The sequence below is a fragment of the Lepisma saccharinum genome, chromosome 20 (genome assembly GCF_977018435.1).
Source record: "Lepisma saccharinum chromosome 20, izLepSacc3.1, whole genome shotgun sequence".
NCBI classification, from domain to species: Eukaryota; Metazoa; Arthropoda; class Insecta; order Zygentoma; family Lepismatidae; genus Lepisma; species Lepisma saccharinum.
In genome coordinates, this window is record NC_139248.1 from 11,945,072 (window position 1) to 12,017,160 (window position 72,089).

The following is a 72,089-nucleotide window of genomic DNA, read 5'->3' on the forward strand; positions in this document are numbered from 1 at the left end:
AAAGTTAGTACACAATATGAAAACTGTAATTGTTATAGCGCGACTGTCGCTGACCCGTTCACCGGGAAAGACAAGCTCTGCCGCCGAGTCTCGTAGCGAATGTCAGGGAATGCTCTTATATATATATATATAGTAGAGATATCACTTAGTTCGTTCTATTATCGCTGAACTCCCCTTTCTTTTCTGATTTCATTCCCGGCTAGGCCGGCTATTCCAACTCCACTCCCCCCCGTTGCCCCCCAGCAAACTTTCCTCATGTAAACCTGTCACTCATAAACAGGTCCCCTTAAAAACTCTGCGTCATATAAGCAACAACGCCCCTTCGCCGTCATTACGATCAGATATTACCTCCCCTCCCCCCCGAAATAATTGCCCAGTTTCATCTGACAGTCCTTTTTCTGTCGACTTTATCACCCGCCATCATTTATTATAACTCTGCTCCACTACCTTTTACATTTTTCCTAATTTTTCCCTTTTTGCGCTTGTTTCATTCTCATCGCCACGACTGCTACCGGATCACTCATCATGACGACCTCCTGCCTGTGCTTCCGAGAGAGAGATTTTGGCTCATCGCAGAGAACGGACGACGATCTTATGGATTTCCAGGACCGACGGACTCCATCCCGTCTGGACCGCTTGGCTGATCTTTTTCCATCTTCCCGGCCGCGATGCAGAATTGGAGCGCTTTACTCAGGACGTCTCTTGACCCGAAGCGACATCGTAAGCTAGAGTTCCAGACTGCCATTCAAATGACGTCACGGCAACCTACATCGGCAAAGCCCCTCCCACCCAGTGCGTGTTGCCCTTGTTTCCTGCCATCACGTGATACGCATGATCATTTTTCATCGGCTGAAAGTGTGTTTCAGTGTTCAGCCTCCATCAAATTAACGTCATGCACACATATTTAGTACACAAATATGTCATTTACAGCGCCAGGGTTGTGACCATGGGTGCTGCCCATATTTTTAGTGGATTTACATTTTCACGCCCTGTGTGAGATAAGAGTCTTTGTTTTGTGTTTTCTTCGTCTGCTACAGAATACACTCCGCCTATGGCGACGTGCAGTTTATGGCGTTGCCATGGTGACGTTCCTCAATGCTCCGCCCAACCTTATGCGTGTGTGTTTGTCAGTGTGTACTTTGAACTCCGCAAACAGTCAACAAACCCACGTGTGTTGTGCGGCGTTCTTTCCCTGTGTGCTGACATGTGTTTTTTTTTGTCCAGCTGTTATCGTGTTGTCATGTTTAATTCAAAACTAGTTAAGTGTCAAACCTGTACGATTATTTTTTCTATATGCCTCAAGACTTCGTTATTGGTGCTCGTACTCTTTGAGTACGCAAGAGGCTTTGACCTACAATTTAATTTTTTTTCTCTACGTGTTTTAATTTTTTCTCAACGGTGTTTGGTGCTACGAATCTTTGATGATATGAATATTTTGGTGATCTCAATATTTTTTTTGGTGGTGATGTGAATCTTATGGTGAATGGATTGATGTATTGGTTTTCTATGGATTTTGAATTTTTTTTTAATAAATGCTAATTTTAAATATAACCTCCTCCGGAGCCGGTTGGTCGACCATCACAGAGTGGATCGATTAACTCAACAAGGGGAATGTAGAGATATGGAGATTATTAAACCGAGAAAACCTCGTCATGGTAATATTCACGCTTGTTTATTTCCTGGAATTGGTCCGACCAGCGGGCGATCCCAAGAATGCGCTAACTTTGTAACTTCCGTGAAAACAATGACTGAAAGGCAAACGCGTGGATCTAAACAAGATCTAGCGCGTTCGAAAGGTTTAACAACCTTTCGAAGCCTAAGATTATAAAAGGAAGCTCCCTCCCTGAGCTCGCTCTCATTTGGCTCATATGGATCATAGCTCTCATTTGGATTACTTTTATCATCGAACTCTGATTGGACACTCTACGACACATTACACCTACAGACTACGACGACGGAACACGGAGTTACGGCTGCCTAGCATGCTATGGGTCGCGAGGGATCGCTCGGTTTGGTGAGCCAAGGGTCGCAGGATAGAACCTTGGCACCAGTCACAATTCGGTCTGCAAGAAGCATCTGGACAAGAACATCACACACCTACCAGGTATGAACAAGCGTAAATAACCTTTACATTCAACATTCCATATCTCTACCCTCTTAATCGGAGCAGGTTCAGCTAACAGGTACAATTAAGCTCTACCTAAATGTGTTATTGAAACTTCCCTGTGACCTCAAATCCCAGGTAAGACGGGATTACAACAATATATATATATATCATAGGCGTAGCTAGAACTTTATATTTGGGTGTGCACAAAGAAAAAAATGAGGTCTTGCATCTTTTTAATAGCATATTTTGCAACACAATCACTTGGCTCTTTAACTGCATTGATGTTTGTAAAGGAATATAAATTCACTAAATGACAGTGTTGGATATTTCTGAATATATGTAGTAGAAAAAAATCAAATTGCATAGAAATTACACACACACAAAATGTTCATAAATGTTAGAAACAAATACATCAAAATACACGTCATCTATAACAAGAGACGTCTGTCAAAGGGTACAATGTTCTTAAACTCATCAATAACTTCATTTACATCAATAGACTAAGCTTTTTCCTGTTCCACAAATAGCAAGAGCAGGGCTTCCAATCTATCCTGCTTCTGAGTTGCTCTTAATTTAGTTTTAACTTGTTTAAGCTTGGAGAAAGCTCTCTCTCACACGTGCAGCTTGTGACAGGTACAGAAGAAAAGCGCTGCACTACAGAGTAGAATGCAAAAAATATCTTCTTTCTCCAATGACATAAAAAAATCGAAAATCTATAGACACCCGTTTCATCAGCGATAATGCACACGTTTGTGCCAAGTAAAGACATTTTCAACTTCTTACAATACAAACTGCCGCTTATTTTCTCTCTTATTGAAATATCTGTATTTAATTCTCTTTGATATAGCAGCCCATGCATTAGGGTGTGCCTAGGCACACCCCATAGGTACGCCTATGATATATATATATATAAATAAATTATAGTGCGATACACCTGTATTTAAAAAATACACGGAGGATTGATTTGTTAAGTCCGCTTTATGCACAGAAAGGCTAATCGGGACTGGACCTACAGTTTAAAGTGCGATCCGAACCACTGTGCCATGTTCCTCCACCGGGTATCGAACCCGGTCACATGTAGGAATTAACTTTTTACTTTTATATATAGCAGCTAGCAGAAATTAACTAATTCCTTTACTAACTGGTTAAAGATGTCAAAAAATTACAAAATAGTTGGATTTTTTTGTGTATAAGTTTTTCAGTTTTTGGTTTCTATTGATATCAATAAGTTATTTTCCATATTTATATTTGTCTTACGTTTTACGATTCCTGTTTTACTTCTATTGTGCGCACATTGTTATTGGTGTAGATTTGTTGATGATATTTTTGCAGAGAGAGAGAGAGATAGAGAGAGAGAAATCATGCAACACTCACAATTCACATTACTGTGCGAGTGTTTTCGATTTATCCTTTGCAAAGTATGTTTGAGGCTAATAGTTTATCTTTTGCCGTTACAACACATACTCTCCCCCGTAAGTTTTGGTGGGGGAGAATTTTTTAGGTTAAGATTGTTGGTTGGGTGAAATCCCCCCTGCCCCACTCAAGATTTCGTACCCTGCTACTAGCAGAAATTGTTTGGCAAGACTTCACAGTCAGTTTGCCTCGAGTAGATACGGGGTCCCGGGTTCGATACCCGGTGGAGGCACATAGTGGTTCGGATCTCACTTTAAACTGTAGGTCCAGTCTCAATTAGCCTTACTGTGCATAAAGTGCACTTTAAACAACAAATCCAATCCAATCAAATCTACCAAAATGCAATGCTGAATGGATAGAATGATAGTGTTAGGTAATGGATGCGGAGATGCGGGTCACATCCAGCTGCTAACAGTCCCTAAACTTAATTGGTAAGAACTGTAAACTTGGCGCCCCTAACCTACAATTCCACTTGGTTCTAATAATGCATATGTGATTAGGTTAGGAGGCCCATGTTTAGAGCTCTTAGCATTTACTTTTAGTGACTGTTAGCAGCTGGATGTATCCCGCATTTCCGCATCCATATTTTTTTAAAGCTTCATTAGTTCTCTATGGAATCGGGATGGAATGTTGAGAGGGGCGGCGCCAAGGGGCTGCGAAGGCGTGCTTGAACATACTTTAATTTACTTCCGCACCCCTTTTTCAAAACCTATGTTGAACCGAAAACAGTAATTCGTACAGTGTTATCTTATGTAATGCCGTCACATGAGCACCGAACGTTAGGTACTGAAGCGAGACCACTGTTCTTGCCTCTCTCTAGAAGAAATCGTCCTGTTGCCCATGTATGTCATTGTCCTCCCTTGAACAAGCTGTTCCTTTCAAATTTATACACACGTCATTGTTGTGCTATAATAAAACTATGATGAAGCAGTTGATAGTATATGTGTTTCATTGGAATATTACCACAGATGCTTACTAAAAGTTGATTAGTTTTTGCGGTGGCGGCGAGGGAGCGTGGGAGCAGTTGTCCCCCCTCCCAACACTTTTTGCCACTTTTGCCCCGCACACTGTGACATCTTAATGCTAATCTTTGTCCTTGTAAACTGTCCTTGCCCCCAGTTTTGGCACCCCATAGCCGCTACTTAGTATTTGATTTAGCGGCTAAAACATACATATGCATGTTTTATTTTTCTTTGTTCTCAGCATCGCACCCCCTAAATTTCATTCTGCACCCCGTCAGCACCCCTAGATGATTAATCCTGTCGCCGCCACTGAATGTTGAAGAACATTACGGTACCAACTTTTCGAACGCACCTTTCTGTCTTTAAAAAAAAACCGCATCCTCTCCCTCTTTTTAGACTTCTACAGTAGAATCCAGATTCAATTTTAAGTTCATATCGAAATCGTAAGACCAGTTATTTTACAGACTTATGGGACCCTCTAGACGAAAGCGCAGACCCAGTGTTTTGTTTATACAAATTTTCCGCATGGCGTCCAGCGGAAGGCATGTCCTTCTGGCAGAAATAAACTCTCCTGTGAACACTATTACTCATTTTAATCACATTGTAAGAACAGTTATGGCACACTCATCTTGCGCATGTTGCTTCATATCGCTCTCTGTTACAATTATGATACATTTTCCGAACTAGTGCAGTTTGAAGTCATCATGCACGCACGAGGTCTGCAAGCAGCTGACGATTCTCACTGAACAAACCAGCTTCCTGGCTCATGCGTTTGGTGAATCTCGTTCTTTCACGAGACGCACGGAATGCGACTTTTGAGACAGCATAATGAAACTCACGAAACGCACGGAAGCTCTTATGGGACAGCCAGTTACCATAACTCGTTTAACGCGTTAAGCTCGTGCGACTTTCGGAACGGGCCCAATCATTCACAATCTCAGCCCATCGTGAAGGTGATGCGATCAGACCCAACCGCGCTCCGACCACCTTAACCCCCCCCCCCTTCCCCCATGGTCGCCCCAGGGTACCCGTTTATTAGAGACTGGGCGAAGCCGAGAGCTGTTCCATGCAGGGACATGATGGAAAAAAAATCCACCTGAACTCACCCACTCCGGGATTCGAAACCGGATCTCACGCGTGGCAGTCAGAAGTCCTATTGCTTAGATCACCGTGACTCTTGTTCAATAAGTGGCAGAGAAATTTTTAGGTTGGGGGTATAAATATTAATTGAAGGAAGTCCCTGTATGTCGTCTTCTGTTGTACTTCGATTTCTTTGGTTTCACTTACCTCCTAACAAAACCTGGTTGTGGGAGAGAAAAAGTTTGCAACAGCAGCATATTTTCTTTCCTTTATTTCTGAACTGTTACTCTAAGAGTTGTAATAATCATTGCATAACATTGAATGATTCCACTTCATTTTGTGGAGTGGTTAAGCACAACTTGTCTCACAAGGAACTCCAGAACAAGAAGAAACACAAAACACTATTACTGGTAATAATGGCGAAAGTTATATTTTTTTTAGGTTTATTCTTCTCTACTTTGTCGTTGTATAACTATTTGAAATCTCAACCAATGGTGCCATCTACCGGTTGTTGCCATAAGGTGGATTGTGGAGGAGATGTGTGGCTATAGCTACAGCTAAGTAGCTTGGAGGTATATGTTAAAAACACCAAACCTGATCTGCCTAAATACACACGTATACATCTAATAGCATAAATAAACGTGAAATAGTGTTGTTTTGTTTATTTCTGCTATTAGATGTATACGTGAGTAGGTTAGGCAGGTCCGGTGTTGTTCTGTTAGCATATATATCTCATAATTGCTACAGCAAGTGCCGTCGCCAAACAGTTTTGAAAGGGGCCAGTTATAAAACTTGAATAGCAGAAATAATAATTATTATTATCATTGTTATGATTATAATAATTAAAATGAATCCATTTTATTACAACTTTATTATTATGATTACTGTTGTTGCTGTTGTATTCTTGGGGAGATTTTCCCACTCGATTAAGCAGATGAACGAATATCCAGCGCAACTGTTTTATTGTTTTCTTCATTTTATTCTTACAGTTCATACAGTTACTGTAGAACTGCTATTTCCTTATTGACTTTTACATATTTCGTTCAAGAAAACAACCTGTAAAAGTCGGGGGTAAATTTTTGTCATAAAAATGTTGTTTGGCCTTTCACATAAACCTGATTTTTGGAATCTTGAAATCTTTAATATTTCGTTTAAACTGTAAAATATGAAAACGTAACCTGGTTCCTGTATTTTTAAACTTTTTCTTCGATCTAACGCACTTTTTACTTTGGTTATTCTGTTCATATATTAATTAAGTAAACTTTTTTCTGTTACTAACCCTAGCTTACCCGTGCCGTAGGAGAAACTTACTTACCTTAGGGAGGGGGAGGACTCAAAGGTTTATTGATCACTAAAATTCAAGAAACCATGTTGTTATTGAATCACTGCTTCCTTTGTTGATTATATATGTGCAGTTACATAATAATTACAAAAATTACCATCATGAATAAAAATAATAACCAATTATTGCTTGAGTGTCACACACATATATTTACCATTCACTAAAACTCACCAAAAATTAATAATCTTTCATTAATGCTTTTTTGTTTAAAGAGATGCAGTTGTTTATTAATTTTAATAGTTACAAGAATTACCATCATTACCAGTCAATTAGACACTGGCACGAGTGTGTCGAATGACACACACACATTCAAAAATGGTGCCTGATACGCCCACCAAGTGCATTTTGCCTCCTATTGACATTACATTTGTGTTTTTATGAACAAAAATAATACAAACATATTTGGAACACCCTAGTGAACAATGTAATTTATTTTCAATTTTTTGTACAAATTTTCACTGTTTGGCCTGACAGCCCCTCGCGTAAGCTAGTGTTAACAATAAAAATAACAAGCTTTCTACATTTTTTTATAAGTTGAAATGAATAATTCAAATTTCCAGGGGGAGATCGACGGACCTGTTCGACGCCCATGGCTGCAGCTGTCGTTATCCGCTCGTGTTCCTCGGGTCGATCAATGCATTATACAAGGAAAAAGTAGATTAATAGCTCCCCCCGACTCCCCACTCATTCTTATCTGGTGCCATCACTCGTTGGCGCTTCGTCTCCTAAGCTGTTTGTACAGTGGGATCCATGAGTATTGCCGTGCAAATTGTCCATCACCATGTTCGTGCACTTTATTTGACCCAATAAGAGCTTCAAGAATTAAAAGAAAACTCAAAACAAGCTGTTGACAATTTCTTCATCAGCATACATAAAAATCCATCGCTTAAAAACACATAGGATGTAAGAGAAAAATTAATGAAAATAGTCATGGACAATTTGCAGAGCAATACTAGTAGATCCCACTGTACACAATCAAATAAATCACGAACAAGTCGTTGAATTAAACGCTAAAATCGACAATTGAAAGTCGTTGAATGCAAATCTTGAATGGTCTGAAATTGCACATGTGCACGATCAAAGAAATATTGAACAAGTTCACAGTTTACCAAAACGTGGCAGTGTGTACGGCACGAAAAGAAATAAATAAACTAGCGATTAGCCGTAACAAAGATAATAATTTTATATCCAAAGGAAGATGTAGGGTATATTACGTGTAGAAACTCGAAAGAAGTATGATGATGTATTTTCTCGGTATTAATACGTAGTCTGTAATCTGAGACACCAGAAAAACAATGTGAACGCAACAAAATAATTTTATAAAAATCTCATTTCTACAGGTATACAGATAGTTGTTTTTTATTGTGTTTATCTAAATTTCAATTTAAGGTCAACACAAAATATTGTTTTTTACGGATGGTTGTCAAATATATTTTAATCACATTACTCACTGCTGTAGAAATATTCATCATTCTTCTTTTGTATAATTGCGAAAAAGAAATTAATACAGAATGTTTCTTTATTCTCTCGCAAGTCACAAACACGTGTTTACACTTCCCACGTTGCTTTAATGCTTTCTCCATATCACACAATAGAAATAAATAGCATTCTGTACCTCGATGCTTCTTTTCGATAATCGATTTTAACAGCATGTGCTCTCCTCTGATTGGTCAACAATCAGGCTTGGATGGCGTTATTTAGAATCGTTCCTAATTATAAATTCTTGGACCTAACCTTGCATCCAATAAGAGAAATGAGGTGGTCTCTGACGTCATTTCCTTTTAAGCTTTCAATTTAACGACTTGTTCGTGAGTCATTGATCGTGTACAAGGCGCTTTGTGGTCCTTTTGCAGACCCTGCTAAAAACACCGATTAAGCAAAAGATAAAAGAACATAGTGTGGTACACAAACAGCAGGTAGCTATATACTTATATATTGTACACTGGTCATTATGGATACAATATAACTTTTAAAAAAGCAGTGACTAAGTTGGTTTATCTTACTCAATAACTGTCGCAACCTGAAGTAGTACAGTCACTGACTATTGCACCGGAAGTGCACGGATAATTTCACGTATATTGTTCTGGACTCAAACACACTGCGATAGTTCAATCTGCACTAGGCTGGGTAGCATTTTCTCCTTGATAACTTATGGTTGAATTTGCGCGGTTCCCATAAACTGACCTCTGAACGCGCTTGCGTGTGATTGGATTGACGAAAGCGGTTCGTCAGTTTTCGGATCAACGATTTGCACCGAACGAAATGGCTGCGTGAAGCCGAAGAATTGCGGTGCCCTTGAAGTCGTCTGGTCAGACTCCTGGAACTTTCCAGAAAGCGGGATAGGAACTTGAACTGGTGATGATTCTGCTGGCTGGTTGTTCACTTGCAGCTGGAGTTTCGGAGTGTCTGAAGAGTGCTGGACCCTGATCAGCCTCCCGCTGGGTTGCAGGGTTGTTGGTCTTACGGTTGTGGTAGTGGTGTGCGAAACGGCGTCCTCTTCCTCTGAAGACGAGAGACTGGCTGGAGTCGTTGTCGTCACAGGCCTCAAGTCTTGAGTACTCTCAAAGGTACTCACTCCAGCAACTGGAGCCGTGTCAACTGGAGGATCTTGTGGAACGAACCGCAGAAGCGTTGGTTGCTGGAATCTTGGTTCGTACCTCAAAGGCGGTTGTTGTTGAACAAGATAAGAAGGGGTTGGTTGAGATTGGATACTGTACGATGGACGTTGAATAGGTGTTAGGTATTGCCTTGATGGTGCTACTGGGGCCTGAGGAATGTACCTTGGTCTTGGGTTGAATGGAATTTGAAACTGCGAAGGTTCAGGGTTTACAGAAGCAGCAGGTGCGAGGTAGTACCTCTGCCTCTGTTGTACTGGTTGGTACTGCTGTCCCGCTGGTTGGTACTGCTGTCCCACTTGTTGGTACTGCTGTCCCACTGGTTGGTACTGCTGTCCTAGCAGAAGCTGAGCCAATGCAGTCAGCATGCGCTGGGCAAGGTACTGCTGTGGTACTTCTTGCTGGTATAGTCTGGGAACTTCTTGTCGGCTTGATACCAGCTGGCGTTGTACCAAAGCTTGCTGGTAATCCGCAGGAAGGGTCGACTGAGGAGGTTCCTGCTGATAGGGGTCATCCAGAAGTTCTGGGGGAATACCCGACTGGCCCAAAGTTTGAACCAGGGCTTGCTGGAAGGGGCTGGGAAGATATCTGGTTGATGGAGGAAGATATTTCTGTGGAGGAGGCTGATACTGGTTCACTGGCTGATAACGGTGCGGTTGCGGTTGGTACTGGAATTGGCTCGTTGTTAAGACAGTTGGATACTCTGGCTGTGCAGACACATGCTGGAATCGGTGAACTGGTCGTCTTAATAAGGGTACAATTTGAGATTGCGGTACACGGCTGCTATATGTGATTTTACGAACTGGTGCAGCAGGAGGAATGTATGTATGTTGTGGAGGAGGGGTATGGGTATGCTGTGGTGGAGGAATGTAGGTATGTTGCGGGGGTGGGATGTAAGATTGTTGTGGAGGGGGGATATATGAGTGTTGTGAAGATGGAATGTATGTGTGCTGGGGAGGAGGGATGTAGGAATGTTGTGGGGGAGGGGTGGGGAGGTACACTGGACTTGCAGCTGGTGGTGGTGACTGACTTTGTTGACTTCCTGAATGAGAGCGAAGGGTCTGTACCGTGTACCCTTGCCCGCTTAAGATCTGCTGGAGCTCGTACAGTTGTTCAGGGGTGAGCTGCTTGACTTGGCTCTGAGATGCCTGGCCTTGATACCGAACCTGCTGGCTCCCTGGCAAGAAATGGGATCGGAATGGAGTCTCGGGGATTCTTCCCGCGAAAACATGCGCCTCGTCTCCCGACGCGGCTTCCTGGAGAACCAGATCGGGTTTCGACGGGAACACGGCCGTTGTTTGATCGGGAAACTTCGCCAAGCGGTTAGGTGTGTTGATGGCTCTTTGGAAGAGAGGTTGCACTCTCTTGGCGTACAGGAGAGTGGTGTGTGTTGGGAAATCTTCATCTTCCTTGCTGATGTCATTGTCGACAGGGCTCTTCACGGTCTTCTTAGTGGTGGTTTCAGGCAGTGGATCCACGTAACCGTCCTCATCTTCATCTTCACTGAAGCCATCCAGATCGTAGTTCACAGGTTCTTGCTGTCGTGCCCGGCTTCTTCTAGTTTGAGGAAGCGAGTTGACGATCGGCCTGAAATCGAAAGGTGTCCTTATAACCACCGGTCTTCTTGCTTGTAGTAATGGTGGTTCCGTCACTGAGGGATCTGGAGCTGCCGTCGTGGATGCTCCATTTGCCAGATTCCCGTCTGCTTGAAATCCGGTGCTGTTGCCAGCCGAGTATGATACTCGACGGAGTACCCCTGTTTCGTCAATGAACCCGAACATGCCCTTCACGTTACCGAGGACATCTCGCGTCTCGATTTTGAAGCTCCCGTCAGCTGCTTCGTATCCGAAAGTGTAGCTACCATCATCATTGATTCTGTTGATCTGCTTCAGGATTGGCACAGGGGATGGAGATGACGGGTTGGCTCGATATGTCTTTTGCTCTGACGTCACTATGGCGAAAGTTGCCAGTAACTGAAACGACAGAGAAAAATATAAACGTATTAGTGATTTTTTATCCATTCCCCTTTTTACATATGCGACCGTCCCGGACGCTTTGAACCATATTGTCCACAATATGTTGAAAATTTTGCCAATTACAGTGTTCAACAAATAAATCTCCGGATTTTCTTTCCCAGGTTCTACATTTCTAAAAACCAGTAGCGTACGCAGGATTTCATCAAGGGGGAGGTTATTTCTAAAACTTTCTCCAAATTCACATTACCTTTGATTTATTATACTTTTCTTAAATAATAATAATCACAATTAATTAATAATACTTATAATTAATTAATTAGCTCAATTACTACTAATACCACTACTACTATTATGTAGTAGAGATCTACATAAATATAGCATTTATGAAAACAATAGAATGAAATTACTTTCTAATCATTCGATTTTTATCAAATACTGGGAGCATTTTTTTGTTTCTTTGTTAGGAAATAATTGTCTGGTCAACGAGGTGAGATATTTTAAGGGTGAAGAAAATCCATAAAACAAGAAAATATATTAAAATAAATTGAAATAATCAAAGTATGGAACTCATCCAAGGAGCTGCGGTGGTTTGGTCGGTAGAGCGTCTGACAATCACGCGGGAGATCCGGATTCGATTCCCGAAATTGGTTGGAATTTTTCCGGCTTCTTCCCCGGCATAAATGTCCTCGATAATTCACATCTGGATTGTCTCACTGTTCTTACCAACAAAACATTTGTCGTTTGAATAATTGTCTAGTCAACAAGGTGAGACATTTTAAAGAGAGACATTCAAACGTGCTGCGGTAAACAATACAATGGGAAGGCGGACTGGTGACTGTATTCTTGTCCGCCTAGCCTTTGTCTATACATTAGCCTCTAACAACGAACCAAGAACTTTATTAGTTAATTCTCATTGTTCACACAAAAAAATACATGTTCGTTGAACACTGGCGTACGTAGAGGCATGGCCGATGGTTAGAGGCACATATTTTTGGTAAATAAAAAAGCAAAATTTCAGTATAAAAACAGAGTCAATTTCGGGTTCAAAAGCTGTAAATAAAACGAAATTTCGTTGTTATAGCGGTGAAAAAGCGGTATATAAAATTACATTTTGGTTTTAAAAATGTGAATATAATCCCAAATTTGATTTAAAAACTGCACTATTACACAAAATAAACATATCCCTTCTAATAGCACATTAAATCATTACCAGAATGTTATGTTTATTCCTGTATAAAGGGGTCCATTTTTGCTTCTCAAATATTTACAACAAAATTAATCAATTTTCCGTGAATTGCATAACACACAGGATACTTCAGACTTCAGAAAGTGTCGCGTCGGTATATAAACGGTAAATGTCGTGTTTAAGAGTCTGTTTCGCATTTTGCAGTTCATTTCGCATCATTTCGTGACAAAACAGGGTAGGAAAATGCACCTCACACCTTTCAGAAACCTTAAAAATTAACATTGCAATGTGTTATTTCAAATTTCGTTTTATTTTTGTCAAAAACGAAATATGCATGCCTCTACCGATGATGCTACAGCCCCTACCAAAATTTTGAGAAAATCAAAATTTTCAAATAAAAATCCGTTAAGAACTTTAAAAAATCAAAATGTGTAAATGCGAAACCTCTTTTAAAGTGAGTCCCGATTACCATTTTTGTCTTTGAATACAATTTTAATAGACTGAAAAGCTCCAAAAATACGAAGTATTTTATTATGCATCGTGCCCTCCAAAACGAAGCCATGCCCTATCCACATTTACTATTCCGGCCCCTCCCAAAAAAACTGAGATAAAAAACATTTTATTTCTCTTTTAAATCATAGTTACCCTCATATTTCACTTTCAAGAACTTGTGCTTATTTTCAAGGCATCACTCTGAAAGACGCATGTGCTTGGATTGCTGTGCTTTTCTCCATGCTCCATGGAAATAATAATTCAAATTATTATTATTAGTATTAGTAGTAGTAGTAGATGTAGTAATAGTAATAGTATTGTCCCAGATCTTTGACTGTGATAAATTGGCCATTTAAAATTTTTTTCACAACATTTTTCATAATATTTCCCAAGCTCAAGGGGGGGGGGTTAAACCCCGTAACCCCCCTTTCGTAGGCCACTGCTAAAAACATTACAAACCAGGGGAGGGTGAATTTATTCCCTCTCACAATATACTGGGTGATCCGTTTGAGATGTCAGAAAAGTAAACCTTTATACACAAGAGGTTAATGTACGTATCTCCGAGCAGCTTGTTGTAATATAAGCAGGAAGGATGTGAGTTTCGAATGAGTGGAGGTTTACTGACTTGAGCTGCATGCGGTAGCATGCATGTGATACTTGAAAATTTCGCATACCATACGGCATACTGTGTGCGCTGTTGTGACGTGATCACGACCTTTGTTACCATGCACATTAGCGCCGCCATGCGGCTGAAGTCTGTAAACCTCCACTCATTCGAAACTTACATCCTTCCTGCTTATATTACAACAAGCTGCTCGGAGATACGTACATTAACCTCTTGTGTGTAAAGGTTTACTTTTCTGACATCTCAAACGGATCACCCGGTATAATTTTCAGTCATAGTTATTTTTTATCATCAATGATTTTCAGTATCAAAACTTAATTTTAAAATTTAAAATTAATAACGACAAGTAATGACCAATATCTGTTTCTTGGCTGCTACACCATGTAAAATTATTTAACTAGTATTTGGAAAATAAAGCATTACAAAAATCTAAACTCTCGGCCATTGCGCCTCCCCTCTTTTAGATTTCTGGAAAGAGTTAATGTAATTTGAATGGTGAAATTGTAGAGCTATTTTATAACAAAAAGTATTGTTTTCTGTGACTTACAGGCCGTATGTTACAGCAACTATTAGAGGAAAAGGTCTAAATATGGGCCCCCCTTTTTATTTTGTCATTTTCGGAGGAAAAAAAAAAATATATCAAGCACCTGCCTTTAAAATGCATATCTATGAAACATATACTTAAATGTAATAGCATGCTAAAGTATAGAAGGTCCCATTGTTTTTTAAAAAAGAGCAATTTTCAAAAAATGGTAAAATGATGTATTTCAAAATTGTGGTCTAAATATGGGCTACTAGTGGCAATATCACAAAAAGCAATTAAAATTAAAAAACAGTCATTTATCGCTAAAACATTAGAAAATTCATATTTATGAATATCACGCGGAATGGGAAAAATCGAAATTAAGAAAAACATTAAAATATTTGTTGAAAATGTGATCTCAGCATTAGACATCATGTCATAGTCCATATTTAGACCATCGCGCTATTTTTCTTCTTCAATTTATTTTCGCTCTCTGTGGTACATATTTCACAAACAAATCATGCCATTATAAAAGCCCACATTTGTTTTATGTACCGCTAATATCATAACCTACACAAATCAGATGAGAATTCAGAAAACGCTGAGTTAAAACATACCTGCAAAAAGTTTTCGGAGGTGGCAATTCTGTAACAGCGTCCAAGGCCGAAACTAACCACCACTTTCTCTTGAGAATTGGCAACCTTTGCCCTTGACAGATAACCAGTTCCCGTAGCCTCTGCTAGGCTGCAGCACCCGGGAGCGCTGATAACTCAAAAACCCATATTTAAATCTTCGCTGTACTTGCAGTCGACGCCAGCCAAGCCGTTTTCAAAATTTCTTGTCTTGTTTTTTAAAAAAAACAACAAAAAAACGCTCTCTCTATCTCTCTCTCTCTCTGTGTGTGTGTATCGAAGCGACTCTGTTACCAATCTCACCAGCAAAGTCCCTAGGTTTCTCGGCTTGGACATGGGTGTTCCTTGTGTGTTCACTCATCATCATTGTCACGATTAGCCAGAATTGGCAGAAAAGGCGACGCTAAATAACAAAAATACGCAAAGCAGAATACGAGAGAGAGAGAGAGAGAGAGAGAGAGAGAGAGAGAGAGAGAGAGAGAGAGAGAGAGAGACGTTTTCGAGAGAGGGCAGTGACTGCATTAGACGTGGGGACCAAAGAGGGGCTAGACGGTCGACCTGTCCGAAGTAATCAAATGCTACCCACACAACACAAGGAAATGTGCATAAATAAATATTCTTGTAACTGATGGTATTTGTGGATATATTAAACGCAACTGTCTCCACAGCAAATATCCCAGACCCCCTCTGATTTTCCCACTCATTTTTCTGTCGGCGTCACTGCAAGAGGGGTGGAGAGATCGATTTGATAGGAATTATCATTAATCGTTGTTCTCTCTCAGTAGTGAGAAAATTAATACCTAACTGCATGAACTTCCAATAACACTGAAATATGTACGAAACGACATCAAAATGGGGCCTCTGCGTCATTTTGTAATCGAGACAGGCCCGTAGCCAGAATTTTATTTCGGAGGGGGTTGATTTTTTTCAGTAGTTGCAACCTATTGTACAATATGTTTAATCCTGCTAATGCTAAGGTGGTAAAATTAATTACCGCCATAGTACACTTTTTAAATGATATATGTGTAGGATTTCGGGGAAGGGCTTCAGCCCCCCGAGCCCTCCCCCTGGCTACTTGCCTGAATCGAGGGGGGCTCCGGTACCCTTTTCTACACCCTCGATTTCAGGCACATTTCAAATATTTTCGTGAAAATATTTAGTTGCTCATAACAAACTGCGTTTGCAAATAGGACGGAAGTTAATTTTTTAGATCTACGTGCTACGAAACTTACGTTTTTTATAAAATTAAAATTCCTTGCGTAACGTCAAAAAGGGTTTTCAGAACTTTATGATGGCGAATGATGCATTCATGTCACAGGCGCAAGTCTGAAGATTTCGGATGATCGATTTATATCACAGGCGCACGTCTGATTTTTTTCTTTTTCTTCTTATGATTGACTTGTGCAATAGGAACATTTGCGATTGCGATATGTTATTTGTGTGATATATTGGCGGGTTGGACATTTCAGACATTGAATTTCATTTATGCGACTTCAGAAATTGGAATTAATTATTTCTTTTTGGCAACTGCAGGCCGTAAAGGGAAGGGTTGTTTATTCTACAGTAAATGACTTGTGGGATGGGATAATTTGCGACTTCTTATTTTTATGATGGGAAGGGAGTGGAGGGTGGTATTTTGCGGAAAAGGACAACAAGGACTTTCAACGTAGGACTTACTTCATTTTTGGACATACAAATTGAACTTCCACCCACAATTCAGTGCCTGGCCTTGGTAAAAAGAGGTAAGTAACCTTCTTAGGTTTAATTTTAGCCTTCATTTTTGGTATCTTCATGTGTCAATGCGGAAAACAGTGAGAAATTGTGTGGGGGGCAGGTGACTCCGGCCAATTTCTAACATGCCTTTAAAAGATACTCTATAGATAAAGGCGGGGCCGCGATAACGGTAGGGGGCGGAGCCCGGAATCGGTGAGAAATTTGGACTCAACCATTTGAAACGACAAAATCTCAACTTTAAACGGCTGTACAGCCGTAACTACTTCTTTCCGCGCTCCATTTTTTTTAAATTCACAATTAGGAAAAAAATAATTGAAAATACGAGGGTGTAGAATAGGGTACCCGACACTCGAGGGGTCCCGGGTACGATACCGGTTGGGGCATATAGTGGTTAAAATCTCACTTGAAAGAGCAGGTCCAGTCCCGATTAGCCTTTCCGTGCATAAAGTGGACTTAAAAACTCAAAAAAGAAATCCAGAAAGAATGAGGAAAACGCTAAAGGGGTATGATCCATACTTTCGTATGGTCTAGAGATCGGTGGTGGACGGGGTCTGAGCCCGAGTGGTGCACGCGCCCCATTGAAACTGTCGCCAACCGCTCTGTTATCTGCTTGCCCAGCTGCCTGCCCTGAACACATTTGGCAATTTTCTCATTTGTATCAGGTTTTCTCATCGGCTCTAAGTAATTACATGTAACAAAACTGGCGTCGCTGTTTGCTTTGTTTCGTAATTACTTAACTGTTGGGAATAATTTTTATCGTCCATTCTTCTAAGCGTACTTCCTTCTTCCTTTACATTACGCGTCGGTGGATTCAGCTGTTGCTGTTCAATTTGCGTTACAAATACAAGGAATAGCTTACGGAAACTACTCGTATGATCCACCAATCTTTAACGTTCCAAGCTTTTTTAGCGTCACTTGTCTTGCAACTTGTGGCTAATCAGTACGCTGAGGATGAGTGATGAATAAATGAAATTGATGAACGGGCGCACACAAGTAACATCTATGCAGTGATATTTCCACACACCACTATACCTCTTCCGAAATTTGCTCAACACTCCATTAAAATGTTTCACATATGCCCAATTTGTGGTCATTTTGGCTCCAAATATACCCTCAACCCCCCTAAATACCAACTTACATCCCCTCAGATGGAATATTCTGGATAAAGCCCTGCATACATGCCCAGGCCGGGACTCGAGTAAGTAAGAGAAGTAACTTCTCGAACACAGAATTACATAAGACTTGTCAATCCTCTGATACAGGAATGGAAATCATACCTATTTATTTACCAAGTAGAGGAAAGCCGAATCTTAACCAAATTCACCGCTCTTCGTAAAATAAAACTTTAATCTTATCACCATTCAACATCATTTTCACCAAAAAGTGACAGAAATGCAAAGTAAAATAAACCAAATCAATCAATCATTAAATTAAAACTTTCACTAGACACACACACCTGCTAATTGAATTCACATATATAACAAGTATTGGATAGCATATGGACACTGTTCTTTAACAGTAGAATTAACTTCTCTGGACTTACGAAAATATCCTCTTTGGTAAATGTCTGTTATATAGGATACACATTAAAATCGGATATTTTGTGTTTCGGATGGTTCGTACTTACCAATTATGTATTGCGGAACATAGTTGAAGGTGCCATTATGCTTTTTACACGAAAATTTTACGTTGCGGAACATACAATATGGCGCGCACAGCTGTGTTTATTATGTCATCTCATCACAAACCATTGACGGATAGCCCCAAAACCATTGACGGATAGCCCCACGAACCATTGACGGAAAGCCCCACGAACCATTGACGGATAGCCCCAAAAACCATTCACGATAGCTCCACGGACTATTTCCGGCAAGGTTAGGTTAAGTTGGGTTAGGTTAGGTAAGCATAGTAAAAAAAAATCTCGTAAAAAAAAAAGGGCACGTTTGGAAACACTGGCGAGACCGCGTGATTTTCGACGCTCGCGCCATCTGCAGGTACATAATGGAAACAACGGTATAATGTTGTCGCTTTGCACAAAATGCAAGTTTATTATATCAAAAGTGCTTATTTCTTGTTGTGCAGGATTCTACGGTGAGAAAATACCTCCACGAACTTTCAAAATGCTACAGAAACTCATTTCCGTAAGTAGTTTCTTCTGTAAAAATGAAAAAATGTGTCTCCGATATAACAGACATTTACCTCCTCTTTTACAATGTTTGTGTACGTTCAGTCTGTACAAGAGTTTTAAACACCTTCACTATGTCACTAACACAAACCTATGCAGCAAGATTTTACCCACTGAAAACGCGTACATGAAGCTTTTGACCTCAATTTAGTTTTTGCGTGTACTATCTTAGAGATTATTCTTTCACACGAAAATATTAGAGGCGTAACTGTATCAACTTGCCCCCCTGTGCGCATGCCTATGCTAAAGTTTATATATACCTATATATATTTATATATATATATATATATATATATATATATATATATATATATATATATATATATACACACCGGGTGTCCGAAAAGTAACTGTGCAGTGCAGTGAGAAAATAAAGATCGTGTCCTCAGTAACGCCATCTGGGACCAGCGGCGGCGCCAGGATTAATCATCTAGGGGTGCTGAGGGGGCAAGGAAAGAAATTTAGGGGGTGCGATGCTGAAAATAAAGAAAACATGAAACACACATGCAACCTTTCAAAACTGGGGAAGGGTTGCAAGGACAGTTTACTTTCCCTTGGTAGATAAGGTTTAGCATAGTGTGGGGGCAAAAATAGCAAAAAGCAGGGAGCAACTACATCCCTAATCGCCGCCTCTGATTAACATAAATTACTGACTGAAATGAAATCATATGTGTGAAGTATATAACTTTAGATTGACATCCATTTTCCAGGGAGACTGTGCCCCCTTGCCCTTCCCCTGGACGTCCATGATGATATGTATTAAGTCTTATACTCCAAGATAGTCATACAGTGCAAACATTCAGATACAGGTTACAGTCTTATTGAACTATGTAGTGAAATACAAAATGAAATTACCCTTGTCGTTAAAAACAATTTTTGAACCTTTTCAATGTAACCAATGGAGGTACTACAAAATACATAGTACCTTCCGTCTGCTACTTCAGGACAAAACGCGAAGTTCACAGCAACTTCGTCTTCGTTAAAATCCCTTCTGCCGCACTATCCCCAACAACGAACTGTAAAATTTCTTCGTGAACATTGGCATCTTCCTAACAGGTTTTTTTTTAAAAAAAGCCTGAAATGGTACGTTTACTAGACATGTTACGTGGAACAAATACATAGAACGTGTTAACAAGAAAAGCACCCTTCACGTTACAACTCGCATTAACTACAAATTTCCCGATACCTTACCTTTGAAAGCAGCTGAAATTTTTGTTTCAGTGCGAGGAAGAACAAGCAGGAGGAAAATGAACAACTCACATGAAGCTATAGGCAATTATCGAAAACCAAACAGACCACTTGAAGAAACAAACGAAGAAATATTCATAACAACAATGCTGACGAAATTAAAATCGGCCGCTGCTCTTTATAGAGGCTGCCGCCAGTACAGGAAAGTATGTGTATCGGCATCTCTTTCAGTGCTTGCCTGTTGCAATAATAACGGTCTTACTTCAGTACTTAACATTCGGCGCTCAATATGACGACATGACATAATATGACACTCTAAGGGTTCGTGTTTTTAGTTGAACGTAGGGGGTGCTGAAGGGGTGCGGAAGAAAATTAAGGGGTGCGCAATTACCCCCTCGCGCCCCCTGGCGCCGCCCCTGTCTGGGACTCACATCATCATACTAGTCTCACTCCAGTGCAATGTCTCCAATTTATCACACGTTTTTCTGTGGGGCTCACTCAAGGGACAGGTATACGAAAAGTATCCTCAGACACTGGCAGAGCTGCAGAGAGCCATTACCCAGCACATTGGACAGATAACTCCAGCAACCCTCCATAAAGTATCTAACAATATGCAGCGTCGTGTGCAGGCATGTCTTCAAGTCGGAGGAGAACATTTCCAGCATCTCCTGTAGAGAAAACTGCACTGCCGTAAGTACAACTTCAAATTCACTTCATCATTTCCACTGCACAGTTACTTTTCGGACACGCTGTATAATTATATTTTAATAATATCTCTCAAGTAACACGAAGGTTTGTAGTGACACGCTAGCAGAACACGTGATCACGCTTAGAGAGCTTTTTCCATATTTCTTCGTCTTCACTGTGATATAATTGGTCGGGAAATTATATGAGAAGCAACCCTCAACTTATCTTTTCTCTGCTTTTTGATCTGGCGCGTTTTTTCCGGAATATCCTGTAAAATGTTCCTGACGTCATCAAAAACTCTCATCCACGCTGACATCTAGCGATAAAACCAGTAAAAGCAACGTAACGCTGCTGTTTTGTTTCATCATATGTGTATTTCAAGCGGAACGGTGATGAGGATGATAAAACGATCATTTTGTTTAACAAGACCTAGTTCACAAGACAACAAGAGATGGCGGGAAGCACGTGTTACGGAATAACCTAACAATGAGTGGCTTTCGTTAGAAGCACAATGCAGAATTTTCTTGAATTTCGGTGCAATAAATAACTCAATGCTTCGGCCTGTGACGCAAGACCATTAAGACAAAGAAAAGGCGTTTTATCATTTTGCCGGTGCAGTTCTTGCTGTGGAAACGTGGGAAGATTGTGGGATATGTTACCACAGATCCAAGCACCCGTGGGTTTTCAGGGGAAAGTAAAGCGTAAGGCCCATCGGACTGGATTCGTCCTTCAATCGCAATATTGTTGCAAAGGATTGTATCAGCTGATCTGGGTAGTCCCCACGCTTGGTTCCCATGAAAAGTACAGCAGTTGGTGTTGCAAGAGTCGATGTGTTGTTAATGAGATTTCGTCGTGTTTAACATTAGAATGAGGACTTTGCATTCGATGAGTTGTTGAAGGTTAACTTGAGCTCTAAAGACTTATGTCATCTTCAGCTATATCTTGAAACGACTTTAGAATTCTGCACCATTACATTAGCTTTTCCCCGCGGATACAACCCCGATAACATGTTCCGAATATGCAGAAACTCGTACATGAGTTGTGAATTTTTACCTACGCATATGAGGAGTTTGAATACAAATATTACAATTATTAAGATAGGAAATATTTTCTGCTTTCAATATTAAAGTGACCCGTGGCGCAACAGCCCGTCAGCCCGTGCGGGCGAGAGCCAGGGCCTACCTACCTATGGTCAGCACGACGAACCCCCGGACATTCTTGTAAGCTTCCATGGCCGGGTTAAGCTACTCATTCTTTGTTCCCCAATTTCCTGACTCGAACCAGCGTGCGTCCCGTATCCCGAGCCCAAAGCCTGACGCCTTGGACCGCACGTCACGGTGCGATACATCATAGTGACTTGATTTGATTTATTGTGCTTGCTTTTCTCCCACTTTTGACTAATCGCTAAGATGAGGATGAGTGATGATATGATGAAATTGATGAAGGGACACCCACGAAGATCATCCACTAGGCCGGAATTCGACCCCCGGCGTGGTAGCGCGCTGTGCTAACCACTCCACCACTGAAGTCGGCCTATAGTGACTTAGGAACTTGTGCTTTTAACTTAAACTTTCAAGTACACTGGTGTAAAAATAAGCATTTGTCATTGTCGGGAATTCTATTTAATGTTGTGTAGTTTGTTATTTTGATCAATCTTAAAGTTGTTTGAAATATAAGCTGATCGTATATTAAATTAGTTTTTAAGAAATAAATATACAGACATGGATTTATACTGAAATGTTGAATCCTACAGGTAATAACATTAAGATATGAATATATATCACACACTGTTCACATTCAAGAGTGTTTGTATAGGCTACATCATGTCGAAAATATTTCATTACATGTATAACAACCATTCTTTCATAAATCCCTGAATTAATGGGCGCTCAAAAATTAATTTTGATAAAAAGACCAATGTTGTTTTATCGGCTCCTACAGTCTATAACGCTGTCGCCTTGCAATCAAAGCGTCCTGGGTTCGATCTCAGTGAAGGCACATGACTCAGTGGCAGGCCCGTACCCAGGGGAGGGGCCATGAAGGCCATGGCCTCCCTCCTCGAACTACGAAATATTTAATTGTGAACCTACATCGACAATTTTTCAAATTTGTAAAAATTTCCATTTCATCCTTGCATAAATGAATGTGTTTGTTGTGTAGGGAGGCCAGAAGTCTGGAGTCTGCAATATTGGATATTTTTAGTTTTATTACCACTGATGCAAGGCTACCTGACGTCATGACTTAGTCAGGACAATCGATTCTTTTTAATCCCTGACCCGACATTGTTGAACTGCAGTCATGTTGCGAAATTGTCCATTCTTCCTTGTTAACTCACATTTACACATGATCTTTATTTTATTAATCAACCCTAATACGTAACATTTAATTCACAAATATATATTATTTTCTAAATATAGAATTATCATGGCTGTTCAGTGATGCTGGTATAAGAAAATTAAAGGAAATTTGAAAACATTGTTAATTTGTGGAACCGGTACCATTGAAATACTTATGAAAACTGAACGTAAACAAAAAACATGAAGCTATACACCGTGTGACAGTCTTTGTGTCTGTCTAGCTCTAATATTACCGTAGCATTGGTGGTCACATCTAATACTCCAACATTAATTTCGCCGACCACCCTGGTGGATTTGTTATCTCAGCGCGCTACGACCGCAGGGGTTCCGGGTTCGAATCCCAGCCAGGACATTGGTGTTCTTTGTATGTGTGGTCCTTCATCAATTTCATTATATCATGGCTCACGATTAGACGAACTTGGCAGAATAGCAACGCAAAATAACCTAATTCAATCATCCTCACAGCATTTCTGAGTGGGATGAGGCTAAGCAGATAGGAAGGGAGAAGAGAATACTAGTGAGAAAATGGAAGGAGGCCAAGGAAATAGAGAAGAAAGGTGAGGAAGACACAATGAACTGGAATGGGGGACTGAAGATAAACAAAGGATGGAAGAAGGTGTTAGAAAGAGTGGAAAGGACAAGAGAGAAAGAGGAGAGAAGAAGGAAGGAAAAAGAGCGTGAGATAAAGAGTGAAATCTACATTCCAGATGGAAGAACATGTTTAGCCTTTCATGTGAAAGTACAGTTGACAAGGGAAAGCCACCTGCTAGAATGTTCCAGAACAACTTTCTAATAGTCTGGAGGGGAGTAATTTTTGTGTATATATATATCCTGTTTTGTACCTTGTCACATTTGTACTTGGTGCAGAGTCTGAAGAAGACCTTGCTAGAAGGTTGAAACGTTACGTTTAGTTTATTTTTTATAATAAAATAAGTTTCTGCCTTGGTCTGCATTTTGGGATTTTGTCATATCATGGAAACAAGGCTTAATGGTGTTAGGATTTCTGATCATCTGGTTTTCCCAGATAACCCCTCCCCCTTAAAAAAATCCTGGTTACGAACCTTGTAACAACACATACACACTAAAGATAAAGCACGAATGTAAGACTAATAAGTGTGAAATTTTATTGATTATTATTAATAGAAAGTAAGAATTAAGTAATATATATATATATAAAACAAACCCATTTTCGGGTCAAGTTCCTCCCTCAAAAAAATCCTGGGTACGGGTCTGCTCAGTAGTTCGAATCCCACTTTAAACTGTAGGTCGGTCCCAATTAGATTATCTGAGCATAAAGTGGACTTGAACTTTATATTTCTAATTTTTTTATTACACACACGCGTAATTTGGTACAGTTTTCTTTAAATTGCATACAATACGCTGAAATATTTTTGAAAATTGTGTCACCAATAAGTATTAATGGGCAGAAGTTGTGCATTTATTGTTTAGGCTTATGACATAGTTGCAATAAAGCAGCTGTCTCTCACAAGGAATGTAATTAAATACATGCGTATAAAAGATTTCCATTTACGATGTTATGAATATTTGTTGTTAATACACGAAATACCGTAGTTCTTTGAATATAATTGGAAAGGGTTGTAATCCTAAACTTTACTGCTAGTTTCAGTGTTCATCATAAATAAGAATAATGATGGCCGAGAACAATAATGATGGCAGTATAATAAATTATTGTTAGTGCTTCCATCTAGTAGCTGAAATGGTTACAATTGTAAGAGATAAGCACATAGTACTGTAAGCTATGTTTCGTAGAAATGTACAGTATACTCTGTCCCGGAGCAAGGGAATGAGAACAAGTCTCTGCGCAAGTAGTGACGCGGGGCAGCTCCACCAATGTTCACGTGAGAGGGAATGGGATTGCGTGGAGGGGAGGAAAGCGACTGCAGTTGCCAGCCTTTGCAGCAGTGTGTAGTGCTTCGCTTTACCCACTCGATTGCCCCCCTTCTCTGCCGCTATGCGCGGCCTTGCTCCAAAGATATGCGAGACAGAGTAAGTGCAGTATGAAGTGCTTTAATACTACCGAGAAGGGTATAGGCAAGACACACATTGCACCCTTCCATGATCGGGTGATTTTGCCCGTCTTAACACTTCAACTCGTCTTCCATGGGAAGGTGTGGACATGACCAAAGTGTGGGGAGGTGACAGTAGCCCACCGCCATGGGCGTATTTAAGGGGGGCTCAACGGGCCAAACCCCCTTAGGTCCAGTAAATTACGAGATTACCTGTTCTATCAACTTGTTCATAAAAAAATTCTTCGCAATTATTTTATTCTCCTAAATTTGAGACGTATAGGACGGGATACGGATGGAAAGGAAATTACGTAATTCCACACACCAGATGGCACTGCAGACCAAATATCTACAATTTCGTGATAGTTTTGGAATTTCTGCGATAGGAAACTGCATTGGGACTGTCGAATCAGTTATGATTTTTGTTTCTTCGAGTCCTCTTAAAGGAATTTGGTCTTTAAAAATGCAGTGCAAGAAAACCAGGGAAACACCGTAACATTCTCAAGTTGTTTGACACAAGATGAACAGAAAAGTATCAATACTAAGTAGCTTGACTTGTGGAATTGTATTCACTAATTGTAGAAACTTTATGGACTTTACAATTTACTAGTAGAAGAGAAATATATCAACAAGCTCTTCAGTTTCATGGACGTCCGCAGATTTATTGCACGGAGGGACAAGCAAGATATTTTTCCTTGGGGTATATTACCCCGATAATAGTGTTGCTCCTTCTAAAAAACGCCACTTGAATTTGAAATAATCGCATTAATGTAAATTAATGTAACTGAAATCAAATTATGCGTGTGAAATATATACTTTTAGATTGACATTCGTTTTCTAAGAGGGAAGTGTGGCCATCCTAGTCCCCCTTCCAGATGTCCATTCCCCTATATTATACTTTCACCTAAAAATTTAGGGTAGAGGCATCTTATCGCCGTTATTAAACGATATTATACTCTCATAGAAAATGAGGTAGTTTCAAGCTGATGAAAGTTCAAAGCAACTACAGGGAAAGGGGGTGCAGTGGACGGAAATCAATTCGGGGGGGGAAACATTTAAGTAAAAGAAAGAAAGAGGACTAGCAGAATCTAAGAGTAGCAGAACAAGAGAACACTCAAGATGGTATTATTTTTTTTACATATTTCTTGCATTATTTCTTCCAGACGGTCAAGAGCACCTGCAATGGGGCACAGAGGGGTAATTGCCCCCTTGATTTAAAATTTTATCGGGAGTTGGTCCTCGGCGCGAAACAATGTAAATGAAAAAAAAAATGTAAAGAGAATGCCATGGCGCCCCATGATTTTTTTGGGGCCCAATTAAATCAATATTGTTTTCAGTTTGCTAAAATTTGGATCAGAAAATTTTCTTGCTCGCTTCGCTCGGAATTTCGTTCTTTTGTATACTGCATTGTGAATTACTAGAGAAAGAGAGAGAGAGAGAGAGAGAGAGATAAGAAGAACTAAGAACTTCAGACTGTTGCTGCTAAACAGTTTTGTCTTAAATAGAGGGACAATTGTTCGGAGGAAATGGTGCGCGCACATCGCAGAGGGAATTTATATCATTTTTGCACCCCCGCTCCCCAACAAGCTTCAGGTCAGCAGTGTCCCGGATTTTCACTTATGAAATAGCAACCCTAATCATACCAAAAGTTGTCCCCACCCCCCTTACGTGAACTATATATAAGCCCATGCCCACCGAATTATATCCAGAATTTCTTTCTGGGAGAGTCATGGGATATGTATAAACATAAAATAAGCATATCATCGGATGCAACATTGGAAAATATAATGTGTAGATTTTATACATGTTAAATGTAGACATGAACTATTGTATCGTGAGATTTTTCAGTGAAAAGAGTTGGACAAATCTTGTTTTAGGTTCACTTCGTGATCAAATAACCTAATTTGAACCGGACCTACAGTTTAAAATAGGACACAATCCACACATTCACTGGAAATTCAACCCTTGATTCAGGCCCGCACCCAGGATTTTTTTTGAGGGGGGGGCAGACAAATAGGCGAATTTTCATAAATTTTCTCTCATATTATACACTGTGTGTGTATGTCTATATATATATATATATATATATATATATATATATATATACCGCTTGAGGCACATAAAAGTACCACCTGAAATAGCGAAGAAACCAGAAACAGTAGCGATGTGAGGTTTGCGGGAAATAATAATATCAAATGGGGCTCGTAAATCGGAGGTATAGGGTGGGTCGAAAAATAACGACAAATGGGGCATCTGGAGCAAAGTCATATTTTTTTTAATGGAACGATATACAATAACATGCATAATATAAAAGAGCACACGCAGAGAAATACAACGCCGTTGGTCTCATGCATCTACTGCACATAGGAACGAAGATATGGCCATGTGAAAATATGTAAACAAACTAACAAGTGGCCCACTTGACCGTCAGTACCACGGCATGTAAGACTTCTCAGGTCCCTGACAGAACTGCCTTTACGCAGAGCAAGTTTTGATAGCAGGTCCACGAGATCGTGTTAGTTCCTTGCAAGCAGTCGTAGTGGTAAGAGCGAAGATTATGGTGTTCACAAACATTGAAAAAGCGGACATGATCCTGATTTATGGGGAATGCCGAAAAAATGCCTCAGAAGCCTACCGTGTGTACGCAGAGAGATATCCGGACAGACGACAGCCATCTCGACGTCTGTTTGGTAAGTTATTTATTAAATTAAGAGACACCGGAAGTGTAACACCACGAGCACGTGTGCGGAACAAGCCAACTACAGGTGAGGCAGGTGCAACAAATGTTCTCGGCGCTGTTGCTGTGAATCCGCACGTTAGCTCCCGTGAAATTGCCAGGGATGCTGGGATGAGTCAGCGAAGTGTATTGCGCATTCTGCACACACACAAGTTTCACCCATATCATATCTCCCTCCATCAGGAACTTCACGGGAATGATTTTGTGGACCGTGTTCGGTTTTGCACATGGATGTTACGACACGACACACCCGATTTGTCACGTATCCTCTTCACTGACGAGGCAACTTTTACCAATCATGGAAATGTCAACCTAAGGAACATGCACTATTGGTCGGTGACAAATCCACATTGGCTTCGCCAAGTGGAACGCCAGCGCCCATGGAGTGTGAACGTGTGGTGTGGTATAGTGGGTGTACATCTCATTGGCCCTTTTTTTATACAAGGGACACTGAATGCTGACCGATACATACAGTTTTTACAACATGAACTGCCTGTACTATTGGAGGACATACCACTTCAGACAAGGAGGGAAATGTGGTACCAACATGACGGGTGCCCAGCTCACAGTGCAAGACGCGCTACAGCATGTGTGGAAAATACATTTCCAAATCGTTGGATTGGACGTGGAGGGCCTGTCAAATGGCCGGCTCGTTCCCCAGATTTACCACCGTTAGACTTTTTCCTGTGGGGAAAGCTGAAGGACATTGTCTACCGGGATGTGCCAACAACTCCAGAGGATATGCAACACCGCATTACTGCTGCCTGTAGGGACATTCCCTACGAGATGCTACATTCTGTGCAACGATCTTTGCGTGGGCGCCTCGTTGCCTGTATCGCAGCTGACGGCCACCACTTTGAACACACACTTTGACAGGTTTTCACTTCTTACGCAGTGGTTCTTCGACATACTGTCATGGTAATTTTCATTATGCTGTAACACTGTCAAATACATGGTGCTGACGATGTCTACTGTATTTTTTCTTCCTTGAACACGTTCTGTCTTCATCTTGTCCAATGGCTTCCGACATCTCATACTTGTACATGCCGTGGTACTGACGCTCAAGTGGGCCACTTGTTAGTTTGTTTACATATTTTCACATGGCCATATCTTCGTTCCTATGTGCAGTAGATGCATGAGACCAACGGCGTTGTGTTTCTCTGCGTGTGCTCTTTTATATTATGCATGTTATTGTATATCGTTCCATTTAAAAAAATATGACTTTGCTCCAGATGCCCCATTTGTCGATATTTTTCGACCCACCCCATACCTCCGATTTACGAGCCCCATTTGATATTATTGTTTCCCGCAAACCTCACATCGCTACTGTTTCTGTTTTTTTCGCTATTTCAGGTGGTACTTTTAGGTGCCTCACGCGGTACCTATATATATATATATATATATATATATATATATATATATATATATATATATATATATATGGGAGAGTTGCCGAAACCGGGCCGTTGCTTAAGTTGGACCACCTTTGTTTTTGCCTCTAGACGAGTATTTGAAACAGGTGAGTTGGCACTACTGGTTGGCGTCAGTGCCATGTACAAATGACTGAATCGTAAGTCAACTAGAGACGTTCGACGAAGTAGGAGTGCTGCTATTGTGTTTTCATTGTTCGTGTTGCAATTATTGTGCTTCAGATCTTAAGCTCTTGTGTAGACTAGGAGTAAGTAATCCAATGTCCTGTAGTATATTATAAAAGTGCCATTCATTAGCCACTAACTACATGTGGTAAAACTATGGTTTAGTTGCGTATGTTCGTTTAGCGTCATATTTTTATTAACGGGGTATAGTTGGAACACCACGTGTTTCCCAAATTGGACCGGGGAAAGTATGGGCTGTGGACAGAGATGGAATTGCAAATGGCTATAGCAGCATACAATAATGGAGAGTATGGCTTGAACGAGTGTAGTAGAAGGTATGGTTTGTTTGGTTTTACAGCTGACCGAATATTCAACGTGGATGAGTCAGTTTCACCACAGTCAAGAAACGTCCACAAAAAATTGTAGCAAAGAAAGGAAAATCACAGGTAGGTGCTGATACAAGCGGCGAACGTGGAGTAAATACCACAATGGTGTGTGCGGTGAGTGCTGCAGGTGTCTAAATACCGTAGACATACGAGGGATGTTCAAGTCAATCGGGGACTTTTTTTTCCCAGGTTTAAATAGACACCTAGGCTGAAGGTTTTGTATGCAGTAGGAACTGGCAACTGTGTGCTGTTACTGGTAGGCGGCGCTCATTTCCCGCACTTCTGCATAGACCGTTATTCAAGATGGCGGACAACAGTGTGAACGTCTACATGGAACAGCGTGTTGTGATGAAGTTTTTAGTGAACGAGGACAGAAAACCTGCTGAAATTTACAGAAGACTTCAGGCTCAGTGCGGTGTTGAGACACTCTGTCGCAGTAAGACATTTGAATGGTGTAAGCGCTTCAAAGATGGCCGTATCTCTATTACTGACGATCCCGGTCGTGGTGGATCACAGCCCACGGCAGTAATTCCTGGGAACATTCAGCGCGTGGAGCAGCTGATCCTGGACAATCGTCGCATAACCTGTCGTGAAATTGCAAGGGTGTGTAATCTGTCGTTAGGAACAGTGAACACAATAATTCATGATCATTTGTTGTTCCGAAACTGCCGTGTTCTGCGTGATGTGCATAAGAGTTTACGGAAGAAACGTCCGGGTTTCATCACAAAGGGTGTTCTCTTTTTGCAAGACAATGCACGACCGCATACCGCTCAACGCACATTCCAGGAAATCGGCTGGGAGATATTACCACACACCCCCTATAGTCCTGACTTAGCGCCAAGTGATTTTCACCTGTTTGGACCCCTGAAGGAATTCCTTGGAAGAAAACATTTCAACACTGATGATGAAGTGAAGAATGCTGTCCTACAATGGTTCTGCCGTAATGATAAATCTTTCTATTCCGAAGCATTCCAGGCGTTAGTTAAACGCTGGGATAAGTGTATAACTGTAGCAGGAGGTTATGTGGAAAAATAAATCCAGGTACCACACTTTGAAATTTGTTCTTCTATTTTTTTTTTAAAAAAAAAGTGCCCGACTGACTTGAACGACCCTCGTACATACGGAGATGCATTTTGTGAGTGGTCCAAGCTAAGCAACCTGCGGTCCAAGTTAGGAAACCAGTTGCCTATAATGGACCGATGTCACTACTTTCGTTTATGTGCCCTATTATATTGGTTCCTGCATTTTTTTGTTGAAATACATATATGAAGTGAAAGCTAATAGTTTGTGCCTGTCATACCTACAATTTCGTTCTTTCTTCTGTGCCTTGTTCTTGATGCAGAAGCAAAATAATACCAACTCGTCCAATTTCGGCAACTCTCCCCTATATGTGTGTGTGTGCAGGGGGTGTATGGGAGAGGGTGATTAGAGAAATTTGATCATTTTCTACGAAATGTTGAAGAATAGCATTTTCTAACCTATATGTATACAACCACGTGACAAATATTTGCAGTTGGCCCTGCCATTTGTTTCTGTCAGAGAGCGAAAAGAAAAATTGTATGATACGGGTAGACTACATGTCTGCATAATACAAACAATTCAAATAACGTACGAAAAGCAACGTATGTGTGTCTGGGGTTGATAGATGAGGGTTCACACCCATCTTGCAAAGTCCCTGACTTTTCCAGGTAATTTACATAACTGTGTAATGATTTAACATGCTAAAAAATAAAAGTTACACTTCAACTTTGTAAGTTCGTTAAATGAATCACGTTTGTTGAACATTTTTGAAAATAAATGAAAGAACCTTTTTATAAGCAATATTACCCAAAACGGAAGATTGTTGAGATGATAAAACGAAACGTGTTTCCGATTACAAATTCTGGAAAGCAAAAGTCATTTAATTCCCCTGACTTTTCCAGGTTTTGAAAACTTTTTTTAAAAAATCATTTGTTTCCAATGATCTCAGTCCTAGTCTTACTTTCCTTGACTCCTCCAGTTGTCCAGGACGTTGGAGTCAGTGCGAACCCTGTAAATAAATTACCTGAAGGGAACGGCTAAGTGACTTCACCCTGGCAGTGTGCCTGCTGGCGAAATATTGTTTCTATGATGTATTTTCGCTTTTAAAATCTTATTCGACAGTAAAAATAAATGCCAGTGGCAACCAAGAAGCTATTAAATAGGGTTGCGTACATGTGGGATACAAAATGCCATTTCAACCGCTCATAGGATCGAATTTTTTGGCCTTGATGTCCTCTGCACACTGTGAAAGTTGTCTGTTGTACGGTCACACCACTGTGTATTTATGTTCAAGACAATTACAAGAAGAAAAGAAGAAAAGTTGCAGTAAAACAAATTCCGATCGACAGAATTTCGTAAATAATAATGTACTTAATTTCTTGAGTGTTTTGGACAAATAACAATACATGTTAAAATTACTTCAGGCAATTTTTTGCCCCAAAAATCTAGCAACGATTCTGCTGTGAACTGGATTCTCCTATTTACATAATATTAATTAACCCTAAGCCATTGAGTGTCAGAATGGACATCAGTTGCAGAAAAGCCCTGATGTTGGAGAAAGAAAACAAGGTTTTCTATCCTGCTCAGTGGTGGCGGAAAGGGATCACAGACCTTGCGGTGAGGGTGGAGAGCCAAATGCCCCTTATATGGTTGGTTTTGTATTGCAGTCATTGAGGAACCTTTCTTCCATAATGTAAAGAGTAAAGAAAATTCCCCTCTATTCTAATTATGTGAAACATTAGTGACACTGTAATAGAAGAAACCATTCAACAATCAAGGGGTTTCTATTTGTCGAGTGTCAAACAACTGTTTTTGACTCATAAAAAGTTCAGACAATTTTAATAATGTACTCAGTATTATACAGAAAGTCCTACACATCCAGTACAATGTCCGTAGTGGCGCAAAGTCTTTCTTCCTTTATAGCAAGTGGTGTCAGAGCCGAGACGAAAAAGTCGGGATATGGATTAAAAGGAATGGACTGTCACGACTAAATCGGAACGTCTGATACCTTGCATCAATGGTTATATAACTAAAATAACCCAATATTGCAGACTGCAGACTTCTAGAGCCTGCCTCCATCCAGAAACAACCTAATCATTTTCCCAAAGACAAATTCGAAATTCATGCAAAATTTGAAAATCCATCAACGTAATTTTTGTAGGTTTTTATACGTTCAAATGATTTTTTTTCATGGATCGAGAGGGGGAGGGGCATGGCCCTCCTGTCCCCTCTTGGGTACGGGCCTGCCTTGATTACAAGGCGACAGCTGTAGCAGTTTTTACGTAGAAGCAGCCCTACATGCATTACCAATGTTCAAAAATTGAAAGAATAACAGTTGAAAATTAACTTTCTGGGAGTGAACCTGTCACAGAGATCCTGAAGATTTGACTCGGTGTGAATTTACACGTAATCTCTTCCTATACTTTGAGGGTTTCCACAACCGCGTAATGTTAACGTAATCGTTTTATTGAAGAAGTCCTGCATTCAATTTCCAAGATGGCTGCTATCTTGAAAGCAGTCATCTTGGTATTAGCTCCATTTTTCTTGAATATAAATTGGGCTAGAATTTCACGAGTTCAGTTTTATTGTAAGTTTAAGCTCGCTCACGTAATCACGTTGCTTTTGTTCCTCTTGGGTTATGTCCAGCAAATCCAGTTTTGATTACTATTTGCGCAAACTTTCTTTATTACTTGACTGTCCGGAAAGTGGTACAGGAAGCTGTTGAAGGATTTTATCTTGTGTTGATCGATCAATTATTGTGTTGGGATACAGCGATATTATCATTTTTTAAATATTTGACCATCTCTTTTTTTTGGAAATACACATGCCCCTGTGCCCCTCCCGCTAAATACGCCAGTGCGTGCGGCCATGACAGTAATTGTATTTTTACTTACAATTTCTCTATGAAAATCCACACTACAACGTTTATACCGTTTTAGGGATGGTGCGACACAAGACGAGACTTGACAGTCTCGAAATGCAGAATCACTGGCGTGCCCAAGGGAGGGGTTGGTGGAGGTCATGTCCCTCTTTGGCCCCGTATTCCTAAAAAAAAATGCCATAGGCAGGAAAAGATGGCAAAACGAGGGCTGAGTACTAAAAAAAATGTATGTACCCCTTTTCACTTTCGAAAATACTGGGCACACCACTGTGTAGAATAAACAAATATATGTCGTGTTGTCACACAAACGTTCACAATGTATAGAAGTCATTAAGGCAAACATCACTTTAAAGCAGTCCTGTTCGACGTCACGTTTAGACGCCACGAGCTCTCAAAAAACATGATTTCAGCCCGAATGTGTATGCAACCAAGTGGTACAGGCTCGCAATTATCACTAATGGATTGACTTTGTAATTATTAATTACTCTAAACAAAATGTGTGACTCCATCTCTAAATAATGAGGTAAATATTCGCATGGTATGTCTGAACAAATTACAAATCAAGTACAGAGTGAACCAAAAGTAGGTAGACAGTAGGTGATGAAACTTCTTTCAGATTATCCGGTCATATTAACAGACGTAATTGTGTTTACTGGTATAGTGAGAACATGCATTTAACATTATAGCAACAACTTAGCCAGCCTGGTGTCACTGTTTTGGGTGGTATTTCAAGTTCTGGTGTTTTAGGACCAATAAATGCTATCATTTACTGTCCACATACTTTTGGTTCACTCTGTATATTTGGTGATTTAAAAGCAACAGATCAACTACAGATCAAATTTTTCACATTAGACAGACACTTGGAAAAAAAAGTGGGAATATAATCAAAATGTCCATCAGCTATTCATTGATTTAAAAAAAAAGCATATGATTCGGTCAAGAGAGATAAATTATATAATATATTAGTCGAGTTTGGAATACCTAAGAAGCTTGTTAGTATGATAAAAGTATGCACCAGTGAAACAGAAAGTAAAATTCGTGTGAGTATTAATGTGTCTGACAAATTTACAATTCATGATGGTTTAAAACAAGGAGATGCATTATCTCTATTGCTCTTTAATTTTGCCTTAGAATACGCTGTCAGGAAGGTAAAAGAAACTAACGAAGGACTAAAATTAAATTATGTGACTCAGTTGTTAGCATATACAGATGATGTAGACTTATTAGGGGATGATATAAATACAATTAAGAATAATGCTAAAATATTTTTCAAAACTGCTAAAGAGATAGGTTTGGAAGTTAACAAAGAGCAAACTAAATATATGCTTACAGGCCGAAACCAAGTGTTAGGTAATAATCAAAATCTAATTATCGATAACAACTCGTTTGAACCAGTTTCCAAATTCAAATACTTAGGAGTAATATTAACAAATGAAAATTATATTAAAGAGGAAATAAAAAGTAGGCTTAATTCAGGAAATGCATGTTGCTTCTCTCTTCATAAACTTTTGTCTTCTCGTTTAATATCTAAGAATCTAAAAGTTAAAATATACAAAACAGTAATTTCACCTGTAGTATTATATGGGTGTGAAACTTGGTCCCTTACATTGAAAGAGGAACATAAATTGAGAGTATTTGAAAATAAGATCCTTAGGAAAATATTTGGACCTAAAAGGGATGAGGAGACAGGTGAGTGGAGAAGGTTACATAATTTAGAACTACATAATTTGTATTCATGTCCAGATATTATTAGAATAATTAAATGAAGAAGACTTAGGTGGGCAGGCCATGTGGCACGGATGGGAGAGGAAAGAAGAGTTTACAGGATTCTTGTTGGGAAACCTGATGGTAAGAGATCTGTAGGAAGGCCAAGACGAAGATGGAGGGACAACGTTGAGATGGACCTAGAGGAAATTGGAAGGGATGGATGTTGCAGCCATGAACCTTCGGGTTTAAGAAGTGTAGAGAGTTAGTTAGCTAGTTCTGTATATTTGGTTGAGGTAAATATTTCAAACATCTTACCAAAGTCTCGAACGAGATCGAGGGAACCTTATGTCTCGGTCTCGTCTCGATTTTAGAGAGGTCCTGAGAGGCTGTTCTCGTTAGGCCTTTTTTTTAGGGGAGGGTGGAGACAGATCGAAAAATGTGGAAAGAAGAGAAGATCGAAATTCTGTTTGTGTGTTAGATGTGACCACCAACGCTATGCTAGTATTGCAGCTCGACTAACATTGTCGAGGTGCAAATTTATGGTGCGAAGTAAACGGAAAAAGTCTTCTCTCCAATAGACCCTTGCCGACCCGACGTACACCTTGGTGCTTATTGTTTGCATTCTACTGTATTCCACAAATTAACAGTGTTATTCAAATTCCCTTTTATCTTTTTATACCAGCAAGTACCATTGAACAATCATGATAATTCTATGTTTTGAAAATATAAATTAAATTATGCGTATTAGCAATTATCATATAATGAAGAAAATGAATGTATGTTACAAAACAAGTGACATTTTTAGCATCACGACTGCAGTTCGAAAAAAATATGCAAGGACAGAAGCGAAATTATTGCAAAATCTTAAAAATCGTCATTGTTATTTTAGTATGTTTTTATAAGTTCACGTTATAATAGTTCGCAGGGGAGCATGGCCTCCATGGTCCCCCGCTTGGGTACGGGTCTGGGTCTCGTTCTTGTCTCGACAAGGTCGTCTCATTGCTATCCATATATAGTCCACGCGATGAAAGAACAGAATAGAAGGTTGATTCGTTTGCTTTTGGCTTTTGGCTAATTAGCGAAGATGGGGATGAGTGATGATGTGATGAAAATAATGAATGGACACTCACAAATATCCATGCCCAAGCCAGGATTCGAACCCGGGACCACCGGCGTCGTAGCGCGATGTGATAACCACTCCGCCACGGGGGCGGCATTGGACATAGTGTTGTCGTTTTGTTACTTTACCTTCAGTCAATAACTATTGTCCTTTAACAGTTCAACCAAGATCGGGGAAAGCAGAGGCATCCTATGAAGCTAAGCTACGCCTGGGTGCGAAATCACTGCAGATTGGTGGGGGGGGGGGGAAGAAGGAGCAGACACACACAGACACACTCTTTTATTATTAAATTGATAAATAAATTATTAAATAATCAAATTATAATTGATTGATTGATTGACTTGGAGTTTTAAGTCCACTTTGTGCACAGTAAGAATAATCGGGACTGGACCTACAGTTTAAAGTGGGATCCGAACCACTATGTGCCTCCTCCGGGTATCGAAAATAATATTATAAATTATACAATATACGTATTATATAGACTATTTAAAATTGGATGGCAAATTGAAGATTTGAGTTTACTACTATGAACATGAACAATGAATTGCGTGGCTAAGGAGAGGGGGGGGGGGCAAAAATTAAGATACATTAAGAAGGTAATAGTTTCCTACATAAAATTCGCATCTAAATCCTATTACGTGTTTTATTAATATATTTACATACTTTGCGATAGGTGATGAAAGGCGATGAGAAATGGAGAAGAAATAACAAGGAGTAATTTCTGAGTTCTGGGTTCAGGGTCCTTAAAGATGAGGCTCTTTGTGGTCCGTTCTTTGTGTATGTTTTCGATATTATTCCAGTGAAGTATAATCGACTATGTTTGTTGTTAGATCAAAAACTCGCCCCCCTCGCAATAGTTTGGTGGGGTGAGATTTCAGGACAACATCGTTAGTGGGGAGGAATCCCCCCCCTGTCTCCCTCTGGATTTCGCACCCTGAGACCCATTATTGCTAAACCGTTGCGGTTGTTAAGCTTTGCGGCGCAGTAGAAAACAAAAACAGACAGTCTCCATGGTAACGAACCTTCCGTGATTGGCTCAACAGCCCACACAGCCTGTTTCTACACGCCTACAAAAGTGACAACTCTCGTTGTTTGGAGAATAGACCATATTTTCCAGACTTCACGGTAACAAGGCTAAAAATCAGTTGTGTGTGTGTGTGTGAAGTTGTGGAAGAAAAGTCTGCACAGCCTTAACTTCGCCATGTAAAAGAAGATGAAGTAAATAAACAAATAAGAAACTATGCCTATAAAAGTTTCTTTTGATGACAATCTCACGCAAAAGTCCTCGGCATTTATGTAATCTTGTATTTGTTTTTACTTGTAATTTTGTATTTTGCTAACTTACGTTCTTTTTTTTATCATTATTCACAGGTTTTTCTAGAAGTAATACTCCTTTGTGCTCACCTGGGAAGTACTTGTTCTCGCTAACTCTAAAAGTAATTCATCTGTTTTCATCCTACTAATAATGACAAACATACAGTTTAAGCTGAATTTGTGTATTTCTTTCTACGAATTCTTAGTATCTTTGATTACTCCAGAGATGTTACTCACTGTATGCACTAACAAGACTTTGTACAAACATACCAAGATAGATATTTCCAAATTTACTAAATTACTTAATGCGGTAATTTTGACCAAATTATTTGTTAACGCTGAACATGTGCACGAGTACTAAAAAAAATTAATAGTACTTAACAATTATTTATACGCCACGTATTTAAACAAATATTTGTTTAATAGAAATTATTTTTGATTATTCCAAACAAAGTTTTCTTTCTGTGTAATTCTGGGATATTCTTAACTCATCAAGCCCCGCCACCTATGAACATTGTGGTGAATGAAAATTCGTGTACTATGAAAAGAGTTTCCAATGACTATTTTCCAGCAATGAACGTTTTTGTTTAACTTTTTACTTTTACTATAAGGCTATTTCTTCAAATATATTACTTCGCTGTAAAGATTACATTGCTAGATCGTTCATAACTCCTCTCTAAATTTTTTGTTGTTGTCGACTTCCTAGGACTTAGTACTCATGTTTGAAGTCGTAAAGTAGAAGGGTATTTTATTACAATTAACAACAATAATAATAATAACAACAATAATGCTGAATAGAGTGAACTATGACCTATATTGTACACAACATTACTTTCATTACGTATGTCCTCGAGCAGTTAAAAAAAATATTATGTAAAGTGTGGACCCCTATAAAGGGCAAACGGGTTGATACACACCAATCCAACACCCCGACACATGATATAGGTGTGGGGGAGGGGACCATATAGACCGCCATCTTTGTTTCAACTTCATTTTTTATATATGGAAAGGTGTCCATGTGCAAAATGTGTTGAAATTCGTGAAAGGAGCTATAAATCGTATTTTACAGCAAATTCGTGTTATTTCGCGACTTAGAATGTGTAAAAAATGTTTATCACTGCAATACATCAAGAGTTTTGTGCAACATTTAATATTTTTCGGTGCTATCTCGTTTGCGAAAAATTAAAGCCCCTGTACGCATTAGCAGTTCATTGGAGGATCTTTCGTATTCACAAATTAGAGACACTAAAACCAGGAAAATACACTGTAAAGGCTGTTCGCAAGCAAAAGGTAAAGTTGCAGACAAAATCTAAATGCATCGAATCTGTTTGGTGCATCAGAAATACATCGATTGATGCACTAAATTGTGTTTCTTGGCCTTTGCCAAGAATCGGGTTTACGGTTGGATGCATTTTTGTGTATCATTGGTAAAGGTAACACCATAGAGCATCATACGATGCAAGAGAGTATTTCCATCTGTATGCCGAACTGTACTTTAATGCATCAAATTATGCATTTTATGAACTTTCCTGCATCTTCCTCGATGATACACTGAAACATTTTCTTCTGAGCTACAGACTATGTATTCACTTTTCCGTATGCATTCATTCCTTGCATGGCCCTACACATTCACAATATCGGCCATTTGTGATGGTGATGTGATCAGTACCACACTCCTGTCATGTTCCTGTCCCCCTCGGTTCCCACTTCACTAGAGCAGTGTTCCTCAACCGCTGGTCCGCGGTCCTGGTGTCACGGGCTGAGTTAGGTTCTGCTGAACTTCCCGACTTGCAGCCCAAGCTGGCAACAAGCTTTCTTTCGGGATTCACCAGCGATAAGAAGAAATCCTTTCAGGCCCGTGCTGGTGAAAAATCAAAGCTGCTGAGAAAGTCCAAACTTGAATTTCAACCGTGAGACCATTGTGACTTATGGCCGGAAGGGTTAAGCGACTTGCAGCCCGAGCTGGCAACAACTTGTAAAGAGATCTTTTCGTTCGAATTTCCACTGCGATAACCGGGGAACGCGTTGCTACCTGGCTCTAGATTGTGAGGTTGACCGCAGGGTTTTTGAAGGTCCAGGAATTGAAAATAAATTCAATTCCGGTCCAGGACAGAAAATCAGCAAGTGTAAATGGGTTCTGGACCGTAAAGAACCTTTAAAGAATCTAAAGTATTTCAATTCGGTCCAGGAACTTTCTTTCCAGCTGAATTTAAATACGGTCCACCAACCTTTTTTCAGCTCAATTTAAATACGGCCCAGGAACATTTTTCAATGAAGGAATACGCAACTTGGACCGAATTCAAATTATCCGAGAAGAAAGTTTCCGGTCCTGCAGCGGAACCCAATAGAACCCATTAGAATCTATAGATTCCTGGAGCTTTAGCAACCCTGGTTTGCTAATTTTCATTAACAAATGTATTTAAGTGGAAATATTCTGATTAATTGAACTTTTTGTCCTAAACGATACAAACATGCCAATGAAAGTCGGGAATTACCAGATTAATTTAACGATATTGACCAGAGGAAACTAATAGATTCCATTAGATCCAACAGTTGTCAACTAATTTAAACCAAATTTTACAGGGTGACCTGTAATTAGATGTATTCCCTGAAAGAGGTTAAAGTAGAGGCAGTTTGCAATAAATTTGACCATATGATACCCCGTCCGAAAATTAGCAGTTTTCGAGATAATCGAATTTCTATTGTTTTTTTTTAAATGACAATTTACCACATAAAAATACGAATTGAGAAAAAATAGCTCATTGTATGGTACATATTTCAGCGTTTTCTGATAGCTAACAAATAAGTGGTTCGTTAAAAAAAAAAAACCGTTTGTCCCAAATAACAATCACATGTAAGCAACGGGTGGGTCTAAACTTACAAGTGATGATAAAAAAATGCACTCTTAGTTTACTTGGCAACGTATTAATAACAAAAATGGTATGACACGATGCGTACAAATTACTTATATTACTTCCTTGTGTCTTCTGCTATCCAACAAGGTACAAATGTTGCTAACATTCACATTTGTGTACAAGAAATAATACTTCATTCATCTTCATGTGAATGGAATCAATGAACAATACAATTAATACGTCTTGCTCAAAGTGGGCACCTCCGTTACGAATGCAGGTACACAGGTTTTTACGGACATCCTTGATGTGTTGACCAGCTGTTAAGATCCTCTCCCTGATCTCTTCTTGCGAGTTTACCGGTGTCTTGTAAACTAAGTCTTTCATGTAGCTCCAAATGTAGAAGTCACAAAGCGTCAAATCGGGGGATCGAGCCGGCCAGGCAATCGGGCCGCCTCGGCCAATCCATTTCTTTGGGTAATTTTCATCCAGCCACTGTCGCACGCCCAGGCAGAAGTATGGATGGGCGTCATCAACAATCATTTGATCGAGCCATTTTTCCTGCACCAAATCTTAAATGGCATCACTTATGAACATTTTTTGAGGAACGGGATTGCAATGTTGTTGGATGTGCCTCTAGCTACAAGACGTGACATGATTTACCAGCATGATGGCTGCCCAGCTCGATCCCCCGATCGAGGGATTAACTCTCAAGAAGTTCCTTGTCACACACGTTGAGAGTTCCTCAGCAGGGGTTTTCATTGTGAGCATGAACAGCCCAACATCATACAATACTGACGTTACACATTCATTGCCATAAAAAGCCTTCATTCTCTGATGAATGTCAATTGGAGGACACATTTTCTGCAGTTAGAAACTTGGTCACCACACGCAGTTTCAGGTGCACCGACATAGTATGGTTACATGCTGCCATTTTCCTCGCTCTAGTTCAGCAACCCCTGGTGATAGAAGTTTGAAACTTGGAATGGAGAAGGGAGAAAGTCTGAAGAGTACAATGCATGGTTGCTCAAAATCCGAAATGTCTGTAAAGTGTCACAAAAAAATAGGAGGCATTACTTTTCAGCCCGCCCTCGTACCTTGGTAAATATGCGTTTCCGGACATATGTTCATACGAACGTTTTTGTTCCTTTACTTATCAGGAATCACCTCCTGAAGTTTGTCCCTATAGTTTCTGTTCACCCTGTATGTATGTTTGTTCCGGCATAACTCTCGAACGCCTGGAGCAATTTCAACCAAACTTAGTACACGTATGACTTACAATCTGAAAATAAATACTGGTGGGGTAAAACACCCCTGGCACCCCTAAGGGGGGTGGGAAGGGGTGACATGTAAAAATAATGGAAAACGACCGTTATTAGTGTGGAATCCATAGTTTTCGGGGTCGCTAAGATGAATAGTGACACTTCCAATGTCGTTCAATTTATCTATTCTTGCTCCTGGAGGTGGAACTAAAAATGTTGTTTATAATCAAATTTTGAGTTCAATTAATATTATAGTGAATTTGTAAAATATTTTACTTTATAATTTGTATACTCTACTTATACTTTTAAATACATGTAAATAAAATTAGTTACATTTTACACTATAGTTAGAATTCATTATTTTCCTGTCTAATAGAAGATTGGCATAAATAAATACCCGGGCAACGCCGGGCGATAGCTCGTTAAAGTGTAAAGTTTAAAGAAACAGAAAGCTGTTTACGAATAAAATTGTTGGGGTCGGGACAACGGCTTGTACTAGGTGGCCAGAATTAAAGTTACCCAACTCAGAGCCCTTTGTAGTCTGTTTGGGGCGTCGTACAACTCTGAAATTTGGTGAATCCACTATGCAGATCATGGGGAAGAGGATGGCGATAAAAAAATATATAGTTCAATTTTCTGCCACCAGGTTAAAATGTGGCGCTGTACTTCCATGATGGATTGTAATAATGACGTAAACTGCTCCAATTGGTTATGGATTTGCCTTTACCTTGCAATCTTGCAATAAACGAGAGATTATTTTCTCGCAACTTCCAGCCACTAACAAATGTCTTTTTACTTAATAACTCAGCTAAATCACTTAACGCGAGTGCTGAACAAAAGTTCAGTTGCTTCGTGCAACTGTTGATCATGCTGTGCTACGCTTCCAATTCCAACAGGTCATTCACACTTCTGGCACGCATATTGAACACTGCTGTATTGGCAGAAACCAACAATAAAGATTTGTACACCTGACTTATGTTTTTCAATATTCATTATTAAGCGCCACATTTCAACCTGGTGGCGGAAAATTGAACTATTTTTTTCTTAATTGCCATCCTCTTCCCCATGGTCTACATAGTGGATTCACGAAATTTCAGAGTTCTACGATGCTTCGAACAGGCTACAGAGGGCTCTGAGTTGGGTAATTTTAATTCTGGCCACCCGGTATGTGAATAATTTTCAATTCTCAGTAACATAAAAAAGGAAACAAGCCGTGAGGGCCAGCGCCCACCTGCCGACTGCCGGCCTCACTGCCGACGTGGGAGAGCATCTAACCAGTTACCAGCTGACATGTGGTCAGCACGACGAACGCACAATCGTTGCTGTAGGCTTTCATGACTGGGCTACGCTACTCATTCGTGGCCACTGGTCCCATACACAGGCAGAAATCTCAGGGAAAGGGGGATGTTGCGGAGCTAGAATGCTCTCTTGGAGACTGTGTTAGAATGCACAACTTTACACCGGGGAACCAAATCAGATCTGGGGAAGTTTCCTTTGGCCCCCGGAATAAACAAAGATCATCCAAAATCCATCAGAAAAATTTGACACAATGCCCTCGAATAATTTTAACTTACTTCTGGAAAGTTCCCAAATACTATGGATTTTTCATAAACCGTGTGTGAATCAGTGGCGTGCCCAGGTTGTTTGAAAGGCGGAGAGGTGGGTGGGTTACGTATATTTTTATATATTTTTTTAGGAAGACTGGGGCAAATCGGGAGGGGGAGTTATGACCACCAACAACCTCTCCTTTGGCACAGTACTGGTGTTAATTAGTTCCCATCGAACATTCCAGGCGTCAGCAGAAATGCAAAAGTGTGTGAAATATGCCAGAAGTGTGCGAGACATCCCATTATGAAATTCCGTCTTATGCTCAGTAAGGCTGATCGGGACTGGACCTGCAGTTTAAAGGAGGATCTGAACCATTATGTGCCTCCAACGGGTATCGAACCCGGCACCTCTTGATTACAAGTTGACAACGTTACCACTACGTCATCGGGGACGCCCTGGGTACTATATGCGCATGTAGTTCTACATACGTGTTATGAATAGTAAATCTTTTAATTGCCCTGAAACATCTAATTCTTTAATTTTTTTATGCTATCAACGGCACAAACAAATGAAAATTTGTTTAAGTTAATTTTACGCTCAGTACGATAATCAGGACTGGGCCTACAATTTTAAAATGAAATCGGAATCTCTACATGTCCCCACTGAGGATCAAACCTGGTACCCTTTGATTACAAGACAACACTGTTACCACTATGCCATTGGGTTGGCACATAAATAAACCAGGGTACTGCAAAATTAAATTCGTAACTAGAAGATTGGTTGGTTGATTTGGTGTTTTAAGTCCACTTCATGCACAGTAAGGCCAATCGGGACTGGACCTACAGTTTTAAAGTGGGATCCAAACCACTTGTGCCTCCACCGGGCAACGAACGTGGGACCCCTTGATTACAAGGCGACGACGCTACCACTGCGCCATCAGGGAGGCCCTCGTAACTAGAGGAAATGACCATTATGTGTCTCTTGGATGCTACACCATGAAACGTTATTTAGCTAGTTCCAAAATATAACATTACGAACCTCTTAACTCTTAACTGACACTGCAAGTGAAATAGGTTAGCCTCAATTGGTAAAAAAAGTAAAAAAATTGGGATTTTTAAAAAAGCAACTCTAGTAAATAATATAATAATAATAATAAATAACCCGTAGCTCGACATCCCTGGAAGGACATCCCGACTGCCAGTCTCCCTCCCACAAGCCTACCTAGAGGTATGAAGATCTTCTTCAACCGGTAATGGGGTGACGTGGAATCAGCACGTCGAACTCTCAGCCGTTATAGGAGATTTCCAAGACCGGGTTACACTACTCACTCGCAGGTCCCCAACTTCCTCACGATGGTGGGTTGCCACCGGTCTTATACACAGGCCGAGAACCCAGAGACTGAACCCAGGCGGACTCGAACGGCACGTAATCAAGGGGTCCTGGATTCGATACTCGGTGGAGACATAGAGCTTCAGGTTGCACTTTGAAATGTAGGTCCAGTCCCGATTAGCCTATCTTTTGCATAAAGTGGACTTAAGATAAAAGGCAACGTAAATTAACCTATATATTTTTTTTTCTTCAAAAATTGTTGTTTTGTTTATTGTGCTGCGATTTTTGCCTTTGCCCTGTACAGCAACTTTAGCAAGCGTCGATATCTCCACAAGAAATACAGGAATATGTTTTCTACAAAAGTAGAAGAAGCTTTTTAACAATAGAAAATAAGACGTCTGCATATTCCTTGAGCTGTAAGGTGAATGTATCCACAGAACTCCAAATAGGAAAGATAAAGGAGGAAAAGTATTAATTGTATTTTTTTTTAAAAATAAAGTGTTATATGCAGCAGAAAAGTAACTAGTAGGCACAAATGATTGAGTGTCAGCATAAAAATTAAACTAACAACTAGAAATAAAATGTGATAATTCTAACAGTGATGCAAGAATGTTTCACAAAATTGTGAAGCATCTAAAGTGCATTTAGATTTGATAATAGGTCTAATCATAAATTATAATGTAGCAGACCTTCATACTCGTAGAAAGAATTGGGGTAGATGCGGCGTCATTTTCAAATCCGCCACTGTCTAAAGCTCATTTCGATTTTTGAGATGAGCTATTTCATGTTATTGAAGGCTGAGAGAAGCAGACCGAAGATAATCAGAGAAGAGACAGGGGAAGTGGGAGAGAGATAAGCACAAAAGAAGAGATAAAAAATACACTAATGGAGACGAAAAGATAATGAAGATAAGAGGAACGAGAGAGAGGGAGAAGGTATGGACAGGAAAAGAGAGAAAGGAGCACAAAAGAAGAGGGGAAATTACACTGCTACGGAGAAGGAGGACAAGAGGGACAGAGAGAGGTATGAACTGGGAGAAGGAGAAAGAGAGAGAAGCACAAAAGTAGAGATGGAAAGAGGTGAAAGAACAGAGTAGAAAGCGGAAGAGAAAATAAGAGAGAATATAGACAAAAAGAGAGAGAGGAAAGACTGAGAGATACAGAGAGGCTAATTGAAAGAAAATATTATTAGAGGCAGCCCCTGAAGTATGTTTGGTCGAGCCTTGAGGTCAGCTGGGGATATGGACATATAATTTAACATTGTGACAATTAGACAGCTGGGGGGGATGCTTTTCGAAATTTTTGCTACCTGACGGATCCAGCATCCCCCTCACTTGGAGTACTGAATAGGGGAGAAATACATGGCTACAGAGAAGAGAGAAGAAAATATAATAGACAAAGGGAAGAAAGAGAGAGAGAGAGAGAGAAATTCAGCGTAATGTGCTGCCACACACTTTATATGTAACCCCCTTAAAATGACCTCCGATAGCCATTTTTGAGACTGGAAGGTTTTAAAAATATGACATATCTTAATATGTATGCAGCCCTCCTACAAAGCAGCTCTCCCGAAAAAAAATTCCTGCGTACGGCAGTGACGTCCACAGTTCATTATCTTAAATCTTCCCCCATTCCTTTTTCTGTTTTTCTTTTTCTCTGCTTCCTTCTCGTTTACTGTGTCTTTCTTCTCCCTTTCCCACTGCCTTGGTCATAGCTTCGCTTTCTCCCTTTTACCAACTTCTGTTTTCCTCTAATTTCTTCTCCCTCTCCTCTTTTTAAATTTTCCTTCCTACCCCCTTCTCCGCAGTTTGTGCTTGTGTCTTAGATAAACGGGATGTTATGGCACTTCTGCGCATTTTAAAGCTCCTTGTCTTGATGCATCAGAAGGAAAGGGCCTTTCCGATGGCGCAGTGGTAGCGTCGTCGCCTTGTAATCAATGGGTGCCTGGTTCGATACCCGATGGAGGCATATAGTGATTCGGATCCCACTTTAAACTGTAGCTCCAGTCCCAATTAGCCTTACTGTGCATAAAGTGGACTTAAAACACCAAATCAATCAAAAATCAATCAAGCAAACATCAGAAGGAAAATCCACTATGTTCTACAGAGCAAACAGAATGCGGTGTTGTTCGTTTTTGTTACAAAAATTTCAGTATACCACATTTCAGGAGATAAAAGAGGCTTTCTTCAGGTGTTAAATTAACAACGTTAAATATTTAACATTTTTGTTGTGAGTGGTGATCGATTCTGGCTGCCTAATCGGTCAAGAGGAGTTGGCGGTTACAACCCCTCCAAAGGTGTGTGTTAAATAGTACTAAAAACCATGTACAATTAGCTTTCTCCACTTTTTATATTCGCAATATTAATAAATCGCAAAACCCATATTTTATTATCCACAGATGGAGCAGTACTGTTGCATAAACAACTGACTGCGCTATGGTGTAATAAAATAGTTCTTAAACTTTAAACACACTCAGACAATTAGACTATGCCTCGAAAATTATACCAAATCTCAGTAAGTGAAAGTGAATTCGATTTTACTGGGGAAATATCATCACACACATTACCAAAAGTTCCAACTTTTTAGAAACATTGGGTAGGCTGACAACTCACAGATTTGTTCCTTAATTTTGTGCAATAATAAATTTCATAAATAGGCTGAGGATTTGCACGAAAATGCCTTTTTATTTTGTTTTTGGCCACAAACTGTAGGCTTGTACATTTATAAAGCCTTTCAGGCCATTTATGAGAGGAATATATGCATTTTGTATTGGTCGTTTTTGACTATTTTAGTGATAATTACCTATTTCGAAGATAACCACTTTTTGACCCGGGAAATAAAGAATGTGTCGATATTCATCACTTCCAGTGCATATCGGTCCTCATCCTGGTTACAAGCCTTTATCCTCCTAACTTTCGTAATAACAATGTGTTCACGGATAGTGTAAATCACATACGACACTGACAGGTGTCATATTGGAGATGTAAGAAATGATTATGTAATATTTTGGTATCACCCAGTCAGTAACTAATTTGTGATAATTACTTACGTGTATAACAATGAAACATCTTGTTTTCTTTAGTGTTGAGATTATTATATCTCAATAAAGTATAATAATAATAATGGCAAATTATTTGGCGCTCTTGAGCTTCACGGCGCTACTGTACATTACCATTTTTTTCAAATCACTGTGACAATAATCTCACACCATGGGTGTTTCGCAATTTGTAAACAAGACTAACAGATGTCACTAGCTACGTGTCTCAAGTGGACTGAAAAGTTTGCAGTATTTTCTTACTTTCAGCAATATTAGTTAAACTTTTGCACCGAGTAAAATAACATAATATTACCAATACACAAATGTTAGTGTTTTTTTTCTGAATGTACAGCAATTCATGCAGTTAATATTGTGTTTGCCGATACAGCTTAGATGCCTTTTAAATACTAAATTTTTCAGTGTAATGGATAATTTGAGTAAAATAACAATATCACCAATACACAATTGTTAGTGGTTCTTTTCTGAATGTACAGCAATTCATGCAGTTAATATTGTGTTTGCTGATACAGCTTAGATGCCTTTTAAATACTAAATTTTTCAGTGTAGTGGAAATGTGAAATGTGTAGAATACCTCTAAGCGATGAAATATTTCTTAAAGTTGAAACTCATTCATATAATTAGGCTATGGCTAGAAAATAACACTACTCTTAGCAAGTGAAAGCAAATTTAAGTTAACTAGGGAAAATGTCATCAGTAGACGTCGGATTCTAGGTTTTTAACCTATTTTTTGTCCTTTGCAGGTAAATAACAAATAAGTTTTATAAGCGTTGCATTAAAATACGAAACAAATGGCGAAGTTGTATAGTGCCTAAAATAACCTATTTTGCTTGTTAGAACCTATTTTAGGTTTGTGTTCCTAAATTAAACCTTTTTTTTAGGTTTTTATATTTTTTTTAGGTTTTACAGGATTTTTATATCTCACAGAGGTATTTACTAGGTTTGGTGGCGAAATATTTCAATGACTGGCGTGTTTGAAACATGTTTTCTGTCGAATTCCCTCCCTCCAAGTATATGATGTTTATAAAAACATTATACAAAACAAAAAGTGTCTGACGTCACTGTTACCTGCAGACAGTGGAGGCGAAAGGGGACAGTTCGCCCTTACTTTTTACCCCTGTACTATAGACTTTTAATGCTAAGCCTTGCCTACTAAGATAAAGTAAACTGTCCTTGCCCCCCCCCCCCCTTTCTCTCCGTTCTCAGTTTTGGCACCCAATCGTCTCTACTGCCTGCACAGTCCCAAGTGCAAACTTCTCATCTGTGCAGCCTTGCTCATTCTCGTGTCAGTTTGGTCCCTTTTGGCATTCACGCCTTGCGAAGTAATGTTTCAGCATACAAATTTGCTTTGATTGATTGATTGATTTGGTGTTTTAAATCCACTTTATGCACAGTAAGTCTAATCGGGACTGGACCTACTGTTTAAAGTGGGACCTGAACTTCCCTTTCAAGGTGAACTTTCCAAAAATTCAAGGATACAAGCAGATGTTTTCTGTATTCCAACATTACGTATTGCCGACTCTCACCCTCCCTTCCATACACAAACATATTGACAATGTAAAGGGTTTGTATGATTCCAATGTACCCAAAAATTTACCTAATCAACTTCCAAGATATATTATTTTGTAATAATCTTCCGTTTGTCAGATAGATTGTACTGTAAAAGACACTAACAAAGTAAACGGATTGAGAACATCTTGTTTTATTTTCTTTTTCTTTTTCATCCTCAAAATGTGAATGAAATAAAAGCTAAACTGAGAGAAACTTGCCTCAGGGCATTTATAAACATGTATAAATTTAATGGGATTTGGATTAATAAAAGTTGCAATTTTTCACGTCTACTGAAAAAGAATTGAAATAGAAAAAAATATCCGGTTGTACCTTTTTTCATGTTTTGCCAAAATTCATGAATAATTTCCCGAGCCAATAATTCACGCATAATTTCCAGAGCCAATAATTCACATGTAATTCACGTAATTCAAGGAATTCCAAGTGAGTAGCCACCCTGATATTGTGCAGCAGCTTATACATACCTAATTAATTTTTCATATCAACAAGTAACTTTTTCTAAGAGCACAGGTGCAGTATTATAATAATTTGTAGATAATTTTGAAAATGATATAAAGAAATGAAAATTTGTTTATAAAATTAGTATTTGGTTATTACGGTTCTTGTGAAATTTTGTTTTTAACGATTGTATCTAATCAGTATTTTTCAGGAATTTTGTACCAAATTATGTCTTTTTTGCAACCTATTTCAGGGATTTTCGAGCCTAATTTAAAATTTTTAGAACCTATTTTAGGATTTTTAGAACCTATTTTAGGATTTTTAGAACCTATTTTAGGATTTTTGGAACCTATTTTAGGAATTTTAGAACCTATTTTAGGAATTTTAGAACCTATTTTAGGTTTTTAGAGCCTATTTTAGGAACCTAAAAGCACATTTTTTAGAATGTACAAATCCGAGGTCTAGTCATCCAACATTGCAAGTTTTGCAAATCACCTGACAATAATCTCACACCAGGGGTATTTCGCACGAGTAGTATAGTTTATAAATAAAACTATCAGATGGCACTGGCTAAAAGTCTTCAGGAAACTGAGAAATCGACAGTTTATTTTTGCTTTTAGCTGAATTAGGGAAACTTCGGTGCAGAGTAAAATAATATAATATTACCAATACATTAATGTCAGTATATGTTTTGAACGTACAGTGATTGATGGAATTAATTTCTGTTTACCGATACAGTTTAGGTACCTTTAATATACTAATTTTTAACTATTATTCAAAGAATGTGAGATGGATAAATGCGAAGCATTGGGCGAAGCAGTCAAACGGGAAGATTTAAAAAATTCACAAAAAATAGAGAAAACAAATATTAGTTAATTTTTGAACATGAATGTACTGATGAGTTGAAATTTCTAGTGTACCTGAAAAATGTTATTTTTTTTAATATGGTGTCAGTAAGATGACGTCCTTGGTTTTGCACACATTGTCGGAGTCTCAGAGTAAATCCGCCCATGACGTTATGCTGACATATTGGTAACCTTTTTCCTGCCTGTCCTCGATGACTATGACCTAGATGAAGAAGCACTCTTCCAGCAAGATGGTGCAACTAGCCAGAGTGTCTATGGATGAGCTTAGACTCGCTTTTCATGGTCGTCTCATCAGCACATTCGGCGATATTCCGTGGCCTGCCCGTTCACCCGATTTGACGGCTTCTGACTTCTTCCTTTGGGGTTACCTCAAATCCAAAGTATTCAAGGACAACCCTCTAAGAACCAGGGATGATTTGGAGGAGCGAATTCGGCAAGAGATCCACAACATTACGCTGGAGATGCTACGAAGCGTCATGGGCGGATTTACTCTGAGACTCCGACAATGTGTGCAACACCTAGAACGCCATATAACTGACACCATATTATACAAATGAACATTTTTCAGGTACACTAGTAATTTCAACTCATCAGTACATTCATGTTAAAAAATTAACTAATATTTCCTCTCTCTATTTTTTGTGAATTTTTTAAATCTTCCCGTTTGACTGCCTCACCTTATAGGGCTAAATCAATGCCGAGTTCTTAATTGTCGAATGTCAAGAAAAAGCCAAGATTTATTTGCTTGTGGTCAAGAAATTTCGCTATTTTTTACAGTATAGTGAATTTACATTTTTATATACCTGTACTGAGATTTGATAAAATTGGATATTTGGAAATCTAAAATTGTATTGAGTTGTGATTTGTAAAGATATTAAATAATGTGGCCATTCCCCATCCAGGATGAAGACTGAAGCATTTTAATGCATTAATAATTAAAGCAAGTATAAATCTCTTTTTAAAGTACAGCTTCCGTTTTCAACTTAACTGTGGTAGGTTTTTTTCATTTAATAAAAATAAATATTTTCTTAATTTCCAACTACACCTAAGTAAGGTCAAGAAAGAGTCATGAAAAAGTCAAGAATTTTGGATTCGTTATTTCGGTAGACACCCTGTAGAAGAAACTTTACAACGTAAATATCTGCAAGTACTCACCAGTAGCTTCAGCCTCATGTTAGCCTTTCCTCAATACGCACCTTACATGAACTGAGCTCTATTACTTAATCCGTGTGAGTTTTTATAATTGCGGGGAATGCCGCAGCCTTGAGGGGAAGGGGAAGCCTGCAGTGAGGCATTGTTATACAATTCCTTCCCAGGATCCCACCCGTGTTTCGTCCCGTCTCCCTGTCTTACAACAGCACCCACCGCTCACAGTGTTGCCACCTGTATTGCAGTAATGGCCCCTATGGATTGATTGATTTCTTTCATTTTACTTGCCACTTTTTGGCGACGATAAGGATGAAAAGTGATAAAATTAAATTGATGAAAGAACAATCATAAACACAAAGGGACAGCACACGCGCATGCTCCACAGAGGATTATACTGGCCGTAGGGCCAGTCGCCAGAGCGTCGTTGGTCTTCAAAATGTAGTCCAGGGTGTACTACGTGGAAGTGAAGTCAACATGTGGGTGTCTTCGGAAAGGTTCATACCTTACACCCCTTATTCATCCCTTATTTTTGAAAATGAACATCATATTTGCATGCCCCTTGAGTCTCCTCGATGGCGCAATAGTTAGCGACGCACGCTACAACGACAGAGATCCCGGGTTCGAATCCTGGGCAAGACATGTATATTTTTGTTCGTCCTGAATGAGAAAATGGTGAACTGCAACGTAAACAAATGTCTCAACAGAATCCAACAAATCAATGCACATTGTCATACGGTCCGCAAAGTCCTCTCTATGCAATTGGTGCAAATGCAAAAGATATGCACACCTCTAATTTCTGCACTTTGAACACTGTTGATTTGGGAATCTCCAATTGACTCCCGTATAGCTTCAACGTCATCCTCGCCTATGGAAGGCCAACCTGGTCGAGACTCATCTGCAACTCGACCTGTTCGTTGGCACTTAATCAACAGTCTCCACTTGAATATTAGGTCCAGTGGTCCGAAAGTTCGTCTTAAACTATCGTCGCAGCTCGATTTAGTACACCCTGCAGAAGCCATGTTGCAACGGCAACATGTTCAGCAATGGCCAACATTGTGCCTGGTAATTACCCTGCAAAAAAAAAAAAGAAAGAATGAAAGTCCGAAGTTGGCTGAAACACGGAAATAGTTACTTTTTCTGGACACCCTGTATGTAAACATACATAATTTTAGAACGATATTTTAGGATATAACAGTCATCAATTTCAGTCCGCAATTTATTGGAAATTCCTTTTCTTTGTCAGTTTTGTAAATATGTTGTCTTCCTACAGCATCGCAAGTATCGTTACTCTTTTGGATTTTGCTCAGGTAAGATTCGCAAGTAGTTGTTTTCAAATCGTCTATCTTAACAAGCGACGCTAGAGGCAACCCTGCCACGCGTCCTTCCAGTTACGTCAGAGCGATCGTTTGCTGTGTTGGGTTGCATACATGCAGGTTAGATTTCGAATGCTGAAGTTGTTTTTGGTCACCCTGTGTATGTGTGTGTGTGTGTGTGTGTATTATGTTTCAATTACCATACTGAAGTCACCAGACTGACGCTAGTTTCAGAAGGAGTACACCAGATGGCACCAAAATATATCCGCGATATGATACGAAAGCAGAATGACTGACAACGTTCACTTTCCCCTGAAGAGCTATTTTCTTTTCAAAACCGTCAGGTGTTTATGGCTCACCCTGTATATGGTTTTATGAACAAAATTCAAATTGTGCTGAAACAATACCATGGTTCGAAACAATGGAGGAAGAATAGATCAGTGTTTCTCAACCGACGGGTCCTGGCGTCAGTTATACCGGGCCGAGAGATATTTCCCTGACGTTTGCGACTTGCAGCCCGAGCTGGCAACCACCTGGAAGATGGCCTTTTATTCGGCGTTCATTAGAGATAACAGAACATTATTTCATGCCAATGCTGGTGAGAAACCAAAGTCGCTGAGAGGAGACTGTCAACCATGCATCCAAATATGAATTACGAGCTTGGGCAGTTTTCGAGTCAGGGTCGGAAGGGTTTAGCGACTTGCAGTCATAGCTGGCAACCACCTGGAAAGATGGCCTTTCGTTCGACGTTCACCGTGATAAGAGGAAATAATCTGTCACCAGTTCTGGTGAGAATTGAGGAATCAAAACCATCCTCACAGCTTCCGCATTTCAATTTTGACAGCTGGAGCCAGAAGGTTGTAGCTTGAAAAGGTACTTCGGAATGAACCCTTACAGAATAATCTCCTACAAAGGGGCGGGGGTGGTGGGGGTCATACCCCCCCCCCCTTTGGACCAACATTCCTAAAAAAAGAACGTCAAAGGCAGGAAAATAAGGCAAAATGAAGGCTAACTACTAAAAAAAATATACGTACCCACCCTTTTCGAAAATTCTGGGCACGCACACCTTGACTTATATCTCTAGAGTTGGCAACGCCTTGCACAGGCTGCAGATATTCCTATGGTGTGCCAACCAATAAACCGTGGGACCTTCCTAAGAAGATAATGTGGCACTCTGTACGTGGAGTCAGTGAAAGTGCCAGTATGGGATCGGGGGCAAGTGAAGCCATAACGCTCCTTCCTACCGGCAGTTGAAGAAAGGTTCACCCTCTGCCTTCAACTCGCTTCACGCTTCAGATTCAGTTTGTAGACGTCTCCCATGACATCCTACACGCAGATGAGAATTCGCCTTTCTTCCCCCTCCAAGTTGAAAACATTTTGCACTTTTGTATCCCCGGCGAATCGAGTCAAACGTTCGTTTGACTTCCTGCCCAAGTGCTGCAACAATCATTATCATAACAATGAGTTCGGGCATGCTGGAGTTTGAAGTTCGCAATGTCAATCACTGTCAGACGGACAGGCTTTCAAACGCCTGTTAATTCACCAATTGTGTACGATACGCTTTAATATTCGTACGGCTCCTATACTCAGGTTCGCCTAATTTGGCGCGTTCGAGTGTTGCCAAATCTCTGGATTCGTTCGAAACTTTACAACCCTACGTGTTCTTAATTTACAGTTTATCTTTGCAATATAATCATAGCATAGGCGTGCGCAGACTAATTTATTTAGGGGTACATTAAGGGAAGTGTCAATGGCAGTGGCGTATACTAAGACCAATATCCGTGCTATCTCACTATGTCACGTGGTCCTAGGCTATGAATAGAAATAAATTTAACAACTCCTAAGAAATCAGGTTGCCAACTCCTAAGAAATCATTGTTAACTCATAAGAAATCAGGTTGCCAACTCATAAGAAATCCGGTTGCTAACTCATAAGAAATCAGGTTGCCAATTCATAGGAAATCAGGTTGCCAATTCATAGGAAATCGGGTTGCCAACTCATAGGAAATCAGGTTGCCAACTCATAAGAAATCAGGTTGCCAACTCATAAGAAATCAGGTTGCCAACTCATAAAAAATCAGGTTGCCAACTCATAAAAAATCAGGTTGCCAGCTCATAGGAAATCAGGTTGCCAACTTTTAAGAAATCAGGTTGCCAACTTCAGAATCAGCATGATATAGGCCTATCTAGCACTTGCAACGCTCAGTTAGTGTGGTTATAGGTTGCTTGCTTTAAGTTAAAAAATAAACACATGTTTCAAATTCAAATTCAAAAACATTTTATGTGCTAAATAAGTACATATTTGAAAGAATCATATCATTGATTGAATTTACATAGTGAACCCCCACCCAGTTTCTGGTTACATATTTTTGTTCCCCTTTTAGGTTTAGACAAAGCATCTAGAAACTTGGCATCAGTGGACAAGAAAGATACTTTCGTGTACGTAGTGAGTAACACAATATGTTCGCTTGTACAAAAAGTACAAAAGCTATGTATTTTCATTCGATTGATCTTTCTGTAGAGGCCTTTTTCAATATTAGTTTCGAAAGTTACGAAGAGCTTTCTTACGTATTTTCATATTCTACAATAATTTGCGATGTGAAAAGTAATTAATAGTTGACAAAATTGGTTTCTTAAATATGTACACATTGCTTTACTTTTTTTGAGTTTATAAATTTGACAAATTTTAATTTGAAAACTTATGTTCCTAAAATTGTGTAGAATATGTTCAAATAAAATAAATATATAGCAGAATTCTTGAAATTGCTTGGATACTCGATTATTATTACTACATATTCTTTGATACTACGCCAAGGGTCCCGGGTTCGAATCCCTCTGGGGCTTGGTTGTTTGTGAATGTCCATTCATCAATTTCATCATTACATCACTCATCCCCATCTTCGCAAATTAGCCAAGAGGCACAAAACGCGAAGTAAAATAAACTAAATCAATCAATCAATCAATATTTATGTAAATATTTTGTACTTTGGTATTACATAAAAATCCGGGCTCTGGTGATCATGACCCCTTGAATAATAATTAAATTGTCAACACCTACAAAGTGTTATCGGATGATTTATTAAACTAAGCATAAATGCATTTACGCTGCTTTTAGCTCTCCTAAAGTATTTTAAATACTCTTACTTGCCACAATTATGCAAATATATATTTTTAAGAAACATTTAAGCAGTGTACTTATCGTGCGAAATTTAGCAAGTTTTATAATGTTGTGGACAAACGTTGAGCACACGGTAAATAAATTAGGCATTGTATTGATCTATTTGATCGTAAATTAGGTACGAAATAATTTTGTAGTAAGTGTGATACTTGATGTGATTAATGCTTGATTAAAGTAAAGTTCTAAAGCGCCATCTATTATTGGAATGTACAGTCACCGGGAATAAAAATGGGGCACCTAGATCCTATAATACTCCCTTCCATGCAGTGTGTTATGTGGGTTGCCTAACTTTAAAAGTCACTGATCGCCGTAGTTAAGCAACACACACAACGCCTTGCATGGAAACGAGTATTTCAGGATCTAGGTGCCCCATTTTTATTCCAGTGACTACCTTTGCTTTTCTGATTAGCATATTACCAATAATTACCGTATATTATTTAATCGAAATACCATAATGTAACGTAGCTCTTGTGTCGTGAATTGATATAAATTGTGAAATAAATAAGTTGTTCGTTTCTGTGCTTCTGTATTCACAATAAGAAAAATACTGGAAAAACATTATGAGCATAATACAAATCTCGGTTAATGTCTGTTATATCGGAGACACATTTCTTCATTTTTACAGAAGAAACTACTTACGGAAATGAGTTTCTGTAGCATTTTGAAAGTTCGTGGAGGTATTTTCTCACCGTAGAATGCTGCACAACAAGAAATAAGCACTTTTGATATAATAAACTTGTATTTTGTGCAAGACGACTACATTATGCCGTTGTTTCCATTATGTACCTGCAGATGGCACGAGCTTACCTAATCTAACCCAAACTAACCTAACCTTGCCGGAAATGGTTTGTGCGGCTATCGTGAATGGTTTTTGGGGCTATCCTCAATGGTTCGTGTGGCTATTCTGAATGGTTTTTAGGGCAATTCGTCAATGGTTCGTGGGGCTATCCATCAATGGTTTGTGGGGCTATCGTGCATGGTTTTTGGAGATATCCGTCAATGATTTGTGATGACATAATGAACACGAAAGTAGATATTTTTCGGTTAAGAAGGTGGAAACACTGCATACCCACTCCAAATCGACAAAACACAAGCACGCCGCGCGATGATCCACAGCTGTGCGCGCCATATTGTATGTTCCGCAACGGAAGAAAGGAACCAAAAGAATTACTCGTAATGTGAAAAATCGAAGTTATTTTTGTGTAAAAAGCATAATGGCACCTTCAACTACGTATGTTCCGGAATACACAATTGGTAAGTACGTACCATCCGAAACACAAAATATCCGATTTTAATGTGTCTCCGATATAACAGACATTTACCCAAATCTGTATATGTTGTTCATAGACTTGCGTAGTGCTTTTGACAGCATTAAAAGGTATATATTAATGAAAACTATGACAGATTACAAATACCTAAGAAATTGATCAGATTAACAAACATGATACTGCAACGCAGATATTTCAAGGTCAAATATGGAGCGATATGGCGAACTAACAGAATATAACATACGAGTAAAACAAGGAGATGGACTATCTACATGCTTATTTAACATAGCACTATATTGACACGAACCCAACTGCCTGTGTAAAGTTCTAATAATTTAGTTTCTCTTCTCAATCGGACTTCTCAGTTTCTGGCAACAAAGAGAAACACCGACTCACTTTACAATGCCTTTATGCGAGTGAGAAAACATTAATCAGTTTAGTTTCTATCATTAATGTTCACTTAATAGCTACTCACATCAATGCAGCTTCCAAATAATAAACTCCAAACATGGATGATATTTTAATCTTCCACCTTCAGGAAAATCAACTCACTTGTACACAAGAAAGAAACAATATCTTCAACCCCAATATTTGAAATATTAATGACATAATTATCAATAAACTTACATTTCACAACATCGTCAATGTTCACGTGACACGTGACCACAAACGAGCATCTGGCACGAATTCACCAAACTCCTTCTCCCAATTGTACCTGCGGAGAACATAAACAAACCCCTACCCATTTATTTTTCCAATGCCCGCTATGGAACACACAACGTCAGGCACTCCTCCACAGACTCCTTCGACAAAAGGTTGCTTTTCCCTTCTCCTTGCCCACTCTACTTTCATCTCCTTCCCCCTCTACTATGTGGATTCTCTATGGATTTGCCCGACAGTGCGAACTTCGCTTTTGATTCCACCCCTCATCATTACTGTATTATAGTGACAGTGAAGTGAAGTGCAAAACAATATTGTGCTGTTTATATTAGTGCGCGACCTTCTAGCCCTCAGTGTTCTCAGACCGTTGCCCAAGACTGCTACCATTCAAGCGGTGAGGGGCATGAAGAAGAAGAAGAAGAAGAAGTCAATGTTCACAACAAAGAACAAGTTCTTTCGTTCTCTCGCCCAAGAGTCCTACACACAGGTTGGTCGTCAACCACCAGTTAAACATAAATACGTCATACTTCAGATCACTCACAAATCCGTTACAACATGGAATAATAAGCAAAATAGACAAAAGAGGAACAATATTTACCAAACTTAGTCAAATTAACGACGATGTAGTTATAATATCCAGAACAGAAGAAGAATTAAAGAGAACATAGAGGATACTAGAAGAAGAAGCAAATAAAATTGGGTTACAGACAAACATGAACAAAACCAAATGTATACTACTGACACCAAAACAAAGTAAAAAAACGTTACCACCAATTTACAATAGATGACAAGATATTTGAAGCAGTAACAAACTTCAAGTATCTTGGAATGAGGATAAATGACCAAAATAATATGCATGATACAATTAGAGAAAAAATAAACGCAGGGAACAAAGCATATTATGGCAATATACAATTACTAAAAATCAAGTTAATTAGCAGATATACAAAACTATTGATTTACAAAACACTTATAAGACCGGTAATAACCTATATTGCTGAGGTATGGACAAAGAGTTTAGAAGATGAACAACAATTAAGAAAAACAGAGAGAAGAATAATCAGAAAAATATATGGACCAATCAAGTATGGAGATTTTGGGAGAAGTCGAAACAATCAAGAGATAAATTCCATCTTAAACGAAATGGATATAGTAAGATTTATTAAAGCCAGAATAATTAGTTGGATGGGTTACATACAACGTATGAATAAGGATAGAATGCCGCGAAGAATCATGTATGAGAGAATGTATTTTACAAGAAGAAGAGGCAGACCCAAACTAAGATGGCGGGATAGTGTTGGACAAGATCTTCAAAGAACTGGAGTCCATGGATGGAGGGAGAAGATATTGGACCGATATGCTTGGAGGCTTATAGTACAGGAGGCCAACGCTGACCCTGAGCTGTAGAGCCAGTTGGTAAGGTAATATACACTCCTCACAAAAAGTTTGGAATATTGTTATATTAGACAATAGGTGATAGGCACGGTGGCATATGTCGGCGAAAAGACGAGAACGTCCATCAGACAGATACCATGTGTTGTTGAATTCCAAGGCCGTGTCTATCACCTATTGTCTAACAATATTCCAAACTCTTTGAGAGGAGTGTATTTATGTTGGCTGATATAGGGTGGACGAATCTGTGATGGTGAAAAGTACCCACTAGCGGGAACGAAAGAAATCTCTGTAAACAAGGGTCCGTAAATGAACCGTCTGAGATATAATTCGTTTTGATTGATTGATTGATTGGGTGTTGTAAGTCCACTTTATGCACAGTAAGGCTAATCGGGACTAGACCTACAGTTTAAAATAGGATCCGAACCACTATGTGCATCCACCGGGTATCGAAGAGAGATAATTGGCAATGTATGTTACTTGACTGCCACTGATATGTTTGTTGCACCCTCCCTCGTTATGCGCTGTTCTTCTTGCACGTTTGTCCACTAGGTGTACCCTAGGTGCTGTAGAAATACCCCCTACACTAGTGGAGAACCAAATATCAATCAAATATAGTGTGCGCACTCTTATTTTTCGCTTCAGTACAATCCCAAATGATCTCGCTATCAGAGAAATTCTTGATTTGATTTGATTTTCGTTATTTGGCTTCGCCTTTCTGCAGCTTTTGGCTAATCCCGACGATGAGGATGAGTGGTGATATTACTTAATTGATGAATGGACACTCACAAACATTCATGCCCAGACCGGTATTCGAACCCGGGACGTATGGGTTGTGATGTTATTAAAAGTCAGTGGGGTGGTTTTGACTAGTGTTGGGCGGTATATCGTCCGTCCAGGCGATATCAACTAGACGATATATCGTGTTTGCGATATATCGTCACGATATTTGGCGATATTGATCGTGTCAGCGATATATCGCCGATATCACGATACGGAAGAAATATCCTGTGACGATATTTTCTTGACGATTTATCGCGATATCAAATTTTCGATATCGTCCATCCCTAGTCTTGACTGTATTTGTACAAAGCATGGTCATGGTTTGGTTATATCAAAAGGCGACAAAAATATACACATCTTGGAAAGAAACAGATAAGTGGCAGATTTGTAGGGGCGTTTAATTCACTTTTCCTTTTTCGTTTGGGCGTATACCTGTTACGAAACGCACGACTGGCAATCCTGTCGGAAAGGTAGAGAGATCTGAATTCTTCCTCAGATACAAGAGATGCAGGAAACGAGAAATTTTCTCCTATCAATAACCAATTGCATCACGTCTTTCACTCCTGCTCCAGAGAGGAGATTTAATCAGATATCGTCGTCAATATAACTCTCTGTAATGCTATGCACCCTTTCATAACTTTGTCTTTGTGGTTGCTCAATTCTGTGTATCTTTGATATTTCTTACCTTTTCTCTCTCTGGCTCTGCTTCTCTTGCCTTCACTTCTTTCAATTTTGTTAATTTTCTTTCTCCATTTCTTTCTTCATCTAATCTCTGTTTTATTTCTCTACCACTTTCTCTTGATTTCCTTTTCTTTTTGTTTCTCTCCCTCCTTGGTTCCTCTTTCTCTTTCCCTCACTGCTCACTGTTTATCACAACACGCTACGAATCCAGAGGTGCAGGGTTCGATTCCCGGCCTGGACACCCATTGTTCTTTGTGAGTGTCCATCATTTCATCACTCTTTATATCTTCGCCATGAGCCAAACGTGGAAGAAGAGCGACGCTAAATAACAAGAAACAAAGAAATATTTCCTTCACTTTGTTTATTTTGTTCTTTTCCCCCTTCAATTTCCCTTCCTTATTTCTTTCCTTCACTTCTTTCAAGGGATCTCGGGTTGGGTACCCGTTGGAGGCACATAGTGGTTTGGATCCAATTTCAACTATAGGTCCAGTATTGATTAGCCTTACTGTGCATAAATGGAGTTAAAAAAAGATATGAAGTCTTCACTTCTTTCATGTTTCCCCATATTCCCATTCCAAATTTCTCCTTCTCTCCTTCTTTGCTCCTTTTTTTTACATTCTGCCATTTCTTTCAGTTCTTTTCCTTCTTCCCCTTCTAGTTCCCTTCTCCTTCTTTGTCCCTGTTTTACTTTTTTTATTGTTATTTTTCTTCCCCGTTTACTTCCCTTTGAATTATTTTCTCTCTCTCCTTTGTTCCTGTTTCTATTTCCTACAACTTTCACATTTTGTTCTTCTCCCTCTGTTCTATTCCAATTTTTTGTCCCTGTTTAACTTCACTTATTTCAGTTATGTTCTTCCTCCTTTATTTCGCTCCCAATTCTCTTTCTCTCCATCCTTCTCTTTCCATCACTTCTTTTAGTTTTGTTCTTCTACCCTCTCTGATTCCCTTCCACTTCTCTCTCTCCTTCTTTGTTCCTGTTTTACTTCACATCTTTCAGCGTTGTTCTTCTTCTCCCTCTATTTCCCTTCAATTCTCTCTCTCTCTATCTCATTCTTTATCCTTGTTTTCCTTTCCTTCACTTCTTTCAGTTTTGTTCTCCTACCCTCTCCATTTCCCTTCCAATTCGCTCTCTCTCCTTTCTCTCTTCCTCTGGTTCCCCACAACTGTTTCTGTATTTACCTTATATGGTAGTTTTTTACCTCCTTTTGAAGTGGTGCATTAATTGTCATGATGCTGGGCCAACATCGAAATTGTCCAACTCGCTACAACTCGCTAATGCAGGAGCCCAGCTTGAGGAAGGCAAACAATTTCTACAAGCGTCATATAATTGATCATTGAGTAAGCACAGCACACTTAATTAAAAGTTGAGACACAAGCACCGTAGTTATTTTAGTCCCCAAGGCCATTAATTCTTGTAAACAACTCGCTCAACAAAGGAGCTTTTGCACGGTTCCTGTCCTCTAACATACTACAAACTACGCTTTAAAATACAGCTGACACAGTTTTCAATTATATGAAGGAATGTTGGACAATGTTTACACCAGAAGAGAGCACAAAGACTTTGGCAATGGCTACAAATAGAGAAAAAATTAACGACAGCTTTACCCTTGTTGAAACCTGTTACTGGTATAATTATGCATTGATCCATCACTTGTCAATGATCTCCATGACGACCAGTGTATGTCAATTTCAGAAGTTACATTTGGGCCAATAAGGGTCTCTGATAAATGTACACTTCAGCTGTTAAACGATTAACAACATTCTCTCCGTCAAATCTTGACGCAAAGTTAACATGTTATTAATTTTTTTTATGTTCAGAAAATGAAGAATGGTTGCTACACTTCTTCCTTTAGGCGTATAGGTTCGGGAATCTCAGTGTTGCTGGTAAGTGAGCCTACACCTGCGCGCAACGAAACTGCACTATAATAGCGAACTGTGGTGCGTGGGAGGGCTAGGTCTGTGCAGGGAGGATTTGCCAGTAGGCTATCCTAGGCTGTAGCCTAGGGGTCGCACAAAAACAAATAAAACAACATGTCAAGTCCTTTTACTTGATTATTTCACGAGACAAGGTAGAAGGAAGGGGTTTCTAGCGTTTTAAATAACTTCTTACATCATAACCCCACTTTCAGTATGTATTTTAACCGGAGTGCAAGTTTGTATAGCAGACTGCAAAAGGAAGCCGACTGAAACGAATGTAAACATTTTAAATACCAACAATTGAAAGTCAAGTGGGGGGATTTTAAAGGTTGAAATCAACACCCTTGTTGCTCAGTTCGCTGCCAGTGTGGCTACCGTAATGTAGTGTCGGTTTCTTCCGCTTCGTTGCGTGTGAGGTATTAGTGTTGTGTGGCGAAATGCATAATGCAAGTGGAGCTTTTAAACGAAAATTGAAAAAGAAAATTTGCATATTTCGGAAATTCTAAAGAAAGTAGCTAAATTCAAATCATTTTCTCTGTTCGGAAAGTGTGTCTAAAGCAAATCTGTCTTGTTCACTAGCCCCATCAGCTCATTTACTCCCCCCGCCTTAAAAATGATAGATACTTGAAAATAGTGTACAATATGCGAACAGCGGTTCAGAGGCGCCAACTTAAGATGAATTGGGGGGGGGGGGAGAAAGTGCCTTGCCCCCCAAAAGTCGGCACCTATGCACTGGTTCCCAAATAAATGTCAGCTTCCATTTGGTAATTGTTGAGCCTATCATAGCACGTCTTCTCCCCAAAAAAAAAAAAATCGGTCTGTACTGGTAGCCACAGTCATTAAGAAGCTGTAATTAATATTTTTATCAGTATGTTGCCGAGTTCTTTTTGAATAACCTTCAATTGATAAGAATCCAGTGGGCAAGATGACAACATCGTACATGAAGGAATATAAAACTCATTTAACTAGTGGAATTTTTTCATTGTACATATTGTCACTTGAAAAAGCGTTATTACGTTTTAAGCAGTGCGGACATATATTACAAGAAATCTGAGTGAAAGAAAATAGGCTCTGCATGTTTATATTATTCTATCATAAATCGATAGAGTGACAACATGTTATTTGAGATCAATAGTTTGATTAATTGCAACTTGCACTTGATGTAAGGAGTTATTTCCCAATCGACAGTCAACATGGAATACAATCAGCTCAGTTACATAATTAGATATAGAAAACAATTATTATGCCCGTGGTAAATAAATATAGCACTTGTTTTGGTTCAATAGAAATCCTTTACGTTGCGCACGTAACTAGAATTCGATTGTTTATATTCGGTACAATATAGTTTATTTAGAAAAATAGGACTAGCAGATTTATTCTTGTATGCATTGTAACTATAAATATTAGCTAGCTGATTGGATTACTGGTGTATGAGATTCAGTGTGAGTTGTCTAAATCTTACATTTGTAGTGGTACTCTTGAAAGTATAATACTGCTTTTGAAACACTATTTGCTGTATTGTTTGTAAAGATACATCCGGTTGATATTTTGTATCGAGAAATACATGTTGTCTACCATTTAGCCAGGTAAAGTTATATCTAATAACAAAAAAAATGGCATGTGGAATCATGTCTGATTCTGAATGTGCAATACTTGAACATACATTATATACGTAACTGAATTACGCTTAAACTAAACTAGCCCTTGCTAACCTCACTCTAACCAGCCCGGGTCCATATCCATAATAACGGTTGAAGCTTTTGCGTGCGATGACGTGTAACCTGTCAAATGAATGTATCACTTCAATCCGCACATTCGGATTTTCAGCGCTGACTTCAGCGCTTAAGCATTTTCATTCGGATATTCAACGATGGATTCAGCGCTGATTCCATCAGATTCCACCTCTTCCACCACAAACAGGGGCTGGTGCAAGCGGTGGATTTTAGGAATTATGGGTAATTGTAGTCTGCTAACGATGAGCTACAATGGCGTCGATGAGAAGGATGGAAGTGAATTACGGGCCGGAAATTTACAGAATAAATGTTAGTGTTCTGCCATTTCACTTGTAAGTAGAAATAAATCTTCCTCTTCCTTCGTACTATCCTTAGTTGTTCTTTTAAATTAAGTCAACAACAGTGTTTCCGTAAAAACCGAAGCAACAGCCGAAACTGCAGAGAAAAGAGCAACTGAAACAATTTGTGATGAAAATTCGAACGTTAAATGGTGGAATAGGCAATGACGTCAACTGAAGCTTCAGCGCTGAACTCAGCGCTGAAAATCCGAAGGTACTGAATGTGAAGCCACGTGAAGTGCAGAACGACAGTGTTGCAATATGCAGATATTAAACACCAGAACAAGAACAATGTCTATATTAGCATGCGTACTGCAGGCTGTGGAAAAGCTAATGTGTAAGTCACTAGAGTCATCAAACAGTTGGACTGCGACTGTAAGTTACAAGACTATGGACAAGTAACAGGCGATTAGTCCGCGACAAACATGAAACTTATAAAGTGATTTACTAAACTTCATAAAATATTGAAACAAAAAAATCGTATTGCTCGTTTTTTACATCGGGAAATTAGTTTTTATTTCATGTTATGTATAATATATACCCGTTGGTGTATTCGATTTATCTGAAGCCAAAAACTGTAAATGAGTTTCAAATCAGCTTCTGTCACAGGACTAGTCCAGTATAATGAACATTTAACACAGCGCATTGTAAAAGCGTAATATTTAGTTTTCTGACCTAATTGTCCTTTTTCTTATTAATTCAGAATGTTGACTACACCTCCAAGAACATTTGAAAATACGTAAATGACATTGATAAACCTTAAATCCAAACTTTACAGTTCTGCATAATCTACCTTTATGTTTCAAATTAGTTAAAACTGTATCAAACATTTGAATCTTTCCCTACATCCTTGAAAAATTCTCCGCGTCCATATATAGTTAATTGCTATGTAATAAAAACTTACGTGTTCGAGTTCCGTATTTTTAAGATAATTTTTGAAAATTTAACGTACAGGAAAGGATTGGGAAAGAGAAAGATTGGAATTTTTAAATAAGCATGCAAACTTTGAAAACTCAATTCTCGTTTGTAATGTGCAGAAATTTTTAATTTTCGATAAATATGGTAAATGTTTGGCTGCACAAGTTACCGTGGTCATAGGTTGGAGTTTTTTAAAAGCATTTTTCGCTTTAAAGATTTTGCGTGCACACACACGTTCAGGCAAAGAGTGAGAGTGTACAAATAAGCAACGAACTTAACTAGTCTACTCTAACCTACTTGAAACGCCTGGATGCTAAGAATACCAAACTTAAATGACCTAAACCACTAATTCAAGCCTATGGAAAGGGATTTACGATCACACGGAAAATGAAACTGGTGGATAATATTAATTAAAGCAACATATTTCAATAGATACAAAGCAAGAAGCAAAAGAACACAGGAGGTCTCATGCACATACTGTACAACCAGGAAAATATTGTGATTGTTAAGGCATTTTTTGTTCTAAAATCCCTTTAATATTCCTTATCGATAGGCAAGCCACGTAATGGTAAAAATCAATAGACATTTCTTGATGCAAGTTGTTTTTCAGTACAAGACGTAAGTTTTAAGAATATCAGCCAGTGTTTACTTCTTTTGCTCTACAGCCCTTGGTGGGCTCTGGCAACCCAAACAATCTTCCTCCACCTCGTTCTATCTTGAGCTACATTTTTCCAATTGCGTATATCCATCCTTCTCAAATCTTCCTCAACCGCATCGATCCATCTTCCCCTCGGTCTTCCTTTTGGCCTTGTTCCCCACAATTTCTGATTGAATACCAGGCGTGGTAGCCTATCCTCTTCCATTCTCATCAGATGTCCTGCCCATCTTAAGCGTTGAGATTTTATATATCTCACCACATGTTCATATTGAATCAATCCTTCCAACTCCATATTATTCCTAATTCTATAGGATCCATCTTCATTCCTAACGGGGCCAAAGATCTTACGTAATATCTTCCTTTCAAAACACATTACCTTGCTTTCTGCTTTAGATGTAAGTTTCCAAGATTCTGCACCATATGCTATAACTGGTCTAATAAGTGTCCTATACAGTCTTAATTTTGTGTTCCTAGAGAGGTTTTTTGACTTAAATAATTCTATATGTGCATAATACTGTCTATTTCCAGCCTGTATCCTTTGGTTAACAATCTCTTCTTCTTCTATGTTGTTATGTAGAAGAGCTCCAAGGTAAGTAAAACTGGGTACTCCCTCAAAGTGATATGTACCTACATTCAAAGCCAGAGAGTTTCGTCTGGCTGGCGATCTGGACATTCTCATATACCTTGTTTTAGTTTCATTAATTAATAGTCCTATTTCTCTGGATTTACTATCCATCTTTAAAAAAGTGCTTTTAAGATCTGCAAGTGTCCTTGATATTATCACAATATCGTCAGCATAAGCAAGTATCTGTGTTGTTTTGTAGAATATACTCCCCCTTTTTTGCAGTGGACTGATAATATCATGTAGTACAATAATGAAAATTAGGGTGGACAGAGCATCCCCTTGCCTCACTCCTGTTTCTATGTTAATAGTTGGTGAGACTTCTCCCTGCACCATGACTCCCGCTGTTGTATTTTCCAAGGTTACCTTTATCAATCTTATTAATTTATCTGGAAATCCTACTTTCTTGAATACTTTCATGATCCCAGCTCTGTGTAAGCTATCAAATGCTCGTTGATAGTCTATAAATAAAAAGTGTAGATCTATATTTTGCTCATAGAATTTTTCCATAATTTGAGATATGGTGAAGATGTGATCTATGGTAGATCTATTTGGACGGAATCCACATTGATATTCCCCTAGGATTTCTTCTGCCTGCTTAGATGCTCTCATATATAGGATATTGGAAAATATTTTGTATCCAATATTTAATAGTGTTATCCCCCTGTAGTTGCTACAATTCCTTTTATCACCCTTTTTATGTATGGGGAAGATAACTCCATATTTCCAACTACATGGTATTTTCTCTTGATCCCATATCATGCAAACTAGCTCATGAACTTTCTTCCAAAGTGTTTCTCCACCCTTTTTAAATATCTCCGCAGGGAGCAAATCTTCTCCAGGTGCTTTATTATTATTTAATTTTAATATTGCACACTTTACTTCTTCAAACGATGGTCTTTGTACCTCACATTCTGTAACTTGTGTTTGGTCTTCATCTGCATTATCTGTTATATTAAATTTAGATTCATAGAGCTCCTGAAAATATTCTGACCATCTTTCCAGACATTTGGCTTGATCCGTAATAAGCTTCCCATTTTTGTCTTTACATAGGTTTAACCTTGGTTGATATCCAGTACTAAGATTTCTAACAGCTTTGTACATTTGTCTTGTATTACCCTCTGTCTGATGTTCCTCTATTTTCCTTACTCGCTCCTCCATCCAATATGTCTTTTTCCTCCTACAGATTTTAGTCGCTTCCTTCCTAGCATCTTTATATGCATTCATCGATGCTCTTGTTTCTCTTTGAATCATCTTTTTCCGTAACTCATTTTTCTTCCCTATTAGTACTCTACACTCTTCATCATACCAATCTTTTCTGTTAGATCTCTTCCTTTGCCCTAATATCTCTTCTGATGTTTCAGTCAGAGTTTTCTTCATATCATTCCATATCTCCTCAATGCTATTGTTTTCATTCTCATCACTTAATTGTTGGTGTAATTGTTCCTGAAAAGCTCTCTTATCGCTGTCTTTCTTTAACTTTTCTATATCCCAACCAGTTCTCCTTTTTCCCTTAATTTTGCCTATATTAGACAATCGTTGCCGCAATATAGATTTGACTAGGAAGTGATCACTGTCACAATTGGCCCCTCTGCGTGTTTTAACGTCTATAACAGATGTGGCATATCTGCTGTTCACCAGAACATGATCTATCTGGTTTGTGTATGTTCCGCCGGGAGCTCTCCAGGTGCCTTTATGAATATCTTTCCTGGGGAATTGGGTACTTTTTGCAAGCATTTTATTTTGTATACAGTACTGTATTAATCTCCAACCATTCTCACTGGTGACTGAATGTAAAGAATTCTTTCCTGCCACTTCTTTGACTTCAGATTCTCTTCCAATTTTTGCATTGAAGTCACCCATGACAAGTAGTATATCATGTCTACTTGTACTTTCATTTAACAAGTCCAATTCGTCATAAAATTTTTCCTTGTCCAGTTCTTCTGCATCCTCGTTAGGTGCGTAAGCAGAGATGATTGAGATGTTATAGAACTTGCCTTTCAGTCTAATTTTACACAGTCTGTCATTTACTGGTATAAATTCCATTAGTGATTTCCTTGCTTCTCTACTTATTATAAAGCCTGTACCCCTGTGTCCTCTGGTTTCAGCTCCACTGTACAAAACTGTACAGTTTCCCTTGTCTATCTGACCACTCCCAGGCCATCTTATTTCTTGCAGTGCCAGAACATGCAACTTATATTTTATAAATTCATCAACAATTTCTGGCAGCTTACCAGCTTGTAGCATTGTTTGCACATTCCATGTCCCCATCCTGAGATCATTTACCTTAACTCGTAGCCGTGTTCGTCTTCTGGTTTCCTTCCATATCCGAGGCTCATTGTTGGGTCTCTGAACAGCGGATATTTTCCGAGGATTGGGTCGTCAGCCCAATGCCTCAACCCCCAACCTGGAGGACCAGGATTTGTATTGGGTTTACTCCCTTAGAGAGATTGGCTTCACCACGCCTTACAGAGCTCTCTCTACCCATGGTTTTCTTTCAGGGTTTTCCTTCCCTTAGCCTTTGAGTTAATTCCTACCCGCAAGGCAGCGGGGGCAGCACCTATTTAATGGCGGTGCTTACTCGCCATGTCACCAGGCCGTTATCAAGCATTGTGGTATTTAATGAGTGTAGTCTTGCCAAGAACTACACTCCCACACTCTGATAACCTGGTCGCCTCGGTTCGGGGGGACTCCGGTCGAACCGTCATGGTCCCTAATCTGCATATCTGCAGACCGTTCCGCTATCCACCACCCTGCGGACCCGCCCAGTAGCTGAGGCTCACCCTGGGTTCATTACTTCCTAACAACGATAATTTACTTCCAACTGACATAGACGTTTGCCGAAATTATGTCAGGTAAAATACATGTATGTATAATGAAAATATAATCACATTGTAATCTAAACTTGGACAAAATTTCGAATTCGAGAGTAACAATTAATCCATTGAGGATTTATATATTTTTTGTTGTTTCAAGTCCACTTTATGCACATATGAGCTGATCGGGACTGGATCTAGAATTGTTGTTACATTTTGAACAGGTTAGGATAAAATGCCTCGCTTTGTTACTCTTCCATGCAGAGCATTAATGAAAAAAAAGCAAATAGCTTACATGAAATGCAATGACTGATTGTACACAGGTATGAATCATTATTCTTAAAACAGTAAATTTTCACTTTAATACCTTGTCTACAGATTCTCCTCCTCAAATTTCCGTACACCTTAAATGCTACTTTGAGGTAAAAAAATTAAATAGTTTATTAACATCATCACAATAATGAAATATATTTTGGTGTTTTTGATAGAGATATTCTACAAAGGTATAAAATAATATCCATTGTTTATATTGAGTAAAAAGGTTCAAAATTATCCATAGTATATTTGTGAAATAGGCTATTCAAATTTAATGAAGTCGTAAAACTTCATTGTTGGACATTATATTTATTTGACGTAACGTTTACCAAAATGCTAGATAGCTGAAACATAATAGGCCTATGTTATTGAAGAAGGAACTGAATATCATTTATGGCTAGAAAACAAATACGTATCCTATACACATCTAACCACACAATTTCCGACAACGTGTGCACAAAAATATGGACATAATAATCCCATTATTTTCCTTTCGTCTTAAATAAAGGAATATTAATAGTAATATGGTCGACATCCATGTAATCAACATATTCAATCAGCTAGGTTCGTACTTCGCACTGGTTGAACTCAAACATTTTTGCACTACCATGTAACTGAGATTTGTATTACATACAACGCACAAATTTCCTTGAAATTGATCAGGCTATAATAATTTTTGATTTGCGATTATAATTATTAATATTACTATGAAATAAATAAATTTACACGACCTGTTCTTCGAATTACTTGCTCATTCAAATATATGTATTTCCCCAAAACATAGGATCACTCTTTTGACCTCACCCGCCCTTTTTAGCATCGCAGATTCAGGTCTGTAGTATTTCGAAGGCCCGTTTATTGCTTGTAAAGAAGAAAGCATCTTGCATCAGGAAATGCTCATTCTGTACCCCATTTCGTGTGTTCAGTTCTGGCATGGTTTCCTATCTGCATGGTGCAACAATAGCGCATAGATTTGGAATTCGTTTCATGGATAAATTCACCTCTCACCGTAGTTTCGTCATCCGAGTAAACAACGGATTGACCCAACGTCTATACTTCTAATAACCTTGATCTTAACTCACCTAGTTTATCCTAATTTAACACATAACCAAGCAACCAGCTCTATCTTAACCTTACACCCTTCTACTGAACATTTCTTAAATCAAAATGGAATTATAAGGGACTGCAATTGTTTTTTTTACTATTCGATCATACTGCACGTAAATTTGATTTGTAAATTCAGCCTTGATTAGGAGGAGAAGAATGTTACACAAACGAAAGAAAGTTGTGTAGCTGCACACATAGCCCAAAATGTGTCAATTCTAACAAAATGTTTTGACTTCAATAACATATAATATTGCATAAATTGTTAATGCTACACTTTTGGAGCATCAAATAGTACTTTTATCAGCTGATATTCCATGCGATGAACAATGCATCAATTCAACAGTTAAGACACGTTTGTTTCAAGGAAACCAAAATTCCTCGTTTACTGTGTCAATGTACCAAAAGCTCGTCTACCATAATTTCATATACTTCAAGA

The 72,089-nt window shown here is 39.1% G+C and overlaps 2 protein-coding genes across 2 annotated transcripts; both read right to left on the minus strand.

The window, feature by feature from the left end:
- Positions 1–7,041: 7,041 nt before the first annotated feature.
- LOC146003731 (uncharacterized) lies at positions 7,042–52,010 on the minus strand. Its single transcript, XM_083142125.1, has 2 exons — positions 51,962–52,010; positions 7,042–11,492 (listed from the first exon to the last, which is right to left on the minus strand). Exons 1-2 carry the CDS (start codon positions 51,977–51,979, stop codon positions 9,054–9,056), a joined length of 2,457 nt encoding a protein of 818 aa, XP_082998251.1. The 5' UTR covers positions 51,980–52,010; the 3' UTR covers positions 7,042–9,053.
- A 15,821-nt stretch (positions 52,011–67,831) lies between these two features.
- On the minus strand, positions 67,832–69,686 carry LOC146003815 (protein CFDP2-like). Its single transcript, XM_083142236.1, has 2 exons — positions 68,298–69,686; positions 67,832–67,876 (listed from the first exon to the last, which is right to left on the minus strand). The coding sequence occupies exons 1-2, from the start codon at positions 69,684–69,686 to the stop codon at positions 67,832–67,834; spliced, it is 1,434 nt and encodes a 477-aa protein (XP_082998362.1).
- Positions 69,687–72,089: the final 2,403 nt, after the last annotated feature.

Excerpts from the sequence above, each read along its gene's own strand:
- LOC146003815 (XM_083142236.1), bottom strand. The coding sequence starts at position 69,686 with ATGGGGACATGGAATGTGCAAACAATGCTACAAGCTGGTAAGCTGCCA. Across the intron at positions 67,877-68,297 it reads AAAGACCATCGTTTGAAGAA|ACTATCAACGAGCATTTGAT; the intron begins GTAAAGTGTGCA and ends TTTTATTTATAG.